At 36.3% G+C, this 71210-nt stretch overlaps 1 protein-coding gene across 1 annotated transcript; it reads right to left on the reverse strand.

Annotated features, from left to right (window-relative positions):
• Nucleotides 1-1521: 1521 nt before the first annotated feature.
• On the reverse strand, nucleotides 1522-57298 carry LOC131073032 (uncharacterized). Its single transcript, XM_058009386.2, has 8 exons — nucleotides 57007-57298; nucleotides 56333-56477; nucleotides 56073-56169; nucleotides 42183-42300; nucleotides 41832-41974; nucleotides 2548-2650; nucleotides 2364-2429; nucleotides 1522-2152 (listed from the first exon to the last, which is right to left on the reverse strand). The coding sequence occupies exons 2-8, from the start codon at nucleotides 56454-56456 to the stop codon at nucleotides 1709-1711; spliced, it is 1095 nt and encodes a 364-aa protein (XP_057865369.1). The 5' UTR covers nucleotides 56457-56477; nucleotides 57007-57298; the 3' UTR covers nucleotides 1522-1708.
• Between the last annotated feature and the right edge of the window lie 13912 nt (nucleotides 57299-71210).

A 71210-nucleotide genomic window follows, 5' to 3' on the forward strand; every position in this document is an offset into this window, starting at 1 on the left:
TTATTCAAGGTGCTGCTCCAAGGTTAAAGATCGACTTTCCAACTAGAAAGATCATTTGGAGATTATATTTTATGGAGGTTGTCATGAATTGGCAAGGCTTCAAATTTCTTGTAAGGGTCCATCGTGATCAAAGAAAATGTGCTACATTATAATCATTGCGGAGCGAACTATCAAACTAGCTAATTTTAGTACCGGCTACTCATAAGTGTATTGCTAATATGAGATTATCTTCTGAAAAATATTCTCAAGCCTTTAAAACTTTTATTATGAACAAACAACTTTGTATTTAGGGCTTATTTGAATTGCAAGCAACTCATTTTAACATAAGAACTAAAATACATACATATTTTATATTTAACCATGCAAAATTTTGTATTCAGTCATGTTGATTTGTCTTTGGCTTGTTGAAAAGAAACTAGTGGTTGTTGTAAGTTTGTATTGCAATATTTATTAACATGAGCATTTATAGCTTTATATTCTATTTTTATTTTCAATTTATAAAGCCTTGTCTATCGTATTCAATTCAAATTGAGTTTTTGTGAGTATTAAGTTGCCTACAGATCATTTGTATCAATCAAAAAAATATAAAACCTTGTATTTATTATGTGTCCGTACTCAAGAACAAAAGACAGGCAATGCTTTCTATTTGTTTATAATATGTGATCAAGACCCAAATATATTTATCTCGTACAAATTACAGAAAAGCTAGAGCTCATGTCTTTTAAGTTCTACTATTTAATTTAGATTATTCAACAAATGAACTTCCCTTCTAACTTGAAGAAAGGTTTTACCATACAAGTTTGTTACATTTCTTATGCCAAAAGATAAAAATGAAAATTTTAAACTTTTTACACAACAAAAATTAATGATAGCTTAATCTGAGGAAGTACATGATGAAACACACACACGAGGTACTTTATTTCGTTAAATATTGTGCGCGAGTCACAGACTCGTGCACATTCTTAAATGCTGTACACATTTGTGTGTACTTCCTCCCACAAGAAACTTCCTTGAGAAGCATTACTTATCCATTTTTTTCTATATCTGTAGTGCCATAAGTTTGTTGCAACTGTGCTTGTTGGATGAGGTTGGGTACAATCCTAGTAGAAATTTGGCAGAATATTGCCCCTTCGGACCTTGGCATATAAGCCCAAATGAAGAATGGTTATTCACAGTCTCTCTAAGGGATTTGTTTCATTGGGAGTTTAACTAAAAATTCCTATTTACATATAAATTTGCTTTGTTAATACTCTAAACATCCTAGATAGTCCCCCGTCTTCAACAAGCCCATCTTCCATATTTCCTGTGAATATGGCTGCCATAACACTCTATATGCAAATCCATGCGACAACATTGTGCAGCATAATAAGACACTCTCTAGTACCTTCAAAGTATTTTTCTCATCAATATGGAAAGAGGAGATGCTCAATGACCAAAAGAAAGAAACAGAGAAAAATAAAGAAAGGTCCAGCTCGTTGCCAACACTGACAAATGAAAAAACTCTTACCGCTGCCAATGTGATAAAAAGAAATGTGTAGTTATATTTACACCGAAACAATAAATTGCTGTTCATACATTTTTTCATTTATGCTTTCTCAGCTTCCAGAAAGGTGACAATGGCAGTCACATTTACAAAAATAAAACTACTAACAATTGGAATTTATTAGACAAGAAAAACAATACCTACAAGAAAGGAATATATGAATGGTTACTCATTAATCAAGGCTTGCCAAAGCTCTTGTGGAGAATTTGAAAGCAATGCTTCAGATGCATTTGACTTGGCGAGCCAAAACCCTCTCTTTACTTCACTACCCAGCTGACCCACAAACCACTCGGCATGACCATGAAGTATTTGATGTGTAATTACCAGGGTTTCTTCTTTTGCAAAGTGAAGCACAGGTGAAAGATCTCTTCCAAGAAAAACTCCCGGCAATAGTTCTAGTCCCCAGTCCCTTGTAAATGGTTTCTCTTTACCAAGAGACTGATTGCACAAGTGTTTTGGTGTTGATGTTTTACAACAAGCACATTTATGTAAAACCATCCAGTCATTTGGTGCCACAGGCCCACCAGCTCCATGTTCTACATGCCTAGAAAGTGCACCAATATGCCTACTTCGTAGAGACTTGACTTCCCAATCAAAAACTCTCTCTTTCTGGCACAGACAATATACATAGACAGCATTATATTACATCATGAGATTCAAAAAGTTTAGTAGGCTATTGACATATCAGCATAGTACTTCAAAGATGAATGTTGTCCATCACTGCTTAAATTTATTTCTATGTGAGCAGCAATAGCATTTCACAGTAAGAATGGTGCTGTAAAATAAAAGAAGTAAATCCTGACACACAGGTTGCTCTGACCTCAAGTGGCATATTCAAAATAAGTCCTCGGGAGCCACTACACCTTTTATGCTCATAAAGGAGCACCTAAGAAATAAACAAACAAGGGTTTGCATTAAAGAAAAATAGTCAAACAAATTTAAATGTTACAATGCAAACGCCAGCATATGAAAGTTTGAAACTGAATAAAAGGTAAAATACTCACAACAGAACCAAAGAAAAAAGAGGAAGACATTGCAGCAGTAGCCACCAACACAGTGCCAGGGTGTAGACTTGGTCGACCAGATCCCAATTTCCTTTCTAGCATGCTGCATCCACCACATATACTCCGTGAAAATCATCCACTCCACATAATATCCTTGAATTATATTTACAAAAATTCAGAATAAGTCAGTTTAATCGAGCAATAAGAATCCAGGGATTGGAAAACATTGCACTAAGTGGAAGACGGATCATAGAGAGTTCAAATAGATAGGATTTGCACCCAAACCCGATAAGTTGAAATGGAACTTTTGTGCTGAAACAGATGTGGTTCAAAAGGCTATAACAAATTTAGACTGGTTAAAGATATATCATTAATCGATTGAAGAAAAAGGTAAGATGATCCTGTTGAGTTGAGTGGGAAGTAGGGAGCCTATAGAGGGGAGGGGAGTGGGGGTCAAAAGCCTCAAATGAGTCCCAACCATGATCAAATGAGTCCCAACCATGATGGTTCTCTATTGAAAACAGGCTAATATATCACAAGACCTTTTAGAAAGGAGTGCATCAACAGCAACCCATTAAGATTCAAAATCAGGGAACCAAATGTTAGATCTGCAGAACAGCAATTAAATTGGAGAAAAGAACTGCATATGACTCGAAGAACACCAGTGACCACTAATTTGCTTATACATCTAAACCAAAAGAAATAGAAGATACGTGACAATCATATTTATAATAATAACATTGTGGTTTGACATATCTCATCTGCTTATACATGAAGGCTTGAAGCACATCGACCATATTACATATTATCTCCAACAAACAGAACTTCTATATTTCTTCCAAAATGTTTGGTTCTTGGAATCATTGAGAACTATCACTATAAGTCATATGTCAAATGGCCCTGCAGGTAAACGATGTGTCCCTGTGCCAGTTCCTCCACATCTCCAGGTAATTATGTTTATAGCCTTGCCTCTTTTGAAGACCAACTCCCAAAGAACCATGTCAACATCTCCTACCTAAAGATTTAACATGTTCGATGTCATGTAGCTGTGCCTCTGGAGCTATGTATCTGGTGGTAGTGCAGGCTCCTCGCGCTTCATGCTATCCCATTCCCCAAGAGCAGTCTTCATAATGGTAGCTCCTGTCATGAGGGATCATCATGGGAAAAGTAGTAGAAAGCAAGTTTTCCTCATCGTAGACTACAACTTCATACTTGGCTAGCTCTACGATACCACTACAAAAACTGTCCTGCTACTTTTCCCATTGTTCAATTTTATATTTCCCCTAGACCATGGTTATAAGCATTGTTTTCCAAAATTTCTATAATGACTGGAGAGCCAAATTGTGTAGAAACTAATATACCTTTCATTTGTGGTCTTTGTTGAAAATGAGAACTTTATTAACCACTTACAATGGACAAAGGCTGGTGAAATTTTCAAAGTTTGAGGTCGGCACTTCTGATAAGTGTGATTGTATTCATGACAGAGGAAAACCTTGGTAGTCATAGATGAAAATCAAAACCCTAGCCGAGTCACTCACCATTAAACTCGGCTCCGAGTTTCTATAAAAACACGCAGCGTTTTTGAGGAAATACTCGCGAAATCTCGCAGGTTAAACCCTATTTCTCGAAAAAAACTCGTCAGGAATTACAAATTTGATTCGCAACTTCTATTTTTTGGCCATGAGACGGGATGCACCAAGGTTTTCATCTGGTTTTTGAGTGCGAATAAAAATGTAATATGATTATATGACTGAATAACTAGTTAAAATGTAATATGATTATATGACTGTATTTTCAATTGTTCGATAAAGTTACCGAGTTATTGCCGAGTTTTTTCCCGAGTTTTTTAAAAATTTTGAGCTTGCCGAGTCCAAGTTTTTTAACTACGCATATGAGTAATGGGAAGATAATCAAAGATACTTGCAAAGAATGATTGGCTAGAAGAGGCACATGCAGAAGTGGTTAAAGCTTCCTTATAAGCGTGAGAGCAGAGAGGATCTTTAGGGATGTCAAATGCTTTTCATAAGCACTAAACGCAAATTCTCATCCTCAAGGAGATATAGCTTGACAGTTTCATGGTGGCCGTCTAAGGCCACCTAAAGATAAGGTTGTAAGATAAAGTCACATTGACCTCAACCTCAATAGTTTTAGACCTGTATTTGGTATTGGAATTGATAGTTCCCACAAGGTGGATTGAATTGTTGTAAAAACCAGAAGAATTTTGAAAGGATTGATGAAGTTACTTGCAGTTGACTCCAAAGGCTATAAATAACCTTATGTGCATAATATTTAGAGTTGCCCTTTCATTAGCAATGTAACATTTAAAGTCGTTATCTTTAATTGATGCTTTTATGTAATGGGGGGGAGTGAGCCTAAACATGGAGGGTATCAAGGTCAACGAGCATCAACAGATTAGAGCTCAATAAGGGCCCATTGTTAAAGACATAATATGTACAAAGAACCCTACAAGCATCTTGCAGAGGAATTTTCTTGGCAAGCACAAGCTCATTGAAAATGATAACTCTTTGCTCCAAACAAAGGCACAACAGACCCCAAGGGGATTCCAACAGAGAAATTGAGATTCTTCAATGGCTGAATATTGACAGCTAAAGATATATGGTGGAATATTCCATCAAGATCTTACGCTACTTCACTAATATCTCCACATGGATCAACAATTTGATCACTGGAGTGGTAATATAGTATTCATGTTCATCACATATCTGATAAAGAGATTGTGATTTCTCAATGGCTGAATATTGACAACTAAAAATAACTAGTGGTAATATAGCATTGACGTTCACCATATGCGAAGCATCCTTCCCTAACTGTCTAGGAGAACATCTCCTCTTGCATCCAAGAGAAGGATGATTCCTACGATATCTAGGCTCATTGAGAGAAGGAAGACCTTGATAATTAGGGTCTCAAGGATTACAATGTTCCTAATGACAATCATCTTTTCCTTCATAAATAGAGACATTCATAAAGCATGTAAGCAGTTTAGGACTCCTATGATAATAAGTAATAAACATGACCGATAAGTTGTTAAATGCACCTCATACATTAAGTTTGATCTCTCTATGGAGAAGCACTACTTTGGTTCCTAGAACAAAGATAAGGTTCCCAATGGCTATGTAGAAGAGAAAGATCCCTTAGAGATGTATCATGGTAGCTAGAACACTTTGGTTGGGATGAATGCTAGACTCATCACTAATAAGAGAATGCCCACGCTCTTTCTTATGATGTTTAGACAATCTATTGTCTAGCCTAAATATGGCCTTGTGCATAGGACCCATTACTTCTTGGTGTACTTCCTCTATTAGGGTCTTTCTCTCTCTTTTTCTTCCAAAGATTGGTCTATTTGGAGAGGAGACGAAGGGGAGTGGGGACTAACTTGAATGGAGGAGCATCAACCTACTTGCAGTGGGATGATGGAGGAGGGAAGCACCTAGGGGAAGTGTTGACATCCTCAACATGACCACTTGCTTTGGAAGAGACATGACTTTCAAAACTTTGATTACTAAGGATTTCTATGTTCAATGGATGTTGATTGTTTACTGCTCTATCTGATAAAATGAATACATGAATTAACAAGAAAGATGACAATGTATACCAGATATAGGAGTTAAATATATCTTTATTCGGAAATGAAATTATAACAAAAGAAGACCAGAGATGTCAACTAAGGAACGGAGTTAAACCGATTAGATCGTACTACTTTCCTTGACGATATCAAAGAAGCAAAAATAGCGATTTTAATTGAATAGCGCATTGGGTGATTTTTCCCTAGGAAAATCGTGATTTTCAAAAAACCTGTTGACCACAAAAAAATGTGATCTTCAACGATTTTTTTTGCATTTAAATCGCAAAAAATCGTGTAAAACCTAAAACAATGCCATGAAAACCTAACACTAGAAACTAACCAAAATCTTAAATACTCAGTTGTGCAACCTGTTTGAAACCACAACTGTGATTTTAGGGCCTGGGATGCAAAAAACTTGTGAGATTGTCAGCAACAAGTCAGGATATTCAAGCTCAGGTACTCAAAGCATTTCAGTTTCAAGATATTTAAGGATTCAAGTATGCCTTCCTTGTCTTACTCATCTTTCTCAACACATCCAACTAAATTGATATGTCTTCCTTGTACTTCCATCTATGTTTTTTGTGCAAATAGAGAATTCTCATAAAAAAATTCTGTAATGAGGATAAAATATATTGATAGCATTTGTAAATGGGATTACAAGAGTTTTGTATTTAATGAAACCAAATCATTTACCTTTTTGATTGATTGAAAAAAAAAAATAGTCGCTCTAAATAGGGTCTATAGATTTTTGCAAATTAAAAATAGAAAATATGACTTTAGTTTTAATATTAATAATGTTTTCGAATGATGTTTAGTTTAGCAAACTATAGGCCTTCAACATATAACTAGCAAGTGAAAAAAACTCTCAACTTTTTGATGATCTCTATGTCAAAAAAATTTGTACTATTTCAAAGGTTGTATTTGGTTTTATCAAGTGGCACCGCAAAAATAGCATCTTTTTCACATTTGATTCTACAAAACTAACGATAAGATAAGCTGATGATGGAATAATAAAGCCTATCAGACATTCCACCTGGGTTTTTGATTTGGTGCCAGTAAGAAAGAAGAATTATTTGATGGCCATAAAATTCGTTTAACTTTGTAGTAGAAAGTGGAGGAATTATCAGAATTTTCCAAGAGCCGTAGTTTTCTATAGGTTTAAACCCTAGCCCTCGAAACATGGCCAAAACCTCAAGAAATATAAAGAGGATTTTAGACAAAGATGTTCTTGCACAATTGCTCGGTTCCTCAAAAAGGGCAAATCATGCCCAAGGTTCAAGGATATCATATGATAGGTTGGTGAACAAAGCAAATGTTTGAAAAGATGTAGTACTTCCAGTTAATGGATGAAATCTTTTCAGGTATGCATAGAACAAGAGTATGGCTAGAGTATGGTGTCATTATCAATGTAGACTTGGTTAGAGCATTTGCCAAAAAATACAACCCTAATAAAAGAGCTATCTATAATGAAAAGGGTGTTATTCTAGTTGGATTTGACAGAGGTTCTATATGTGAGGTTTTCATGTTGAACACAAATGCCCATGTCCACATCAACTTTGGATCATTAAGAAGGGAGTATGCTAGGGATCAAGGCGGCTACAGAATAAAGTGGCTTCATAATCATAGAAGGAAAGGAAAAGGTGAGAAAGTAGTAAGATTTGAAAGGGGTGAAATTGAGCCCTTTAACTATTTTGAAGGCTACTTCATTAAGACCTATTTTGTTGTATGCCAAGTCTTGGGAGTAGATGTGAGGACTCAAATGCCTGAGCATTTGATGGTATTAGCTGCAAATGTCCAACATGCCTATACAAACACAAATTATGATTATGCTTCATTCATATCAGATGGGATTCATAAGGCCCTTATGGATATCAAGCAAGATGGTAGAATTGTGCACTTCAAATGGTATTCCTTACATTGTCAGATCCTGTTGTATAATGGGAGAAAGGTTTGGGCCCACAGGTGCAGTTGAGAATGCAAGATGAGCAAAATCACCAGTTGCCAATCCAAGAGTGGATGTATCTTTGGGACATACATTGTGACAAATCAAATTACATCATCTTTGAGGAATCCTTTGTCAATATGGTGATGAAGAATTTGAGATATTGAATCAATTGGAGGCTATCTAAGATGGTAAGAAGAATTTTGAGGCATCTTGAAGAGCAACCTGAGCTTGGAGTCGGGCACACAACTGGGATGATTGGTTCTTCCACTCCAATTGCACTATTATCAGAGCTTATGGTGCACCTATTGCACCCCACAATTTACCTAGGAGTGTGTCAAACAGAGTTGCCTTTTTGGAAATCATATAGAAAATAAACGAGTCAGATAAGACTCATTTGAGAAATGTCAAGGCAGGCTTATTCTTGCTGGCAAACATTGTGTTCTTTAATTTTTAGATTACTGCAAAAGAGGGATTGGAGTTAAATATACTCCTAGTTGTAACCTTACAAAATGAATCTTGAGAAGTACAGGAGAAGAAGGGAGGCATGGGTCAGAATTCAGATAGCAAAGGAGAAAAGGAAGAGAATTGATCCCTCTTATAAAGGTGCCCACACAAACTGAACGACCTAGTCCTCAAGATCGGGGTCATTATTTATAATGTTGATAACATAGTCGCTAATATGCCAAGATTAGCAATGGACAAGCCTCAGCTTGTTGCCCAAGAAGCTCCACCACATCTCCACAAATGGCAGTGCCATTATAGCAAGTTCCCCCTCAACCTTTGGTTGAGTATCTTGATGATGATGTGTCTGACATTGAAGAAATAAGGCAATCCATATGCTCTCCCCCTAGAGTTATGGTTGAGGCTCAGCCTTCAGACAAGATAATAAAATTTGAGATAGGACGGGATGATATTATTGATGTTAGGGCACTACCATGTTCTACATTCATGTCAGATGATAAGTTTGTCCAATCTAGGGAGTTTAAATATTTTGTGCTAAACACCAAAAAGTAACAATATGCTAAGTTGCAAAGGTAGAGAATGGCAATGGCATCACAGGAGGAGTCAAGTGATCTAGCAAAATTACCGGAGGAAGTGAATTTTAATATATCTAAGATGTCCCCAGAGGAAACAAGGAAGATTGTCAGGGGAAGTGGATGCTTGCTGTTGGAAGGATGGGATCTTTCATCACCTATTGTGCTAGATACCATCAAGAGAGAGACTTCAGATTTACCAGCTTTGTCATTTGAGGAACAAGCACAGGAAATATATTTTGGGTCTGGTTTTAGTGCTTAGTATGAGGTACTTGCAATCTGGTAAATGTATCCAGAAGATGAAAGGCCACAAATCACTAAGAAAAAGGGAGAACTAACAAGCAATCTTATTGTCAAGAGACTAGGGGATACATCTGCACCCCAGGCAACAGCATTGGCAGTAAACACTGCAATGTTTAATGAAGCAGCAGCCAAAAAGCTCCAGGCTGACTTTGACAAGACGCCAAAGAACACAAAGCTACTGCAATTATACAATAATGTGGTGGTCTGTCTTCCCCACATGCCACTGCCTATGTTCCTTCCTCTTCCCAACCAGCTACATCAGGTACTTCGTCCCAAGAGTTGGAAGCCCTTAATGATGAAATTAAGAAATTGGAGGAATCCAAAAAGAGCAAGGAAACTGAGAAGAATGCAAGGGAGGAAGGAGACAAGAAAGTTTCAGATTTGGTTGATAACTTGTTAGGGCCCAGGTGGTGTAGGATAGTTACAACACCCTAAGGAACACATTTACAAAACTTGTTAAGGCAAGAAACAAGTCACAATGCCTCTGAATCGCATGGACTCCAGGGGTAGCATCTAAGTCACAACATTCAAATTCGAATTCGAATTTGGCAACCATAAAATTCAAATGAATTCAGCAAGGGTAAAAATTCGACATTAAATTCGCCTTATATAAATTTTTCTTTTTTAAATATAGATATTGTATTCAATAAATTTTATAAACATATAATTTATAATTTTATAGCAGCTTCTAAATTATATTATAATAATATTATATCATATATTAATATAGTTTAACAGTTCAACAGAAATATAGTTTAACAGTTTAACAGAATAAATTTATAAACTTATATTTATAATATATTTATATGTTTTGGTTTAATAATATAAATTTTTAAACTCTTATATAATTAAATGAAACTAGACTGAATATTATAACGGTTTAATTTCATTTGATTATATAACAATTTAAAAAAATATATTATTTAATATTAATATTAAAAATTTAAAACCTTTTCACAAACCTAAAATTAAACTTAAAAAAATTGAATGCAAGGAAAAAAATAACGGCAGACCGCATCACGGTAGTGTTTGCAGAGGTCAAAAGCGTTGCGTGAAAATGGAGTTGCAGCAATCACCGGGCAGAAGTGGAGGCATCGAATTAAACTATTGCAATCACCGGGCAGAACCGCAGGCATCGCACGGTTTCGTGCTTTGTAAAAGAAATGAATCTTTACAGATTGTGACTACTCTAGTTTAATGGGCAGTGAAAACATTTTTGTGAAGAAAATACGCAAAAAAAACCTGAAAAATTACTGCCGAAACCCTAAAAAGTGTTTCAGAGATGTTTTTTAAGGAAAAGAAGTTATATTTTTCCCGTACGAACTTCAACTCGAATTTCAACTTTAAAATTCGGTGAAATTCGAATTTGTAGCATGATATTCACCGAACTGGGACTTAGGGTAGCATTGATTAGAATTCTTATTAGATTTGCAATGTTAGATATTCAAGGTTGTAGCTGCATCTCTAGTATTATTACAAAATTTGATTCATTAGAGGATATCCTTTCCTCCCACAGTGATTTTCAAGACAGTTTAAAGAGGAAATTAAGTGCTTTTGAGGAATTGGAGGTAAGTCAAATGCCTCCTATACTGACAAATGGGGGAAAGATAAAAACTTGTATAGCATGGAGAGCTGATAATAGCAAAATTCTACCTCCCACGTTTCAGGTAAATTTATAAGGACAGCAAAGTAAACATGGAGGTATTGAATTCTAGCCTGGACAAGCTTTTAAGCTTGAATATGATTAGATTTGTGGAGGTGACAAAGAAATTGATAAATGAAGAGCATACAGATCATATGGCTAAAGTAAATCAATTTCTATCTCACAGGTATCCATCCAAGGAGTATATTGCAGTATAGTTGAAAAAATGCATATGATAGATACAAATTTTGCATTTCAATTGGTCATCAGGCTTCTACAATCAGCATCCTATTCAGCAGCTGACATGGTTTTTTAATCTTCAGTGGTTCTCCAACGGTATAACAATTTTTGGCTTTTGTGGAGTTGTCAGCATCAACTTCAATCCTTTCCAATGATTTCAACTGTTCCAACGGTATAACAGTTTTTGGTCTGATTTTTGGCTTTTGTGGAGTTGTCGGCATCAACTTCAATCCTTTCCAACAATTTCAACCGCCTCAACAAGTCTTTTGAAAAAGGAATCATATCTTGTAACAGGCTCAGTCCCACTTGTTTTTTAAATGAATTTGAAAATTGAAAAGTAAATGTAAACAATCACGAGTCATGTGACTTCATTCTGGAGCTTGTGTGCTCACTCTGCTATTTAAGGGACTTATGTTTCTTTGTAAAGGAATCTGAATCTAGGGAATTGTAATTTTCGATGGGTAGGTCGGTTATTTTGGTAGTCTTTAGCAGTTCAAAAAGAGAGTGTTGTAATCTTCTTTGTGATAATAACACACAATTCAATTGTGGAATTTATGAATAGCATGTCACAATATTGTCTCCTCTAATGTAATGTAGAGTTTTTTTATCAATATAATCAAGTATTATTGAGGTCTTCATTGCACATTTGCTGTAATGAATGTTTAATTGATAGCTTCTGTTCAAAGAATCGAATAATTTTGCTTTCAGTTAAATATTTGAGAATATTGTTGTTGTATTAAGGATTTGTAAGAAGAATAACATCGTTGGCCAGCAGCAGGTTACATTACTTTAATGCAATAATGATTAATTAACCATTGAGGTATTGTTTAGGTTGTTATCAGGAGGGGTTGAAAGATTCAAGATTCTGTAATGGATAAGGCACCCATCTAGTTGAGCTTTCAGTTCAAATCTGGGAAGAATTAACATAATTGAAAATCTAGTGTTTAATCTGTTGTTTATTGTTAAGTTCTTTTGCATATCACATTAGCATTGAAAGGATCTTAGAAGATTTGGAGGAAATTAAGTTGTACCTTATCAATCCCCACCTTACTGTGTGAAATTGTTATCTACCTTTGCATCATTTGTAAGTTAACCTTACCACTTGAAATTGATCCTAGGCACTCTTTTTTTATGTCTTGTAACTTAAATTCTTTATCTTGCCTCTCAAGTGCTTCAATTTGCTTGCTCATGACATTTTAAACCTCACATTTTAAAACTAGGTGCACTCAATGCTCCCCCTTCTCACTCAACAGATTTCAATGATGACTTAAGTGCACCTTTTACTTGTTTTGCCACTAAAAATTGGTTTTAGGCACTTATTTGACTTATTTTTTTCTCACTTAAGATGGTTGTTTTCACTGCTTAAGTGTCTAAATTAGGCATCTTCAACACTTAATAGATTGATATTGCTCCCCTGCATGCCAATCTTCTGCTGCTGTCACTTACCACAACCCCAAGCACACTTTTCTATGGAACTTCTCACTCAAATTCAGGTTGCTAACCTCTAGGTGTGCTTTTGAGCAGCCTTTGCCACTTATATGGCATCACAATTCTCCTAGGAGAACTGGCACTCCTTATGCTCAATAGTTTATCAAACCCTATCTCCGAGGCATGCTTTTCAGCTACATCCATCACTTAACACTCAGTTTAGAACCTGCTTTAGTCATCTTCACCAATTAAGACATTTACGAAACATCTAGGCACCATTAAATACATCTCTGTGACCTAATCTCTGTCCAGGTGCCCTCTTTTAATGTTTCTGCCCCAAAAACACAATCATATTACTCCTAGGCATGCCCTGCAGTCTGGCCTGCCACATAAACACCTGACTTGACCAGGCCAGGCACCTATATAATGTTCTTTTGTTACTTAAACCGTCCATCACTCTGCCATGAAATGCTGCCAGCAGATGAATGAGCAAGGAATGACAAACTAATCATATAAATACATGACCATTGCTTCTTTTTTCTTTCCTTTGTTACTCTTATTAAAGCAGGTTATCCCTCATGAGTTTTTGCTGTCACTTACAAACTGATCTTTTCCTGCAGAAGATGATTGGCAAACTGCCCATTCAACACCCATGAAAGACAAACCTAGCTTGAAACAGGATCAATGACACGGCACACTATGGCAGTCAGCTTTAGTTGATTAATTGACTGAATGACCATGACAAAACACGCACAAAAACAGCTTTACCATTGAAAGTTTTCTAGATATGCCACATGTTGCATCATACGTATTGCTGCATCTCCTCTATGAAACATGAATGGCTTGCCAATGTGCCTTGTAACTCCTGATTTTTCTTCCAGAAAGTTCTGCACAATCATTCTTATTTCTTTACACTTAATTTTAATTTGTTGATTATTTCATCAAGCTCTTGAAACCTTGTTTGATTCATAGCATTGCCCATAGTTGAGCTATGCAACAAAATAACCTGCACCTCCTTGTCAATGATAAAAAATGAAGCCAAATAAACACACAAGTCTAAAATGTTTTAGCAACACACTTTCACAAGTCACGAGTTAAACCTATTCCGACACAATTCACCAACACAGATTTTTTCCTATTTATGTGCTGATCCAATGCTCTAAACTATTGGAATCAGCATTTATGAAGTTGCAATTTTATGTTTGCTACAAATATAAATGTCATCTATATTTTATATTAAAATGGCACTTGTATACACACCCACATACAAGCTTACAATGCTTGTACATTAGATTTCACACACCTATTATGCAACTATCAACATGTGACCCTTGAAATTGACAATGGTATGCTAAAGAGTGAAGTTGTTTTTTAGATTGTATATGAAATTAGAACTACTCCTATCTGCTGTTATGAAACAAGTATTATGCTTGTAATCAGCTTAATATATCAAAGAGTTACTTTGCTAAGTACTTTAGAAAGTAAAGTAGTTGGATACATAGAAAATAAGCAAGCAAACACAAATAAAAAAGGGAGATTCACACAAGAATTTATCATACAGAAACCCAATGCAGAAAATTTCCAAAAGAGGAAGGCTGTGTCTCTTCATATCCACTATCATCCTACAAGACTTTCAAGTTAATTGCTCAATTTGAGCCTTCAAATGCATTATAAGCCTTCTCTAACACCTGTCCAATCTCATACAACATTGTGGACTTCATTTAGCATTTCTACAATGTTGCAGATATGGTGTAGTATGTTATCATTGATGTCAACCTATGTTACACTCATATGCTAACCAAAGATCACTTGTATGACTAAGGGAGATTGGGGCAGACAACCTATGACATGACTAAGGGGGATTTTAGTGCAGATATGGATCCGCATGTTATCTTTAAGGTGTAGTTCAACCTTGGAGATGTGGAAGACAAAGATTCAGCATTGCAGTGATGAGGAACACAAGGATTAAATATTTACTGTAAAAAGTTGTACCATATCTTCTAAAGTGCATATCCATACTGTGTATCCTTGATGAGTTAGTGTTTTGATGAGATCTATATCAACGATAATCAATTTGGATGTCTTAGTAAGATATAGCAGTGACTACATGTGTCTGAAGGAATTTGCAGTGATATCCTGTCAATTTGGCACACCGCACATATTGGTAAGACACAGGAAATTTGGCCAAGGCATTAACAGATTATGTACTAAGGCAGAGACATATAATCCGGTCCGCACTCCTCTGCATAGCAAGATATTGTCGTGCGATTCAAGAGTTAAGTTTGTTGAGCTACAGAGATGTTATATTCAGAGTTTCATGTCACAACCTCTTCCGCAAAGAAAGTCAAAGATGTTTGTACTAGACTATGCCAAGGCAGAGTAAAGCGTCTTAGAGGTCAAGACAAAATGCTCTGCATTCCTCCGTACTAATTGACATGGTCATGCGGTTTTGAGGACAAGCTCATGGATGTCTACGGTATGCACTATCCAAGTTCCAGATGATTTGGTGTACCACATGCTCAGCATTCACAGTGTCAAAGTGACACAGTTTGCCTGGTATGTGTTATCTTCACTTGTACAAGTGGTTATGCACTTGCACGAGCATGTATCAATCAAATATTGAAAAGGATGTATGCAGAGTTGTTTGAAAAGAGTAAAAGACTAAAAGTGTATGCATCTTGATCCATATAGTGATATTCGTCTCCTTCCGAAACCACAAAACAATTCAGTATTGTTTCTCAACGTGTCTAATGGACAATGGGCTGACAGGGCATTGTTTTCATGTTTGCGCCATGTTTCTTTGTGCCCGTGCCACTTTGAGAGTTTGCATTCAGATGTGTTTGGGCCCAGTTGAATCTTGTCTTGCACCGCGGCAAGTTACCTCTCTTGGTATGGTTGTTTTGTGGCCGACAAGCAATGCACTACATGTTTTATTTACAGCCGACCTAATTGATATTTTGATTACTTGCGGAGGGTATACTAAGTGGCCAACTAGTGAGATCCATATGTATCTCATCTATACTTCATCCTGAAGCCGACTTAGTTGATGTTTTGAAGATTGCGGAGGATGTGTATATAAAGAATATGAAGATTGTTAAAAGGTGCAAAACAGAAAAAACTGTTGATCGATAAATTGAGTAAAGCCATCAATCATAATCATTCCTTTGTTCCAATATTGTATTTCAGGGAGTTGTTGCTTCCTTGAGTTGATGCCCTAAAACAAAGTTGTACTAAAATTGTATCAAGGAGTTGTATCTTCCTTGGACTGCAGCCCTAAAACAAAGTTGTAACACTGTTTCATATTATTGTGAGGCTGGATTTAGATAGTAGCTCCAAGCAGCTTTCACATCGTGGTTTTTCCCTTGGGTTTTCCACATAAATCTGGCGATATGGTTGTGTGCTCTTGTGTTTTCCTTCTTGCAAGTAGATAGTTACTTTTGATAAATGGATGTTGATCAAATTAAGAAATTGACTAAGTAATGATTCACCCCCCCACCCTCTCAGTAGTCATGTGTGTTTAAGAATTGGTATCAGAGCAAGGTTCCTTTGAACAACCTAACAGCTAAGGTAGATCTTGGAGTGGAAGACATGGGATCTAAGGTCCTGTCTAATCCTCTAGAAGATGATAAAGACATGTTTGACTTCAATGAAGATGGTTGTGAAGTTGATTATAAAGGAGAACTCATATCTGCTCTAGAAGATCTAGATGCAGCAAGCAAAGAAAATGGAAAGCTTAAAATCAAACTCAAAGAATCAAATGAAACAATCACCAGACTAAAGTTCAAGTTGAAGAAGGAAAGAGAATTGAAGATTTCTTGAATTCTAAGCTTAATGACAAATCAATTGAATGCTCAAAATTTGTGGAAGAGATTGTCATCCTAAGGAAAGAACTAGAAAAAGTAAAGGATCAAGTTGATAAAGGCCTAAAACTCAAGAAAAGCACCAATATCCTTGATGAGATAATTAATAGCCAAAACTCCCAGAAGGATAAGGGTGGTCTTGGATTTGAAAAGAGTCACAACTCAATATCAAATGCTTCTAACACCTCCGAGATAAAGAAGAATGAAGTTTGTGTTGAGGTCTCTAAGAATACCAAAGATGACAAGCAGAAATTGAATGATGGTCATACAAAAACCAGCAATCAGATGAAGGACTTCAAGAAATCTTTCCCTACACAAGCTGCTACTTCCAGGTACTCTCAATCATTTCATGGTTATTGTTACTCTTGCAACAATTTTGATCATAAGGCTATTGATTGTAGAGCTAAAGCAAGAAGAAATGAAAACATAAGTAAGAAATCATTCGTGTCTCAAAGATATAATGCTATAACTTCATATTCCTTTCATGGTTACTGCTATGCATGCAATAAGTTTGGACATAAGGCAGTAGATTGTAGAACTAAAGTAAGGAGAAATAACTTTAGTCTAGACTACAAATGCAACAACCTTGGGCATATAGCAAATTTTTGCAGGAGTGGTTCTATGAAACTGCCTACTTAGGACAAGGAGACCTTGAATAAGCAAAAGAAGGAAACTACATAAGTATGGATAAGGAAACAAGGGTAGGATGATGAGAAGAAGAATGACACTGTATTTGTGCATGGTGCACAAGCCCTCATAATGAACTAAGTTAAAGCATTGATTTAGGGAGAGTTATCATCTACAAGATCTTTCAACCCCTGGACTAATATGAAAGTACTAATGTGTGCAGCATACATGAAGATTCAAGACAACCTATCTAGAGTATATGATTGTGGAGGAATTTCTAATGGTTAGATCAAAAGCACATTATGTGGAGAGTTGTGGTAGCTGTATTGATCACTGGGACGACACAGAGCTATCTGGCAAAAGACTACCTAACAAGGACAGAAGCATTTATGACAAAAAGTTAGGGCAAATGCAAAGGTATTTAGACCATATCCAATCAATTTGATCTCATTTATAAGCAAGCAATTGAGTCTAGAGCTAAGAAGAGAAGTAGGTATCCAAGTATCTCAAACACAAAAGATGAAACCCTAGCAACTGTTTGCAGAGGTATTGTTCTAAATCTTGTCAAACCTTAGTTTTTGGAATTCAAAAGAAATTGCAATGGCAACTCCACAAGTCATTGATGTTGCTGAAAGACCCCAACCAAAGCATAAGAAATTTTCGTTTAAATCCACAAAAAATGATGAGGATGGAGTATTATCCTTTGTTCCAATGTTTGTGGTATATATAGAGGATGTGAGGGCCTACATTCATTCTACCCTAAATGAAATTAATCATACAAAGTTCAATGCAGTCTAACATGAACTACTAGATGACCTTGGCCTGTACAAACCAGAATATGCAAATTTGACAACAAAAGGAGTAGATGTGTGGAAAAATTGCCCTAATTCCTGCAACAACCATGAATGGGTAAGAATTGTTCTGAGCAGAATTCATGATGAGTTCATTTAACTGGATAAACCTTATAGGAACACCAAGGATGCGATTAGAGTCGTTACTAGTTTGTGCTCCACCGGACTTGTCCCAGTGTTGAAAGCCACTAAAAATGATTCAGTTTCAAAACTGACAAGGGCCAAGTTTGACAAAAGGACCTTGAGTGTAAATGACATTACTGACTCAAGGGTCTGGTATGCCTCTATGTGCATTGCCTACAAAACTTCACAAATAAAGAAGGTTCAGCAACTGGTACCACAATCCACACAGCATACCAAATGGTTAAAGAAGGTGCAAGCTTTGACCTATATGAATTTCCAAGGGAGCCGCTACTTCAAAACCTGAAAAGAACCAAAGAGATCGGGTACTACTTCAGGTTTGAATCCTTGATCATTTGTCTTACATTCCTCTTTTTGAATGAAGTTCCTAGCTTTAAGGGTAAAATCTGGGAAAAGGCCTTTCTGGTTGCCACCCAAATTAGGAACCACATGAGGGGTTTTGGGAATGAAAAGAACTGCAATCAAATGCACTGGGTATTTTTCAAAACCCTACAACCTGAGATGCAAGCTAGATACAAAATCCCCTCTAGCATGGTAACAAAATAAGAAGGCCAAGTTACATTTTTAGTGGATAAAGACTATTGCTACATGGAAGTTGTAGAACCAAGGACTGTTTGGGTTCCACAATTTCCCTATGAGATCTCAGAATAGAAAATAATTGGTTATGCCGATAAATTTCTCAGCAAACCAAGAGACCCTACTACAAAAAGATTTGGGACACATGATGAAATAAGGAACAAAAGAAATATGATTAGTGCGGAGGAAATTCTTAACAAAAACAGAAAAATGTTGCATAAATTATGGGGTATTTCATCAAAACCCTCTTTGATGCTCCTGTGGTGAATCCTCCATCTCTCTCAATTCCTCCAAAGAGTGCTCAAGGACCTAGAAGAACTACTCTGTAGCCATCCGAATCTACTCAAACTGCCTCATCCAGAGAAGAACTACATCTGAGCCTCTGACGCAACAAGAATCAACAGGAAAAGCTCATGCTAGACCTAAACAGCAAGCCAAAAGTCTAAAGAAGGAGAAAATAGTGGATGTGGAAGAAGAAGAAGAAGAAGAAGAAGAAGAAGAAGGACAAGAAGGCACCTCGAAACCCATGAGGAAAGAAAACCAAGCAAACTCCTCAGGTGGCACCTTCACATGAGCCTCTTCAACTGGATGCAGTCCTTAATGGAATTATACAATATGGGATCCTAAAGGAGACCAGAGAACTCTATACGGAAATACCGCTAGCAGACCAGAAAACTATTGAAAAGGCAATAGTTAAGTATTTGATCTTGTACAATGTGCCCTTGAGTGATACTTAGACCAAAATCCAGAGAGTCTTGATGGTGCTCTTAGAGAGGAGAGAAAAAGCAATAAAAATGATGAGGAAATAAGGCAACAAGCTCTTGACAAGTCTAATCCTCAGCCTCTAAAGAAGAAAAGGTGAAAATGTCTCAAAGATAAGCTCAAGAGCTTATAGAACATACAGAGAGTAAATGTGCAAAAGATGTGACTACTAAGATTCTTCATGAAATGAAAAAGTTTGTAGTGAATGATGAACAATCATCTATGCCTCCTCCAGATGATACTAATGTACAAAACCTGCAAGAGGAGCAGGCCACAAACGATATAAATGTTAGTGTTCCAAAAGACACCACCTCGGGGCAAGAGAAAGGGCAAATGAATGTGAGTTCAGGGGAGAGCTCTGAGAAAAGGTTGGAAACATCCTCCTCTCCTGATGATTGTATCAGAACTATTCTGCCAGAACAAATGCAATATGAACTGGTGATTACTCTGCAGTTGCTATAACTACTCACGGTAGGTGGACAAGTTGATCTGACAAACATATCTCCTCTCCACAAGCTACAATTGGGAGATATTTTTTACTCATTTGCAAGAAAAGAGACCCTTCAGCAACATGTTGAGAATGCAGAGTTAATGGATGAAACCATAAGACTAATTTAGGAGAGATTGTCTGATATAAAAACTAACTCATCTCTGCCTCCCTCACAACAAATGAAGCTTCTGTTGGATTCTTTCAAGCCACATTCATCTCATCTTGAGAAGAAGGCAGAGCAAAATGCAATAAGTAAGATAAATGGCAAGAGGTTAGCTAATGCCACTGATAGATGTGCTAAAGCACATAATGCTCTGATGGAGAATATAAAAAGCATCAAAAGTTGCTAAGATGATGCCACCGCACTATATCGGTCTTGTCTAAGATGTCCAGCATCTACAAAGATGCACCAAGGATCAGACAGACTCTATTGAAACTCAAATGACTCAATTGGCAAATATCTATGATCCTATGAAGGACAAGGATGGTGCTACAAAAGCACAAATTGAAAACCTGCATACTCAGCTGAAGCAGCCTATAGATCAAAAAGAACAAATCAAAGAAGACATTGGTAAGCTTAGAGAAGTTGTGAGTCTGAGGTAGGCATGCTTAACCGGTATCCTGGCTGAGGCAGAAAATGCTGATCAAAGGATGAAGGCACCAACTACTATAGAAGAAGCAGAAGACCTGTATATTCAATTTGAATGTCAAATTCACATTCCGCCCTCTACAAAGGTGCACTGGGACACCACTCTTGCTCAGCTAAAGGTAATCTATAAGAACATTTTGCCCTCTAAGTAATTAGGAAGATTGTTGCAGATAGGCCAATTTTGTCATCATGTGAATATGTGGGGAGTAAGTATGAGTTATAGCAGTGCGCTTTTGGTGTTTGGCAGGGCACCACGTACATATCACCAGTGTTGAAAACTTTTTCCTATATCAGTTTTTGAGGTAAGCTAGGCTATGAAATAGTCCCCTTCAATCACTAGAGCTAATCAACCAAGGAAAATGTCATCGTCCAAAGGCATAGCAGTCCAAGGATGTTTTATACAATAATTCGTTAAGAATAAGACCATCGCTGTCCAAGAAGGAAGAAATCAGTTCGATCAAGAGTAATTAAATCATTGATGATGTTGTTAAGGAGGAGATCTGATTAGATGAAGGGGCATAATAAATTATGTTTGTTTACAAGGGACATGGCTGATTGTGTGATACAACTCCTCACATCATGTCCATTCAATAGATACTAAAGGGGGGATTGTGGCCCACCAAGAAGACATTGAAGAATTGTGAATTTGAATATTAGAACTCAGATCGGAAGTGCTCTTTAGAGCCTAGGACCATTCAGGTAAGGGTGGCACATGAACCATCTATTACAAGGCTAAGGACACACAAGCATGTAGATAATATTCAGACAAGGCGTCAAGGAAATACTGCTTGAATATAAGGTTTTATTCAGAAACAACAATCAGATAGAAGCATTCTCTCTTACACATACAAACACGCAATCATAAGGATACAATTCAGGAACAGCGATTAATATTATGTCAAACTTCCAGCCTCAAACCAATAATCAAATCAGATTTCATTACTTCAAACAGAACTCCCGATTTCATATCAGACTTGGTCTTTCCTTCTATAAGAGGAGTTGGCATCATTGTTGATAACATTCTACCTTCTTCGATTAATATATAGGTTGTTCAATAATCAAGTCTATTGTTAATGAATTCAAGTAATTATTTTTAACATAAACAAAGGTGACATGGTAGATATCAATATCCATTTATATAATTCGATACAATCCTTTAAGAACTATTTGTTCCTTTGCAATATTGGCCATTTTAATCTTTTACATTGAAGGCAAAATTTAAGAGGTTCTACAAGGGACATTACAGTGGTATCAGAGCTGGTGAACCTACCACTCTGTGAAGGTTTATGAGTGAGAGAGAGAGAAGATACTATAATGAGAAGATAAGAAGACAGTGGAAGCCTGTCAAGGCCCTGGAAGGTAAGACAACCTCCGATAACTTTGGTATCCACCAAGGATCATCATTGAATAACAGCCCTAACAGTCCTGAATCTTTGAGTATTGAACAAAGAGGAATAAACATGGGGGATAAAGGAGATATTACAAACGGTATGGATCAATTCATGGCAGAACAACGAACCACTCAACAGCGAATGGCACAATTATTGGACATGTTGACTGCAACCATCATAAATACTAATAACAATCACGATAATAATAACCAAGGTGGCAATAATGGAGGCAACAATGAAAATGACGACAATTCAATCAACAATAGAACTCTAAATCATTGTGTTCCTACAGTGAGTTCTAGACCCATGATACCTACTTTCCCACCTAAAGTGGAACATCAAGAAGGCAATGCAATGAACCTACATTGGTAGATTTACAAGATCAGTTCCACCAAGAATGGATAGACAGAGGGCTGCAAACTATGTCCCTCAAAGACTACATCGACCTAAGAATGAGGCACTTGCCCAACAGGGGTAATAAAGACCATCACTATGATCTAAGGAGAAAAATTGGTAAGCTTAATTTGCCATACTTTGATCGTTCGGGAAAGACCACAGCATGTGCTTGGGTTCAAAAGGTTGACACATACTTTCAACTTAATCCAATGTTGGAGGACGAAGCAATCGAATATGGGGTGGCTAATGAATGGTGGCACCACCGCATGATCAACATGGACCATGAACAATTTACTTCATATGTGGAGTTCATGGAGAAGCTAATAGAAAGGTTTGACAACAAGGACCCTAAGCTCCATTTTTAGGAATTGGCACAATAAAAGCAATGGGGAACCATTGATGAATATATTGCGGACTTCCGTACTGGTTACCGACAGTTCTGAAAGGAGGTTGATTTTTCTATTTATGGATGGTTTAATGGATCCTCTAAGAGGTTGGGTCAAAGCTCTCAACCCTAGTACACTTCAAGAAGCAATTAAGATGGCTAGGAATACGGACTCAGCTACAACAAAGAACAAAACTCCATCAAACGGGTCATCATTTCAAGAGAACAAAGCAAAACAACCTTTCCAAAAGGAATGGCCAAAAAGGAACAAAATGGATGAAGAAAATAGACAAGAGCTAAGGAGGAAGAAACTTTGCTTTACTTGTAAAGAACCTTGGGAACCAAGACATAAATGTCTCGGCAAGGGGAAGATTCATTATATTGAGGTTGTGCCCACTAGTGATGAAGAAGACAAATCTGATCAAAGCTGCAAACAAGATGAAACAAACAAAGAACCATTAAAGGTAAAGGAGCCTCCACCTAAAGAAAAGAAGGGTGGTACAATTGCCACTCTAAACAGAACTCCAGGATTTAACTCCTTTAAGGTTCGTGGTGTATTGCAAGGACAAAGATAACAATGCCAATTGATAGCGGAGCTACTCGTAACTTTATTGATTCAGCCTTGGTCGCCAAAAAAGGACAAAACTTTAACAGATTCTACAAGGGAAATTATAGGCTACCTCTCAGGGGGAGTAAATAGTGGATTGATACTATTAGGGTGAGCACGTTTTTGTTGCAAATTCAGATGAAGACCCCTTACCCTTTACCCTCGATATCAAAGCGGGAGAGAAGACATTGTATGAATAGTGTTGCCATCAATGACAAAAGGGGAGATTGTTGCAGATATGGTGCAGTATGTTGTCATTGATGCTGACCCATGTTACACTCATAAGCTAGCCAAAGATACACTTGTATGACTAAGGGAGATTGGGGCAGATTACCTATAACATGACTAAGGGGGAGTTTAGTGTAGATATGGTATCCGCATGTTGTCTTTAAGGTGTAGTTCAACCTTGAGGAGATGTGGAAGACAGAGATTCAGCATTGCACAGATGAGAAAGACAAGGAGTAAATATTTATCGTACATAGTTGTATCATATCTTCTGAAGTTCATATCCTTCATGTTTTGTGTTTTGATGAGATCTATATCAAAGATAATCAATTTGGATGTCTAAGTAAGATGAGATAGTGAATGCACATGTCTGAAGTAATTTGCAATGATATCCTATCAATTTGGCACACCGCACATAGTGGAAGGCACTGGAAATTTGGCTACGGCATTAACAGTCTATCTACTAAGGCACAGACACAGTAATCTAGTTCATGTGAAAATCAAAGATTCACTGGTAAAAATCTGAAGTGTCTATTAACTGAGAAAATATTACAATATATAGGAATAACAGTACTGTAGGTATTAAAGAAGTCACCTACTACCTACAACTGTAGACATTTAAAATGTCTAACAACCTATACCTACTAACTTGACCATTAACAGTATAAAGAAATATTATTCTAACACCCACCCTTAATGGTCAATCGATCAAAAACACCAAGTTGCCCCCTGAATTTTACAAACTTATCCGAGCTCAAAGACTTGGTGAGAATATCCGCAGCCTGATCCACTGTCGGAACATACTGCAACTGAACTGATCCATCTTCTACTAGCTTACGGATGTAGTGACAATGAACGTACCAAGCATGTCGAGCTTCATTGTTACTACATCCATTGGTTATGCTTGGTACGTTCATTGAAGACTGGATTTTTGGCCAGTTTGAAAACCCCTTGATTATCAGTATACAAGGGAGAAGGACCTACTTGTGGCATCTGCTTGTCAGAGAGTATCCTCCGAAGCCAAACTGCCTCACATGCGGCCTTGATTGTTCCCCGGTATTCGGCTTCGGTCAAGGAAAGAGCCACGGCCTGTTGCTTCTTGCTGCTCCAAGTGACGACACCTATACCCAAACTGAAAACGTACCCAGAAGGGGATTTTTTGTCATCCACTGATCCTGACCAATCTGAGTCAGTATAACCAATCAGCTTTGGATCGTTGCACCTGCTATATAGAATGCCATAGTTTGAAGTGCCTTTTACATATCGCAACACTAGCTTCGCTGCAATCCAATGATCAACTTTTGGGGCCGTCATGGAGTGAGAGATGTAGTTGACAACAAAACTGATGTCAGCTCTAGTGGCAATGAGATAGATGAGGTTGCCTACTAGTTGTCTGAATTTGGTTTCATCTACTGCAGGTGAATCAGACTTGGCTGATAACTTCAGCCCCTTCTCCATAGGTGTGGAGGCGGGTTTACAACCCTGCATCCGAAATTTGTCAAGCAGACTTCGAGCATATTTATATTGAGAGATAAAAATACTATAAGTTGTCTGCCAAACCTCAATTACCCAAATAGTAATGGAGAAGCCCCAAATCTGTCATGTCAAAAGCTTGACACAAATCCTGTTTGATTGCGGCAATCAAATGTGTTGAATTTCCAGTAATGAGCAACTCATCAACATAGACCACAAGAAAGAGAATATCATCACTAGAGTGTTTGACATACAGATTCCTGTCAGAAGGGTTGCACTGAAAACCATGATCAACCAAGTACTGATCAATTTTGAAGTACCATGCACGAGGAGCTTGTTTCAATCCATAGAGTGCTTTCATAAGCCTACATACCTGATGCTCTTTGCCGGCAACCTTGAAACCAAGAGGTTGTGTCATGTAGACTTCTTCCTGCAACTCACCGTTGAGAAAGGCACTCTTAACATCCATCTGATGGACTTTCCATCCAAACTGAGCTGCAAGAGCGAGAAGAAGATGAATTGTACTCATCTTGGCAGTAGGAGCAAAAGTCTCTTCATAATCAATGCCCTCCCGCTGTGTAAATCCCCAAGCAACCAATCTGGCCTTGTACTTATCCAAAGTACCACTACATGATACTTGACTTTATAAACCCATTTACAGCTGATAGATTTCTTCTCAAGAGGCAAATTAGAAAGAACCCAAGTGTTATTCTTCAGAAGACTATGGTATTCTATCTCCATAGCCTTTTCCCACTCAGGAATGCCTTTAGCCTTGGAATATGTCTGGGGCTCATGGATGTTGTGGATGTTGGCCATAAGTGCAAAGTTGATTGTATTTTGCTGCTTTCTCTTTCGACGAACTGATATATCCTTAAGAAGCTCATCTTCACGAAGATCTCCTATTGTCTTGGCCCACCATTTAGGCCTAAGGGTAGAAGTACCAACATCTAGCATTGGAGGAACAACATCCCCTGGAGTTTCCGGAACAAAGTCATCTAGATGCAAATCGTGTGAAAAATTAGGTGGTGTAGGATCAGTAGATTCCTCATCTTCATAGTCAGAATGCTTTGAAGCCCTCCCATCATGGGAACCAAGAGGAAGACGAACTCCAACATTAGAAGTCTTCACAGACTGAGTCGTAGGACTAGGAGTAGTAGAAGGCATAAATGGACCAGTAGTCTCATCAACCACAACATCACGACTAAAAATGAGACGATCTGTCTCCAAATCAATCAACCTATAGGCCTTGTGGTTGTCGTTGTAACCAGTAAACATAAGTGTTTGACTCTTTGAGTCCAGCTTAGCACGCTTGGCGTCTGGAATCCACACATGAGCAGTAGAACCGAAGACTTTCAAATGGCCCACTTTAGGCTTGCGCCTGACCAAGCTTCTTCAGGAGTCATCTTCTTAACAACATGTGTAGGTGACCGATTCAAGAGATAGACTACAGTATAGACTGCTTCAGCCCATTATTTCTTAGGAACATTGCGATGCTCCAACATAGATCGAGCCATTTCAATAATGGTGCGATTGTGACGTTCAACTACAACATTCTGCTAAGGAGTGTATGGTGTGGTGAGTTGGCGCTTGATGCCATGTGTAGCAGAAAATGTAGAGAAGTCAATGGAACAAAACTCCCCCCCCCATTATCTGACCTTAGAGTGACAATCTGAGGACCGGATTCTTTCTCAACTAAGGCCTTACACTGCTGAAATGTACTGAATACATCTCTGATTTATTCTTGAAAAAATACACCCACATTTTGCAACTAAAATCATCAACAAATAATAAGAAGTACCTGGACCCAGAAACAGATGGAGTGTTCATTGGCCCACATACATCAGCCTGAACCAATTGAAGGACCTTGGAGGCTCGCCAAGAATCGTCATCCGAGAGTGGTGTCCGGTGATGCTTCCCAGCTTGACAGGCTCCACATACTCCATGATTTTGAGGTTGGATCTCAGGTAGACCAACAACCAAACCCTCTCGAGATAACTGAGAGAGAGTGCACATTTCAGTGCCCATAACACTAATGCCAAAGTGTTCTGATGGATGTACTCCTAGCAGCCAGAGCGTGCTCCTGAGAATCATTGGAATCAGCAAGTCTATACAAACCATGATCCTCGAGTCCCATAGCGATTGTAGTACAAGTCTCCCTATCAACAATGCTGCAAGTGGACGAACTGAAGAAAACATCTAATTGAGGAGAATGCCTCATGATCTGGTTGACGAAGAGAAGGTTATGTTCCATGCCTAGAACATAGTAGACATCAAGAAAAATTAAATTTCCACCTCCTGAGTGAATTTGGACAGTGCCCTAACCAACAACTATGTACTCTTCTCCTCCAAAGATTACTGAATCTGACAATGGTTCAGATTTCATGAACCAATCCCGACGATGAGTAAAATGTTGCGAAGCCCCTGAATCAATATACCAGGCAGAAGAGTGGACTGGATCTGCTGTTCTCTTGGCCATAAAAGCATAAAATGCAGATTCTTTATGCTTAGAGTGCTCTGTGACATTTGCCTTTTGTTGAGACCCTCCTTGCTTCTTTTGTTCAGAAGCCAATCAAATTCGACACTCGGCCTTCATGTGACCAAACTTATGACAATAATTGCACTAAACTTTCTTCTTCTTCTTGTCCTGAGAAGAACCAGAGCCTTTCGACTGAGAAGATTGAGCCTTCCCTTAGTTCTTAGTAGAAGATTTGGTAGAGAACGCTTGCTCGCTAGAGGTGGAACTGGTACTACTTCCAAACTGTTGTCGCCACCGATCTTGCTGTAATAGCTTGTTACAAAGATTGGAAAACTTCAAATCAACGTCAGTGGAAGTGATACTGAGTGTTTCGATGAAATGCTCATAAGATTTGGACAAACTCTTCAGAGTGATGACGACCATGTCCTCTTCCTCCATAGTGCGACCAATCGCCTCAAGTTGATCACGGATGTCCTTGATCTTTGTCAAGTGATTTTGCAGAGGTGTCCTCTCGTCCATCATAATCGAAAAGAGCATGTTCTTCAAAAAGAATGCTCTGCTCTTGTCAAAGGTTTCATGAAGACTAATCAAATGATCCCATATCTCCTTCGCAGTTTTTCTGGACAGTACCTAAGGTGCTCATCAATGACAGAGAGTTTAATGAGCATAATAGCTTCGTGGTTGCGCTCATCCCATTTGTCCTAATCTTTTCCGGCAGTAGTTGGACGTGAAGACGTGCCCAGAACAACTGCATCAAGACATCGGTACTCAAAAATTGTCAACATGCGCTACTTCCAGGTGTTGTAGTTGCGATCGTTGAATTTCTAGCTACTTTCGAGCATAATGTTTGTCAGAGATGCCATCACGTACCCCAAGGTAGAACTAGTGAAGGCACAAATCCAATGCACGAAAACCAACAAATGGAAAGAGAAGGTTTTTTTTTTTAAATTCCACAAGTCGGATTCTAAGGCAAAAATTGAAACCCTAGCATGGTTTTCGAGGCAGAAATTTTTCGGAAGACCCAAAAAAAACGGACAAAGACCCAGATGAGTTTTCAAAAAACCCCAAAAAAACACAAATATCAGAATTTTGAAAAAGAGTTTTTTTTTTGTCGCGAGTTGCAAAGGCGAGGCAGAAATTTTTCGGAAGACCCAAAAAAAATGGACAAAGACCCAAATGAGTTTTCAAAAAACCCAAAAAAAACACAAATATCAGAATTTTGAAAAAGAGTTTTTTTTTTGTCGCGAGTTGCAAAGGCAGGCACAAACAAACGCGAAAGGGTAAGAAACCGACGTGAATGATCTTAGACGATGCAGTCGTCATACAGAAAGACAACTCGCATGCAGAGAAGGTCGCGTCGCAGTAACATTAAACCCCTGGTCACAAAAAATCACCAGATTAAAAACAATGATTTGCAATTTTTTTTGTTGTTTTCGCCAATGCCAAAGAACAAAATTGCGTGGTCAAACAAGAACACAAGCGGCAAAAACAGGCGCAATGAAAAAAAATCATGGCGCCGTTGGTAGAACAACCCACAAACAACAAGCGGAAAAAAGAAATCCCAACGTGGGTATCCGCGCTTTTTGGAAAAGACGAAAAAAAAATCTCATGCGAAAATGTAAGTCGCGGATTACAGATGCAAAAAACAAGTTGGAAAATAAGACTCAAAACCCTAGATAGGTTTTAGAAAACAAACAAGAATAATTTCGAAAAAAATTCACTAATACAAGATTAGGATTACAAAAAATTTCGAAAAAATTCACCTGTGAGCTCTGATACCATTTGAAAATCAGAGATTCACTAGTAAAAATCTAACATGTCTATTAACTGAGAAAATATTACAATATATAGGAATAATAGTTCTGTAGGTATTAAAAGCATAAAAAAATATTATTCTAATAGTTTGCACTCCTCCGTATAGCAAGATATAGTCTTGCGTTTTAGGAGTTAAGCTTGTTGAGCTACAAAGATGTTATATTCAAAGTTTCGTGCCACAACCTCTTCCACAAAGAAAATTAGAGATGTTTGTATACCGAACTATGCCAAGGCAGAGTAAAGGGTGTCAAAGGTCAAGACAGAATGCTTCGCATTCCTCCATACTAATTGACATGGTTATGCAATTTTGAGGATAGGCTCATGGACGTCTAAGGTATGCTCTATCCAAGTTTCAGATTGTTGGTTTTAATTAGGGTGAAGAGCAGATTCCAATTGCCTAAGGCAACATTGGAATCCGCCCTAAAGGGCTGGGCCCTTTAGCCTCTCCTCTAGCATGTGGGGCTGGGCCCTCTTTACTATGTGGCGAGTTCAAAAAAAATAGGGCCAGCCTCTTAAAAGGACACGCTACACTAAATCAAAAGATAAAATATCTTTGGCGCCAAAATACCACATTCTAAAGCCGACCTACTTAAGGATAAGATGGATATAAATAAAGATGCAAAATGAAACATTACACACACTTGCAACACATACATCAATTGTGAAATTCGGTCTGCAACCAGCTAATGCGAAATACATCAGAAAGGTGTGAATTCATTTCCAGTCAAGTGCGAACTTTGTAGCTCCTCCTTCATTGTCATCTCTGCTGTTGAAAGTGCGATCTCCATCCAAGTAGAGGTGCTGGCCCTGCATATTATCTCAGAACTGTAGCAGACTTGTGAATGCTGAAAGAACAAATCTGATTGTTGATTCATCCACTAAGGAGAAGTGCAGACCTGAACAGCAGACTACAGACCTATTGTTGATTGATGAAGACAACCTAAGAAGCAGCTTGTGTGCTGACCTAATTGCTGAGTGAACTCCTTCATCAAAGCCCTAAGAGATAAGTTGTAATCAGTACATTATGCTTAATACATAATCAGATCCGAGGATCTTTCTTGCTGGGTTTTTCCTCCTAGGAGGTTTTCCCAGGGTACTTGTGTGTTGTGAATTCATTTTGTTCATTTCTCTACTTATGCTTAATTCTGGAAAATCCTAACACTAACAGCAATCAAAATTAATCTGGAAATTTAGATAGATTTCTATTTTCTGAGTATTGTATTAATCTGAAAGTCTAAAAATTAACACAGATGACTTGGTGTACCGCATGCTCAGTCTTCAAAGTGTCAAAGTGACACAGATTGCTTGGTATGCTTTATCTTCACCTGTACAAGTGGTTATGCACTTGTGCTAGCATGTATCAATCAAAAATTGAAAAGGATATATGCAAAGTTGTTTGAAAAAGGTAAAAGCGTATGTATCTTAATTCGCATAGTGATATTCATCTCCTTTGAGTACCACAAAATAGTTCAATATTGTTTCTCAAGGTGTCTAATGGATAATGGGCCGACAAGTCATGGTTTTCATGTTTGTGCCATTTTCTGTGTTCACACCACTTTGAGAGTTGAAAATTCAGATGTGTTTGGGCCTACTTGAATCTTATCTTTCACCGCAATGCATAATCTCTCTTGATATGGTTGTTTTGTGGCCGACAAGTAGTGCACTACATGTTTCATTTACAACCGACCTAATTGATGTTTTGATTACTTGCAAAGGGTATATTATGTGGCCGACTGGTGAAATCCATATGTATCCCATCTACTTCATCCTGAAGCCGACTCAGTTGATGCTTTTAAGATTGTAGAGGATGTGTATATAAAGAAGATCAAGATTGTTGAAAGGTGTGTGTTGTGACATATTCACACATTGCCCCATTGCAAACGGGGACCCCCACTTTTTTTCGCTTTCTAGGATAAGTGTCTTAGCTTAGCTGTTGGTAGTAGTAAGGTCTTTTGCTATTGGCCTTTCGTTTGAAGAAGTGCACTTTCTCAAGTGGCTAGGCAATCGTAGAGTCATTTCTCCCTCCTTAGGTTGGAAGAAGGTCAAGTGATGAAAATTTGAGCATAGTAGGTAAGGAAGGTCAGTTGCAAGAGCAAAATTTGACCAAGTATGGGAAAATTTCCTTTGCTCTTCCATGGAATGGGGGTGTCAAGTCAAGTGTCGATTTGAGCATGACAAGCAAGGAGGTTTGAAGGATGCATTCCTGGGATTAAGTCTTATCAATTATGCAAAGTTTCCTTCTTCATCCAAGTGATATGATCATGCTCCATTAAGAGGTAGGTTGCAAGGGCAAAATTTGACTAAGTATATGAAAATTTCCTTTGGCCCCTCCTAGGAGCGAAATGCACTTCCTTTGCCTCTCCACAGGAACGAATTTCAATTGCCCATATTTAAGATCGATTTTCTTTGAGTCATTTCCTTTGCTCCTCAATTGGAGCAAAATTCACTTCCATTGCCTAGACATTGGAGCGAATTTCTTCCTTGGCCATCAAAGTGGAATGATTGCATAGCATAAACAATAGATTGAATGGTGGAGTCTCTTAGATCAAGCCTAGTCAATTATGCAAGTGTTTCCTTCGTCATCCGAGTGATTTGATCTTACTTCAGTGAGAGGCAAGTTGCAGGAGCAAAATTTGATTGTGTATGAAAATTTCCTTTGCTCCCTCCTAGGAGCGAAATTCACTTCCATTGCTCCTTCTCAGGAGCTAAATTCCTCTCCAAGCCTCCTATGACATCTAAAACCCCATTTGATCACCATGTGATGTCTTAATTTGAGTAGTGAATGCAATCTTCGATCAACAACCTTGAATTGGGTTAAGTGTGGAGGTCATTTCCTTTGCTCCCTCTTAGGAGCGAAATCCACTTCCCTTGCCTTCACCTTGGAGTGATTTGAACTTCTTAAGCATATTTGAGGGTAAGAATCAAGTTTAGTGCCTTTAACCTCATTTTGATCAAGGAAAGAAGTAAGTGCATCATGATTTTGACAAAGGAAAGGATCAAGATGGCAAATTTGAGCCTACTTCCATTGCTCCCTGATTGGAGCGAATTATTCTTCCATTGCTCCTCAATTGGAGTGAATTCCTCTTCCTTTGCTCCTTCATGAGAGCGAATTCACTTCTAAGGCATTCATTGAGGGCTATTTGATGACCTTTTGTGCATGGAAACCAAAAACCTAACGAATGAAGTGATGAAACCAAGTTAGAGGGTGAACTGGACGTTACTTCATTGCCTTGGTTTAGGAGCGAAAAACACTTCCATTGCCCCTCATCTGGAGCGAAATACTCTTCCTTTCATGAGAGTGAATTTGCTTCCCAAGCCTCCCTTAATGATAATTTGACACATCTACACACTAGGAGAGCAAAATCTCAAGATCTAAGTTGATGAATAGATGAGAAGTTGATGAAACTATGCTGAATGGCGAAAATGAGGTGACTTCCTTTGCTCTCCTATAGGAGCGAAATCCTCTTCCATTGCTCCCCTTTAGGAGCAAATTTCCCTTCCTTTGGCCATGCTTAGGAGCGAAGTTGATTCTAAAGCCTCCCTTGAGGTTAATTTGATACATTCACACGCATAGAGGGCAAAATACCAAGACATGAGTTCATAAGACCAAGCTAAGGGTGAATTTGAGTGACTTCCTTTGCTCTTCTCCAGGAGTGAAATTTGCTTCCATTGCTCCTCCTTAGGGGTGAATTTGACTTCTATTGCCCCATCATAGGAGCGAAGTAATCTACAAGACATCTGGTGAAGGTGATTTAATGACTTTTGCACATAAGGATTAAAAACTCAAGGGATGAGTTGATGGAGTGGAGAGAGAGGATGAAAATTTGGCCATGTGAAATAATTTCCATTGCTCCCATTTAGGAGCGAAATGTGCTTCCATTGCTCCTTGATTGGAGCGAATTTCTCTTCCTTTGCTCCTTTATGAGAGCGAAATGACTTCCTAGACAATCTTTAATGGTAGTTTGATGAATTATGCACATGGAGACTAAAAAACTTGAGGCATGATTGGTATAAGAGAGACAAATTGATGAAATAGGGCTAAGAGGAGATTGGAAGGTGATTTGAACTTAATTTCCTTTGCTCCTCCTTAGGAGCGAAATCACTTCCTTTGCTCCATCATGGGAGCGAAAATCACTTCCATTGCTCATCCACAAGAGCGAATTTCTTCTTTTGCCATATCCAAGGAACTTGATTGCACTTTATTAAGAGGTAAGTTGCATATGCCAAGTTTTGCTAAGTGTTGGAGAACTTCCTTTGCTCTCTGATAGAAGCAAATTGCACCTCCATTGCTCCCTGATAGGAGCGAATTACACTTCCTTTGCTCCTTCTTAAGAGTGATCTCCCCTATAGATGCGCCTATCAAAACTACAACACATAAAATAGGAGATCATGTCAAATTGAGAGTATGTAAAGGTTATATATCATGAGTGTTTGATACCCATTTGTTTGTTCTGCAAGAGGTAAAGAAAGAAATCAAAGGAACCAGGTTGGAGGAGATCGGAACAAGTATCCCAAGAAGGAAATTTCAACATCAAGGTCAAGATAAGGAAGATGTCTTCAAGAGTAAAACTTCATCGGCAAGGTGACTACACAAGAAGCATTCACTTATACAAGAACATGATCCACACATCCAAGGATGTGGATGAAAGAATCAACAGCATGAAGGGAATCACAAAGAAAGAATTGGAGCAAAGAAGCGGTTATGACATCAAAGGTTCATTCCAAGGCAATATCAAGATTCAAAACTAAGAGGGAGTCAACATCTACACCTTGCACCTTCATGGATTTCAGCATTGAGATATTCAAGAAGATAGTTTCCGAAGAGTTCATCAAAGTTAGAAGATTAACTCAAACATCATGATACAATTTGGAAACATGCCTCCATCATCACCACATTGAGCAAGTGACTAACGTTGAGTATCAAGGGATATTACTTGTGATGAGATATGAGGTTTGCAAGTGCAGATTGAGGTGGCATCCCAGACACTACACCAATCAAAGGAGGTCCTACATCAACATGTCTTTGATTCAATGAACCAAGCTCACCCATGGGGGCACAAACTCTAATGCACCTACCCCCACTATCGATTGGTCAAACGCTCAAGAAATGACATGTGTCCAAGCATTGTAGCTATTTCATTGACCAGAATAAAGTTTGTTGTAACAAACCCTAATTAGGGTTTCATTGTAAAATCTCGACCATTGATCTCAAATCAATCCAAGCCATTCATTGTAAAATGAGCTCTCTATATAAAACTCAAGCTCTTCATTTGAAAAGGTTAATAGACTAGAGAATAGGTAGTAGCAGAGTCAATAGTGAATAGTTGATAGATATTAGATAGCAAGCAGTTAGAATAGATTAGGAGGAATTGTTGTTAAGACTTGTAAATAGAGATACTCTTTCATTGAAGTTATGGTGAAATGTGTTATTTCAACAAGTCCCATGGTTTCTACTTCTCATTTACTTTCATGTTGATTAGATTGAATAGCAGAAAATTGTTGAATGCATTTGTGTGGAATCCATTTAGTCCATACCACTAGCCTCTTGCTGATTGTGAGTATGCCTTGTGTGGTCAACTGGAATTATATGAGTTTAACTTAAATTGTTATACATCCATTGTTTATGCGTTAACTTGAATGGTAATCAATGTTTGATGATAATGATTTGAACATCTTTGAATTGCACCTTAGAAGATTGCACTGAGCTTGTGTCAAACTGTTCGGTTTGATGGAGATACCTTGCCCAATAGGATTCCATCGAATCATTCACTCTTCTCTTACATTCCTAGGAGTATTGTAGTCTTTCTAAACCCTTCTCTTTTGCTCTTTTTTTTTCACGCAAGTAGATAGAATCAAAGTTCCAGCAATTCAAGCATTCATGTACAATGTAAGGCCCCTTGAAGAAACAACAATCACAACGACCAACTGTGCTTATCCACACGTCGTGACCCAACATATTAGGAACCTTGGAATTGTCTCAAGTGATCCTTATGTGAATCTTCAGCATTTGAGAGACTTTGTTCAAGAGAGGATAAGATACTTTTGGGCATTTTACTCTGTGTTCGTATGTGCCTCAAAATCACATCAACGGTGTGGATGAGAGTGGTAATAATGTGCACATGTTGAAGGCAGTGAGTCGGAAGCAGTTAATGGTGCAGAATAGAAATAATTGTTGATTGATCAGTGGAGTAAAGCCATCAATCATGGTCATTCCCTTGTTCCAATATCATATTTCATTAATTGTTGCTTCCTTGGATTGATGCCCTAAAACAAAGTTGTACTAAAACTATATTTCAAGGAGTTGTAGCTTCCTTGCGTTGCAGCCCTAAAACAAAGATGTAACACTGTTTCATATTATTGTGAGGCTGGAATTGGACAATAGGTCCAAGCAACTTTTTCGTTGGGTTTTCCACATAAATCTAGTGTTATGGTCATGTGATTCTATGTTTTCCTTCTTGCAGTAGATAGTTACATTTGATGAATGGTTGCTGATCAAATTAATAAATTGATTAAGTACCAATTCAACATACAGTGCTCTGTCAGTTTACCATGCAATGGATTACATGTTTATTCATCACACTTGACTACTGCACTCATTTGTATGGCCATCTTCTGCCTCAATAACTCTTTCAAAACAAACTTCTGCCTTCTCTTGACAACAAGGGATATATCTGTGCTGACAATTGAGCAATTCATTCATACAATCACTGATCTTCCTTTTGGTATTTGGTTCTATTGTTTTTACCTATACATAGTAGGCCCCAAAATGTTTGAATCATTGCTAAGCCTTCTTGCACACGTTTCAATGTTCTCTCTACCTTGTTCAAGTCTATCATAAATAGGATGGAAGCATCTCTCAAGCAATTGATCAATCACACAAACTTTAGAGTTCTGCTAATTATATTCCTCAGCTGAATTATGCTGTTTTTCATGGATCCAATTTAGATCACCACGAAAATGCCAAATATGACCAAACACTTCCTTTCATCTGTTGCCACTATTGCCTTTGCAAAGACCAAAGCCTAAGGGTCTTACACACGAACCTCTAGTACCATTTGAATTTTTAAATGGAAGACTATGATCAATAGAAATAAAATATCTACAAACATTCCAGAGATCATATACAACACACAGAGATAATGAGGTAGATTTTCCTACCAATCATAAAAACACATTGTAATCAATAAAAGAAGAGTTGACAACATGATATGATTCTTATGGTAGGCAGTCATTGCCCCTTGTTTAAAAGCCTAGTGTGATGCCCTGCCATTTGTTGCCTCCAGATGTCTTGGTTTTGGCATTGTTCTTGAATATGTATCAAGGGATGCATAAATCGTGCTTGTGCTTGTCGCCTTAAGTGTTGTATGGTGTGTTTGGATCACACACATTTTTTGAGATGGTATTCCTCAACATATCAGTTGTTGGTGTTTTGGTTGCATTGTGATGCATTTATACCAGTGTGCCAAGTCCCTTGTGAGGACCCGGTGTATTTCATTAATGTTGTATTCTTTGAGATGCACGTATTATGTTGTCTAGTTATCATAATGAATTATTTCATGGTTATCAGTATATGTATCATGAATATATGTTTTATCTGATGTTGAACCCTATTGGATGATTTTCATGTGCTTCAGCTATTATATATTGAGTAGATACACCTAACATATGCGTTGAGTGGATACAGGTGGTTATTTCTCCAACTGATATGCAGGTCTGAGTTTTCCCCAACGGTGGTTAATCAGAGATGCAACTATGGGCTTTTGTGTTTGGAAGCCACTCTTGCACTCTGTTGAGTGCAACATGAGTCTATGTTTTCCCCTATGGTTTTGGAGACAAAGCAATGGTGTGATTCAGGTACCTATGTTGTGGAAAACTGTTGATGTGTCTTTTTAATCTGATTATTTATTTTTCATTAACATGCAATTGTATTTTAAAGATTTAAATCTTGCATGTGAATAGTGCTTGATCGATTGGGAATCGAGAAATTTAAAATAGAAAAGAAAAAGGAAATGTTATCTGAAATGCATTAGAAATAATATTTAATTGTTGCGAGTAGTTAAATTCGTCATTTGAAAATTATTCTTTGGGCTTTAAAAAATTTATTCAATATTTGAATTGCCAAGAAAAAGGATTAAATTGTATTATTTTAATCGTCTTTGACAAAAAAACAAATTAGGTATTTCAATTCAATGGTCATTTGTATTTTGTGAAAAATGAAAAATAGAAAAGGAAACAAAATAAAAATGAAAATAGAATTGAATATTAAAAAAGAAAAAGACTCAGCAAATAAGGCATACAACATACTTGGGCAATCCTACGGGAAATTGATTTCTGCTCTAAATGGAGAAAATGGTTGAGTAGTAGTATTTCATATTCCAATCTCGCAGTTATGATAAACTGTGAGATAATAGCATTCTTCCCATTTCCCCCAGGATTGAGGCAGTTGACCCTATCTCCTCTTATCTTTTCATCATTGTTGCAAACTCGTTGATATGCTTATTAACAGCTTTAAAACCTGAAGGTGCCTTGCAAGGGATTGCCATAGAAAATGAGATGGAAAGAATCTCCTGATTACAATTTTGAGATGACAATATATCAAGATTGAAAAGCTCAACATCTTAAGAAGGCACTCTAGAACCTTTTGATAACTAAAAGCCAAATATTAGAAAATTGAATCTAGAGGCTCTGATACCATTTTGACTCTTTAGGTCATGCAGCTAAGCAGTAAGTGGGCAAAACAACAACGGAGGCTGGCAACCGAATGGCTATGATTTCTTTTATTATTACAAAAACAAAATATTTGCACACCCTTACAAACTATTGCATCTATTCTTTTCTAATGCTCAGGGTCACATGGAAATGCAAGAGCAGAGCATACGAGAAGATATGCAGACTCACATGACTCAAACTTGAGAACCGACTGATTCTATGATGTATTTGTATATGTAGTACAGCTTGAGTTGACCTAGTGGTAGAGAACTTGTGCTCTTGAAACAGAGGTCACAAGTTCAAATCCCACAAGGGGGTAAGGTATGTACATCTTATCGTCTTAGGCCCATTACCAATCAACCAAGAAAAAGAAAAAAGAAGACTCGGTCTTTGTATTTCATTCTTTGATTTTTTGAAAACACTCTCCCTCTCAACCCTCTCTTCTAAAATTGGAAAAAGGGTGAATTTACATGGAATTGGTGTTTGGATTGTTTGGGCTGCGATGAGGATTGAAAAGGTAAGGATTGAAAGACTTGCATTTCGCATGGATTTGGATCCCCAAATTGGAAGAAAATGGATAATTTTGTGTGAGCAAACATGAGGTATTGAAAAGGGAAGGATTGAAAGATTGTTGCATTTCACATGGATTTGCATCCCAAAACTGGAGAAAAATTGATATTTTTGTGTGAGCAAAACATGAGATATTTGTATCCTGTTTCTCCATGTTTTAAATTCTTTCTTTAGACGTTTGCCATGGTTACCTTTAACAAAGCATAAGGTTTTTATTTAGATTCAATTCCATATGTTTAAATTGAGAAGTTGAATTGTTTTAAATTTTTGAGAAATGCCCATTTTGAGCCATGGGCATGCCAAAATTTTCCAAAATTTAGAAAATGTCAATTTTATATCAAAAGTGTGGTGTTGTGAATATTTCCAACCAAAGGGTATGTTTAGAATTTTGAAATTTAAAATTTGAACTTTCAAGCATTCATCGATGGAGTTTGAATTTTTTTATGGTTTTGTCAATGTAAATTATTTTTTTTTAAATAATTGTAAGTGATTTTGAATGAATTTTAATGCAGGAAAATTAGTCTCCTTTTTTTATTTAGAATCTTTTGAGACTTTATTTTATTCCCCAAAATTTTTACATTGAAATACCTACCAAGCCCAAATAGTGAATTGACGTGATGAACCTAGGGTTTGAGCCTTTGAGGTGTAGGGTGTAGGAATGTGGTGGCTCTTGACATTAGTTAGGGCACAAAGAAGGCCCAGGGATACGACAAGCAAAGTGCTTATGAATAAAGGGATAACTAAAGACATTAGGTAATTAAAAAATAACCAAGATAATGATTCCTATGACATAGCCAGAGCACTCATATAGGCCTAGTATGAGCATAGAAGGCATCCCACTTAGGGAGCATTGGTCCTTAATAGTTGGGTCCTCGCGTCGGCAAGTTGGTACATATCCAACTCCTCTTAGCCATCCCTTCGAGCTTTGCGATGACGCTCCTCTTGAACCAATGGGGTCATCATCCTTGGTGTCATTGGACTTGGTGTCCAATGAGAGACCCGTCTTTGACCATGTTGTGATGAAAAGAGACCTTTATTGCACGTGTTTAGGTCCATGCTATATGAGACCATGAGTGCACGTGAGTATGTTTGTGCAATATGAGACCATGGTTGCACATGATTATGTATGTGTTGTATGTTATGTGATGTGGCTTATCCCCTTGTGCTTGTGTTTTGGTATTGATAATCATTATATTGGCCTATATGCATTTAATGTAATCATACTTCTGCCATATGCATGCTTTGATTATGCTTCATTTCTTCTGATGCCATGTGTATATATTGATTGGCGTGTTTGTGAGCCATGCTCCTTGTTTCACATGACTGTGATGTGATTGTTCCCAAGTGACTATCTCCTAGCATGGTGAGCTGGACCTAAGGGTACCACAAGGTTGGTTGACATGGATACCACCACTGAGAATCAAAGCTCTCGGAGGCTTCATATTTGGAGGAGCTTTGGTCAGCATGCAAGTGGAGGTCCTCTCCTTGTCTTTGGTTCTCATTTTCATATTATGATTCAGGACCTTGAGTCCTCTTTTGTAAATGTAATATTTAATGATGGAACCTCCTTTGGATGGAATGTGAACCAATCACATAAGTAAAATCGGCAATATGGATGCTTGTACATTTTTTGGTGTTCGAGTCAAACACACATGTTGTTCTACATGCTCTTTTGTTTTATTGTGATTTTGGATAAAATGAATGCAGAGCACACTTCAATTTGGGCATTAAAATGAAAGCTAAGTTAGAAAACATGCCTTAGTATTAGCTCTATGCCCAAGAAAATAAGTTTAAATACACTCAATAACAAAGGGATGCTGAAGATCTTCAATCAAAAAGAAAAAAATACCAAACCCTCAAATTTAAATATTTTTAAGGTTAGGGGTAATCTAAAACCTTAATCTCTAATATGGTTAATTGCAGGTGCAAAGGATGTGGTTGGCATATTGTATTAGTTCAAAGCTGTGAACACCAACATGGAACAGGCAATCAACAAGCACATGCAACTCAGATCAGACATATAGGGTGTATATGTCAAGGGATTGTTACAAAGCAAGACACATACACTCCTCCCTAATTATATATTCCAATACCTTTACGTGCACAGCACACATAATGTTAAAAATGAGTCAACAAATATAAATTAATTAATTATACGTAATAAAGTGTACTCCCACATACACAATGAAACTAAATTATAGTTAATAAAGTGAACTTCTACATACAAAGAAAAAAATCAAGATGATTAGGGTTAGTTAGGATGTTAGTAGCCTATATTGATCATATTAATAGCTCAAATATCAAGTCATATTGTACCCTTATTATTACATACAATCAGATTTTTTCTATTTTCTCCTTTGGTATCATTATCCTTTTGTAAGCTCCTAGTCTGATGGTTTGAATGGAATAATGGACCCACAACCATGGCATCTAAGCCAAAGGGATTTTTTTGACACCACAAAAAAAAAATCATAGGAAAATCTCAGATCTCCATGTAAAGGAAAACAGCAATCACTACATACATATTTTGCCCTAGGTTGCATTGGTGAGTATAGTAATATATGCTTCCAATACAAGTAGGAAATTCAATGTGGATAGGAAAAAGAATTAGACGACCATGGATATATTGTATGATGTGACAAGAATATAAAATGCATAAAAAATAAATAAAAACATATATTAAAAGAATTCCATGTAGCGATTTCTGACCCAAGTATCCTCCATATATAAGCACAGAGATGAGTAAAATGATGAAAAATTGTTTTATTTGTTAATTCCTGTATTTTAATTTATTTTCCTCTTTTTTGAATTTTCACAGGCTGAGATTTCATATCAGCTATATCTGGTAATCTCTTCAGCAACACACAATGTCCTAGATACAAATACATATCTGAAATGTATACAAAGAGTATCACATCAATATCTAAGCATATTTGGGAGAGGGAACAGTGTACTCAATAACATAGCATTCTCTGGAGCACTACCTCCAAAGCAAGAAACTATAGTTTTCTGCCTACCTCCAAATCAAAAATTGAACACCTATGCTATCAATGGTTATTCATAGAGGTTACAAGATTACCACCAAATTCTCAATCCCTATACTGACCTGCATGCCCACGACAAGCATTCCTCTTCTGTGTTGATGTTAAAACTACATGGTAAAATTTCTCGAGCCAAGGCCAATGCAGTTTCAAATTCGTCCAGAATCGTCTGCAAGTTGAGACCAGCAAGAGCAAAGTAGCAAGCACACTGGATAATGGATACAACAAACATTTTTAAGAGTCTTATTGAGTAAACAATCTGAAAGGAAAATGCCAATCGTCCAGACTTGTAAGAAACAAATTTGCAAAATATATGAAGCCAATATATCACTCAAGGAAATAGAGAACTCAAGCAAGATACCCAGTAATTAACAAGAATTTACTTACATTGCCAATAAAAATTGTACAATACCTACCAATACACAAATGACGCTAGCCCATTCACATGAGTAATTGGTGATAACTTTCAATGTGCGAGAAGTCAACCCAGTATGAGGGGGGACAACAGAGAACTTTGTAGTGCAAACCGGACATCTGTAAACAAAATCAAGTAGTAATTTTCAGGCATAAAGAATCATCAAAGTTTCCCTCCTTCAATTCTTGGTTAATAATACATTACTTGAGAAGTTTGCCAAAATATTTATTCTTTACTAAGAATCAAGGGAAGTTGAATCTCATAATTTCAGCATCCAATATCTAAAAAATAGTCTCAAGTATAAGCTATATGACTGTCCTTCCATGCATGCATCAAGTCTGAAATCAATTTATTTGCAAGATAATACTATAATGACTTAGAAGGCCCATCTTTATCTGAACCTTGGACTACTCAAAGATAACCAATGAATATTTCATAGCCAGGTGTTTTCCATTTCATTGCTTTATTTCTATTATTTTTTTCTAGATAAACATCTAGAGATTTTCAACTGATAATCACTTCAAATTGGGGACTCATTCAAAACCAATAATATTCTTATGTCCATTCTCAAAAAAGTCCACTAAGTTTGCCAGAATTGAAGGTGATGACTCTTGGATCAAGTCAAAAGTCAGAAAATCTAATGTTTAAAGTTATAAGTCATGATCCATTAGGCCAAGGGTGTCAATAATCCAAAAGGATTAGTAATCAAGATGGTGTCACTGTCTATCATAATGTCAAAATCCTTCATCCGTGGATTATGCACTATCAAGAATTTGACGCAGGAAACATAAGCATATATATTTCTCAGGAATTTCTCAAAAAACCAAATGATAGATATAGTTTCAACTTCTCGGCATAAATCAGCAAAAAAACAGAAAAATATTGGGAACCCAGAAAATACAGGAAAATTCAAAAAAGCAAGAACTTATGTTTTTTATATTTAAAGTCGTATTAATTGTTAGAAGTTAATGTTCACATGTGTTTATTAGGATATGTTTGTTAGTAATAAAATATCACATGTATAGTATAATATAATTAGTTGTATGAGAGATTTTAGTTATATGAGTTGTTAGAACAACTCATTTAATTAGGGAGTCGTTTTAGGATGGTTCCTATAATATAGGATGTGGAAATACTATAAATATGTAATATGTTATTGAACAAAACGAGTGGAATTGCACCATGGTATTATTCATGTAAAATCTTTGCATGGTTCTATAATTCTGCCCAAAATCTCTGACATGGTATTGAGCAATTTGACTGGGACTGTGTGTGAACAAAGTAAAATACTGGAAAAATTTAGAGGTATTCTTCTTGCTAGGCGAGGAAGAGTAAAGCATTCACTGTGGAGAAGAGATTGAAGCGTCAATCAATGTTGCCATATGAAGGTAAGAGAAATTGTTCTCCAAGCATATAAATCATTGATCACAAAACTCATAAGCTTTTGAAAAGGTTTTAATATTCTTTGAAGTTTCTACGCCGTTGGAAGCAGAAGTCATCCTATCAAAAGAAATGGCGAGTAGATCATAGTATTGCATAACGTATTCATGCAAAGCTTTCAATTTAGAATTGTTCTTTAGATAAGAGGTGAAAGTGAGTCAAACACCAAGCAAGTGGCAGGTCGAAGGCCGCTGTAGCTTCCCAATGTTTTTTTTTGAGCACCTTGCAAAGAAAGTAGCTCGAACTTGCATATTTTCTCATGAAGGGAGTGTATAGAATCTGCATTGGAAGTTTTTTTTGCTCTGAGATTTCTATTTCAGTGAAAAATCTTTGTAATAATCTCTGCTTGCATGCCTTTCTCGTTGTCAATCCGGAGTCCCTACCCTTCCTCCACAATCATAATGCCATCAAGGAGTTGTCAGTTTATAGTGACCAAACATCATCATTACCAGATGTGAGGATATTGGTTGATATATCTAGGTTGCGCTATACAAATAGCAGAGCCCATGCTTCTTGTCTCTATTCAACTAGATGTAATGGTCGTTGGGTTGAAAAGATGGTTTAAAATTTTAATCTGTACTTGTATCTATGGGGTATCACGGAATAGAAAAGTTCTTTGATATAAAATTGTCACTGTAGATTTATTCATTTTACAAATATATATATATATATATAGAGAGAGAGAGAGAGGTTTGTGAAGAACATATATTGGGTTATAGACTTTCCATTTGGTTTGATTTAATGTTCTATGAGAGTTGACATTTGTCCCTTTTTGCTCTTGTAGGACTTTCCTTGGTATGTTTTGTATCTTATTGTCCACATAAAAGTGTATTTGGAGTGCATGATCGGTGGTACCCGATACTCCCATGGTTTGTAAAAGGGAAGGCCACATCAAAAGGGGGGCATCCTAAAACTCATCCTCATAGCCAAATTTGCTAAATAAGTACCAAATCAATTGGAGGCAAGAGGCAATGGAGGAAGGAGGATATTCAGCGTCCTCTCCTCAATCACGAATGATATGCTCACTTATCAGCTTTGGTGGTGTTTTGTTTTCTATTGTAGTGTGTGCTTCTATTTTCTATGTTTTTAATAATTGAAAATTTCACATCATCGAGAGGGGATATAACATCCATATTCCATCTCTAGTGGCAATGAAAATTTCTTAGATGATGTCAGAGATGTAGCGGCATGAACAACAATAGTGGCTATTTCTATTCATGAGTGCATTTCCTTATGTAACCTCCTAGTGTAAAGTCTTGTAATTAACAAAAGCACTAGTGTAATGCAGATCATGGATCTTGAAAAGGTTAGTGGTGATCCAAAAAACCATATGAAGTGAACAGACGAATGTGTTTCTGTTTGTGTCCAAGTTTGTGGTAAACCTATGTGAAAACCATAAAAGGTTGATGAGAGGTGTCTTGCGTCTGAATCAAGATTATGAGCCACAAGGGTTGGGCTTACTGCAGTTGAAAGTGTTCAAATTAACTGTCGGACTTCTTGGAAGTATGGTCAGCTATTTGTAATGTTCCCTTTCGGGAGGACACCAAATCTTGCCCACTATACTTGTCGAATTATTGCAGGTTATGTATTTTCAGTCTGTTGTGGTAATTTGGACAGATTCAATTCGATGTTGTTTCCCTCTTTGAAAGTTGAACACTGCCCTCTTGGATGAGTGCTATTGCTGAATGGTTCGATCTATATTTGATTGCTGAAGATTCTTTTATTTCTTAAGAGAATTGATGTTAATTGTATTGATTTCCTTTGATTTCCTCCATTGATTGACAAGTCCCTTTCAATGCTTGGAATGAATTCTCATCTATACTTTATTGGTGGAAGGGTCACAACCTTTCATAAGAATTGAGTCACCACTTTTCATTGTTGCCCTTAAGAATAATAAAATATTCCCCAAGTTGATCTCCCTTGGATGTCCTCCTCAAATGAAACCTTCTCCTTTATATATCTCCCAATGTGAGGAAATGTCACAACTCTTCACCATGTTTGCCCTTTGCAATAGTCAAAACCTTTCACAATTACCACCCTTTCGAAAGGGTCACAACCCTTCATCATTGCTGCCCCTTTGAAAGAGTCACTTCCTTATCTTCCTCCCATTAATGCTTTCTTAAGTCCTTTGCTCCCTTCTTTCTTCCTTCATCTCTTTTTTTCCCAAATGAAGTTCTCCTCTCCCTTTTATATTTCATGTTTGAGGGAGTCACAAATTTTCATTTCATGCCTTTTGACCATTCATTAAACTTAACTAAATTTTAATTATATTTTATTTTATTTTTATTCTTTTATATTTTAATTTATTATTATTATTTGTTAAATAAATCCTATTTCAAGAAGGGGACATTACACCATTGGAAATGAAAGCTGAATAAGTTCTCATATGTAGGTGATCATGTGCAGCATTATCCAAATGGCAGCATGCGAACCTAAAAGTATGCGTAGGAATATGATTTTGTTTCAAGTTCATGTGATGTACATTCTTCCCATGTTCACACTAAGGGGGTGTTAGAAGTTAATGTTCACATTTGTTTGTTAGGATATGTTTGTTAGTAATAATGTATCACATGCATAGAATAATATAATTAGTTGTATGAGAGATTTTCGGTATATAGTTGTTAGAACAACTCATATAATTAGGGAGTTGTTTTAGGATGGTTCCTATAATATAGGATGTGGAAATACTATAAACATGTAATATGTTATTGAACAAAATGAGTGGAATTGCAGTATGGTATTACTTGTGTAAAATCTTTCAATGGTTCTATAAGTCTGCCCAAAATATTTCATACTAATTGCACACACACACAGTGCACGCTACAGTGTGCATTACAACTGTTACATCCCTCTTTTTCACCGATACTATGCTATGCTTTGAATTGCACTATGAGTGATGTTTAATTAATGTCCATTGAACAGTGGTTCAGAATTTCAAATGTGATCATTTGATAAGTCAATAAGTTTTATATTGCTATCTAATTATATTTATACATGTTAGAATAATTGATAAGATTTTGGCCTAACTACATTGTTATGACCTATTGGTTGCAGGAAATTCAACATCCTCCAAGAAGGGAAGGAAAGTATCATCAGGTATGGGAGGTAAGCAGGTGAAGGGTCGAGTTGACATCTGAGTCTCTGAATCCTATCAGTATTGGTCATGTCAAGTTATGTTAGAACCTAAGGTTGTGGAGATGTTATCTAGGTACCCATTTTGGTTAACCCCAGACTCTCAATTGAGTTGTTAAGGTTCCCTGTTAATAAGAACTCTTGATGTTGATTTAAGCTAACATATAATTAAGTTCAAACTAAGAATTGAATTGATAATCACTCCAGACTTATTCATTAATTTAAATAAAATGTACTTTATATATAAATGGTTATGTGTGTACAATATACGTAGAATCTAGTACATATATACATGTATGTATATATATGTATATATGTGTGCACCATGATAATGTGGCACAAGTATATACATAAGTATATATATAAACTAAATATAGTATACTCACATAGACATATAGCATCACATAGTGATACTAAGTTAAACTTACAAATCATTCTTTACTCATGATCGATGTAATATAATTGGCCGAAGGCTATAGTAATGAATATGTGAGTAACCACATATATTTCGGCCATAGCTATGCATATATATATTTGCAACCACAGTTTACTGGCCCTACTTATATTAGTAGGTGGTGCCATGTAATGACCAGCCACTATATAATATAGTGGAAATTGAAATCAATGATTATGTCGGTTTGGATAATCCAAACCCAGCATCGTGAGAAAGGGAATCTGATGTTTAAAAGGAATGAAACTCATTGAAATTAATTCTAAAAAACTCATGAATTGAAATGAGAACCGTATAACTGTTTTAGAATAAAGTGATTTGTGCTGTTTTTAAAGTCTGTACATTATATATGGAAGAAAGGCTTGGAAAAAATCATTACAAAGAAACTTGTTCTGGTTCTTTTCTTTACAAGAAAGCTTGAGTAAACTCAAAAAGTGAACTGAGCAGCTGAGACATAGTTGAGAGGCCGTTGGAGGCTAGGAAGTGCATTCTTAACCAAGTTGGAAAAGAAGGCATGTAAACCAGGTTCCAGCTCTGTATTCATTTGTTTTTAATTCTGAAAAAGAAAAGAAAAGAAGAACTGTTCGAATTTTTGTTCTTATTAAAATGAAATAAATTTTAAGACCTGAGATATTAGGTCGATATGTTTAGAATTGATTTGCTACAAGATTTCTGGATTAGATTGTGTAATCTGATATCATTGATGTTTATAATTGCAGCAGTATTGTTATTAAATAAGGAGTTAAGCTCTATAACATAGCATTGCTGAACGTATTCATGGCTACCTGAGGCAAAGAAGTTATAATAATAGCAAAACAATCTGAAACAATTCTTGTTACAAACAAAGATGCAAACAATGAACTTGAATATTTATTCAACCCATATGGGAAGAAAATTTAGTAGCAACTAATAGTCATTAACAACTCATTAAGCTGAAGCATACAGCAGTATGCTCTATGGTAGTATGTATATGCAGAAAATAACTTGAAATAGATGCTGTAGCTGAAATTGTGCTTAACCAACTTGTACCAGCACCATAGCACGTATAGTGAGGAAAAATAACCAGATTAATAGGGTTCAAGGATTAAGTTCTTAAGCATTAAATAAGAAAGGGCTTTCACTGGTTTTCATCTCTGTTTTGAACAAGTAAACACACTCTTATGCTGTGAGTCAAGGTTCATTATTACGGAATTTGTTGGAAATACAGAAGTAGAGATAACTATTGTGAATCCGAGAGTTGAAGGCATATGTATATTTGTAAACTTGAGGGTGCAAGTATGCAAGCTCATGTTCCTGAATATGGTGCTTGTTAAACTCTACAACAATTAACTTAATTAAAGTAACATAAACATATTGTGAATGGAACATGTCCATAATCATATCACATCAAAGTCTGCACCTAGAATGGTTAGATTAAGTTCTTATACCTAGAGTCAAGTGTGTCTCTAAAACCTGTGTCAGTATGCAGTTAGCATAAGGGGCAGCCTAGTTGGTCAGTATGCTAATCCCTAAATATTGGTTCTAGCCAAATAGGATGGTGAACATTGACTGCATGTTTAATTGTGCTTGCAACTATGAAAACCTTTGGCCAAGGTGACACTGTGCTAAGCAAGCATCTGTCAGTTCACATGGTCCAGATGCACTACCTAGTCAAAAGTCATACTAGTTAGGAGGTACTTATGGTGTGTGACCCACTAGACTTGTGTAGGGTCAACACCGGACTCAGATGGCATTAAACCTATCAACCTGCTTACACCCTTGCAAAGGGCAGGCCACTTCTAGTAGGAAGATGTGCAGAAGATCACCAAGTCTATGGTTGGGTGGTAAATCGCCCTGATGATACTTTCCCTTCGGTTAGATACTTCGGTGCATAAAGAATTCAGATTGATATCAGAATACCATAACTCTTAACTTCTATTATTCTTAATTGACATGGAATTATGATAAAGTAGTTCTTTAAACTGTTACATGCATTTGTAATCTTTCTTGATTAGTTAATATTACTTCATGCTAGTAGGAAAGTAAAAGTTCCTTGCTTGTGCTTTTTTTTAAAGATTTCCAATTCTAGGTTTATCAATTGTTAAGTTTAGAATGTTAGATTGTATTCTATTTCTGCTCTAGAAGTTTAGCCTGTTACAACAACATAGTTCTACTGCTAAGTGTGAATCTGAAAATCAATTACATAATACAAAATACAAGTGTCAACCCACAAAATGCAAACTACAGAGTAAAAGAGCAAATGAAGCCAATAAGGCTATCTGCTATGAAGTACAATCCACTAGGAGGCTGCAGTTCTTGATGATGAAGCTCCACACTCTGCTCTCTCCTACTAGAAGTCTAACAGCTGCAGCTACTCACTTTTGATGGTATTAAGTTACTGAATTTTGTTGAGTGTTGATTTTTCCTCAAATAAATGGGAGAAGATCTCTGCTTATTAAAACTAAACTCAATTTCAGAGTAGATTTGGAAATTATTTGTCAAATTATTGTTTCATAAGTCCTACGTTGATATATGAATTATATTCTTGCATTAAGGTGCATAGCAAGAAGCCAAATTGCAAGATTACCTCAGATTATCAGAGGAGTTTTGGATAATCAAATATAGTATATATATGTGCTCTAGTGTAATATCCCCAAATGGAATACTATGTAATATCTGATCAAATAACACTCACTTCACAAATCTCAACACTTTGTAAATGAATTCTTTTTGTCACAAATCAGAATTACTAAATGAATATTAGATTTCCAGAAACCAGATGTATTGCAGCAATGAAACACAAACCCTCATGAACTATACACACCAGCCCACACAATTTTTTGCTTTTTCCTTATTCAATGAACTATACAAGAACAATTTTGAAATTTTGAATCACCAGCTATGTACAGAAATAACAATAGCAATGAATGGTGCTATCCTAGCCCCCAACAGTCTCAAAATGGTGCTGAAGAAGCCACCCAAATGCCCTCAAAGAATGGCACTGTAATAGCTGGCTAGGGCTCAGAAAATAGGTGCCATGGAAGCTGCCAAACAGTCAAAAATGGCGCTGTGATAGCTGCCCCAAATCTGCAAGGATTGGCACTGATGGAAGCCACCTTAAACAAGAAATATAGGAGCATAAAAGCTGCCCAAATACCACAAAAATTGGCATTATGTGAGCCACCACAAAAAATGATTTCTACAATGAACCATCTCCATTCCCATCTGCAACTTTGAAGCTCCAACATGATCTTTGGGTGGGATTGCACAAATTTAAATCAAGGGTTTCTGTCCACTAATCTAGTGATGGAAATCAGTCGGTTTCCATCTGCTAATCCAATGATGGAAATCAGGGGGTTTCCGAAATCTCCAATGATAAATGAACATGATGTTCAATCTCGTTAAGGGGATGAGATAATAAACAAGCATACATCCTCTGGTTAGAAGCCTTGCTTATATAGACCCTTGGATGCCCAATTTTCCCATCCTAAAAAAGAACTTTTCAAATTCTCTAGTACCTATTCCAACACCACTTAAAAGGATTAGATAAAAGATTTGTTTTAATTACGAAGACACCCACTCTAGGCATTTACTCTAAAGAAAAAGAACAATTTGAAGTGGTCACTGTATGAAGAAATAAAAAGCATAACTCACTAAAGGTTATAAAATCATTTCCCTAGTATTATTTTGCCAAACCCAAAAGAAACGGAAAAAGGTTTATAAATCATCTTAAACTTAATTAAAAACATGATAGCTAGTATTTCCTTGCATGGATTTAAATAGCAAGTAAATTTGACATCATTGGTGGAGATGAGGTAACAGTTAATAAATATAATTAAAATTTCCATTAATAGACATTTGGCAATGATAACCTACATTACCCATTGTATGCAAAAATGTGAAAAACACACAAGTGCCCGCATTTTAAATGTACATGTGACTTCTGTCATGCCAATGTAACTTGTTTGCCCTAAAATTTTCAATAAAAAGGTCAAGTCAGGGAAAAAACATGTAATTGCAACAAGAAGCTTCCCTAAAATTTAAGAAAAAACTTGTCACCACCAAACCCCATCTTCTCATTCCAAGAACTCATAGAAACACAATAAGTTATTCTGTTTGTCATGGACAAAATCAAAAAAACAATTGTCATTCCTAAAACCCTAACCCCTATTCTTAAAACTCAGATAAAAATTGTTTCCACTTGTTTAGTGTAACTTGTTGGTCTTCTACATATGAAACAAGGATGTGTATGTACCAAAGATGTGATCATAACTTCCTCTAGGTTCACTTTCCCACTTAGTTCATCTCCATGTAATCTTCCTCCTATGAACTTAGTGCCTAATCATATTACCACTTTATAGTCATTATGGTCTTGAGGCACACATCCCTAATCTTCCTCAACTTTTTCCTCTATTCTTCTTTATGTACCAAAATGCCCATTTTCCTAAAATTGGCAATTTGGTACATCAACAATTTCTACACATTGCCCACATGTCTCAAAATCATACTGGCCTCATTTACCAAAATGCCCATTAGGGAAAAACACGAGTTTTTAAAAAATGATCTCATCTCATCCATTGGAAGTCTATAAATAGGTCATAACCTTCCTATGTGTAACATGACATTATGGTATGTTCAAGAGAATGCTTTACTTTGATATGTCATTATCAACTTCAATTTACAACTTCCACATAGCCTTACTTAATTGCATTTACTATTCCTGGTGTCATCAAAGGGAAGATGACATTTCCAGTAATGTGTTCAACCACTCCATTCTATTGTGTAGGGTGTAGTGAACTATCTTTTCATACCATGTTAAACACAAAAGTTGTTGAATTCGTTTGAACAAAATTTCCTCCATTATCAAATGTAAGAGAGGTAATGTAACAACCTGAATCTTTTTCTACTAATGCTTTAAAGTTTTGAAATTCATTAAACATCGGATTTCAATTTCAAAAACACACATTTCTTATTGTAATCATCCACAAATAAAAGAGAATACCTAGCACCAATAACAATTGTTGTGTTCATTGGTCCACAAACATTTGCATGAACCAACTAAAGGACTCTCTTTGGCTCTCCAAGCTTGCCTGTCATCAAATAAAACATTCTATTGCTTCCCTAATTGGCAAGTTCTACAAATGCCCTATATATGTTGTCAGATGTCAAGAAGACTATCTACCAAGTTCATTTAAGCCAACTAACAAAGCTAGGATAGACTGAGGTGCCCATACCGATGATGCAAAGCTGTACTAATGTCTAATGCACTCATAGTTGTCAATGCATTCTCCTTGACTAGTCAACTAGTTTGTACAAACAATGATCTTCTACACCAAGAGCAATAGTGTTCTTAGTCTCCTTGTCAATTATGTAGCATTTGTGATTGCTAAAGATGACATCTAGATGAGAGCAATATCACATAATCCAACTCACTAAGAGCAAATTAAGCTCCATACTGTCATGACCCCAGCTTGATATATCTCCATCACACGAAAAAGGAAGCAAAATACTAACATATCAATGTACAACAATATATGTAGAACAGAGATTATATTACTAAAGCGGAGATGACATATTCAATATTGATAAACAGCTACTTGTCATGTATAAAGCAGCAGTGATCTTGTTTTACAAAGAACAGTTATAATATGCAGACAGTTTCATTTAACACATGCAACACATGTGACAGAAAGTATAAGACAAAACCATAAAAGACAAAATAGAGATAAGATAGAATAAGAATAAAACAAAAATCATATAAGACATTCATAATTTCATTCCCTTGATTAGCAATCTGAAATATTAACAAATATTTAAACAGAATATCTCCAAAGAGGTACGATGGCTGAGAGTTCCTGAAAGACACGATGCCTGGAAAGGCATGAGTTTAATATTAACAACAACTTAATAAGCCAAGGGGCAACGGACATATTTAAGGAGACATCATTTTTTAGAGGGACATAGCTATTAGGAAGGATATGACTCCTAACCCACGTTGGATAGATATTTATACAACTAATTGACCATTCCAAGAGATCATCGAAGGATTCAGATCTAACATTCCTTAAGATATTAATACTCAGGCAGTCCGTCTGCAATTTGGTATGAATTTTCTGTGCAAACATAATAAGTGCTGTAACAATATTTATATATCTATTTCTGCATATTCATGATTAACCATATATGGCTGATATGATTGCTCATACATGTCATAATAATATAAGTCTGATTAGGGATACTCTGCAGTTAATTTATTTCATGTAAAATGTATATATTCATATGTTCTGAGTGTCTTCAGCCATGATAGAGGAAGAGAGGATTACAAGTAGGGGAATGGTGTTGGGGTCATCTTCAAGGTATGCCACCTCATGGTATACGACCGGGGAGTCCCATGGGGCCAAAGGGGTACAAAGGGTACTGCCTTGGGGCTTAGAAAGGATGGACTTCCAGGGCACCCTATTGTGAATGCTCCTCATAATCTCTATAATGGTAGATGAGTGCGTTAAGAATGTTCAATCATGGAAGTCGGATAGAAGTGGCAAGATTGAGGAGAACGGTTATAGAACACCTCACTAGGTACTCCACCTCATATGGATGGTACGGGCCACATGGGGCCAAGGGAGGGATAAGGTCTGCCCTTGGACCTAGGGTATGGGTTCTCTAGGGCACCCTATTGAGTCATCCTATCTTAGCTCTTCTATGGTTGAGCATTCTCAAACTGGTTTAAGCAATCTTGTGTTTAGACATATATTTGCTGATTTCTAATTAAAGAGATCTATTTTATGAATTATAATTATGAATAATTCCTAACTTGTTTGCAGGGTCTCAATCAAAGTGAAAAGGTATTCTCTCACCCCACTTGTTTATTTGGAAATTGAGAATTAGGGCATTCCCAACTAGGGGACATTACGCATACCTGGCAAATAGTACACAATGAGAAAAATCAACATTTTCTCTACTAAGAATAGTTGCACATTCCCTTTTCCTATTGTTGTGTACTCTCCACCAGCCAAAATAATAGAATCTTGAGAAGAATTGCAAGTAGTGTACTTCATGAACCAATCTTGCCAATTGGTGAAGTGACGTGATGTTCCTAAATCTATGTACCAAGCAGATGCCTTGGAATGATATGTCAATCTTTTGGCCATGAATGCACAGAAGGTTGACTCCTCCTCCTCTATATGTTCTATGATATGAGTATCATGTAACATAATCATCGAGTTTCCAATTGGGTACAAAAAATTTCAATGTGCAACAAGAAATATTTAATGAGAGTTATCGTCCATCTCTCCAATACTCAACTTATGCTCTTTGTGGATCTTGTTCCCCTCTACTTGGTTATTTGTATTGGTTTCTTGATGACACTTGATTGCAGTCCACATCTATATTGTAATTTTGTTTTTGATCCTTCCCTTTCTAGGCCTCTCTAGGATTTTCTCTTTCTAAAACTTTCGAGTGTATACTAATGTACTCTCGAGTCCCATTGACCTACTTTTGGACATCCATGGACAATAATATAATTTCTTTCTGTCTGAGAAACACTTCATATGCTCATCTGCAATGGCTACCAAGACTATAGAATCTTGAATATTCAGAAGAATCCAAAATATGCAGATTTATGCTGGCATTGTGTTTCTAAACCAATGCAGAAAAGTCCAAATGTCATTTCAACTCAACAGTTAGGCAACAAAATGACTTTACTTCCTTTCCGGGATATTGGTCTTCCAAGACTATCATATTGGACTGATTTGGCAGGTTTAAAATTACCTATATAGTCAATTCTGAATTTCGCAGATTCTGCAGCTGTCGCCTCTTATGACAGATTTTTTAAATAGGTGAGAGCAAAGGAGTCCTGAAGGGTCCAGACCATAATAGTAGTCTCCATTATGTTTTTCATCTCACTCATTTTTTGTCTGCCACATCCTTTCTTCATTTCTTGGCTTTTTTCCTTGCTATTAGACTTTTGAAGGTGGAAGGCTGAGCATTTGCTTTGAGCTTTAGTATGCCTTTAATCTTCGACCCGTTCAACCATAGTTACCAGGTTCGGAAAATAGTCAAAAACATAAAAAAGCTGACTTACGAGGCAGCATGGACAAATTTTCATGATTGTCAACAAAGATTGAATTGAAGGCATGCAACCAGGGGATGCATCCCTTGTCGTGGGGAGCTGTCAATTCCCATACTCCTATTTCTGTAACCTGCGGCCACAGTGCCATCAGCACCGCCCCCAAGTGTCCGTGGCAGAATAACTCCGGGAGAGAATAACTCTGGGAAAGAGAGTCGAACCCAAGACCCCAGGGAGCAAACCCGAGACTTAAGACCAACTACTCTAACCCGTGGGGGCTGATGGCTCTCAACTCTATAATTGCAGAGATACTCCGTAATACAAATTCCGTCTGCAATTGTGTCTCAATTGCAACTACTGATTTTCTTTCACACCAAATAATCATTAGGGAAATAATGCTATGAAAAAATTGCAAAAACCCTGATTCCCCTATGTAAAATCCTTATAAGCACTCTCATGTCTTCATCTCAAGCCATGAATAATGCTTATGAAAAGGAATCCACGTGACCCCTCCCAACACATCACTGAGTAAGGCAAACCTTTTACCTGACATGCAAATAAAACTATTTAAATGTATCTGTTTGCATAACATATGAGTGAACAAAGATATTTTAATCTGTGGCTAGAGAAAATCAACAGCAACTGAGCTTTGAACTGGAGCATGCAAAATAAGTGTGGGTTGGAATTGACGCTCGAAGCCTCGACAGGTCAAATCAAACATATTACCAGCAATTTCTCATAGGCCCATTCTTTGTAAAATGTCAGCAATTTAATTTAAAAGCTGCTTAATTCTCCAAATAAGCATTCAAAACCAAATGTATTACATTATAGCAGCTGTACGACTGGCTCCAGGTCTCGTCGACGTCAAGACAGCATTCTGCCACCTTCTCAAACATTTCAGATGTACATAAGCTTGTGTTCCTGCATAAAAACCCAAAATCCTACAATGAGAATCCATAGGCCCACTTTGTAAATACAAAAACTCACACAGTTAGGGCACCGCTCAACAAACTACAATTCCCAAATATTCTAATAAGTCCAGCACTAAAAACAAACTACAACTCGCATATGATCAGAAACACACCGCTGCAAGCACAAGGTGATATCAAACGCTCCTCTGCCAATAAACCAGCTTCACCCAGCACAGAAATTGGGGTTGATTCCAAGCAAATTCTGCAGATTGGATCAAACTGCTCACCCCCTGTCATTTTCTCTTCATACAGGTGCACCTGAAATAGAATGTTAAGCTTATATAACATGGATAATTTTAAATTTTAAAGGCCAATATAATTAAAAATTTAATTTTCTCCAAATTCACCGTCTGAAAATAAAAATTTGCCTGATTTTCAAAGAACATTTTCTTCACCAATAAGCCAACGTTTTGTATAAAACACATGAAATGGATTTAAAAACATTGAAAATTTCCTTTTAGATTATGATCTAACTTAAGAAATGGAAAATCCAGGATTTCTAAATTTCTAAAAACGTATGCTTCATTAAAAGTTCCTGGCTTAATATTTTTCTTATACAAAATTACCATGCAATTGTTTTATACCAATCCAATCATGATTTCTGCTAAGTCTAATACCAGAACTGACAAAATTCGGCTAAAAACATCACCCAAATGACAGAATTAAATACACCCATATAAGGAAAAATGCTTCTTTCCAAATACATTCATGGCCCATGTCATATTGGGAATTACCCGGTTCAGAACATACAAAACAGCAGATTTTTCGGTCATTTTTCTCTCCTTACCTGACTTGTTTTCCGGCTTCTTCCTCTATAATGCCTGTGAAGTGCACTTGCATACTAACATGCTTATTTTGATAGTTGTTGCTTCTGTTGAAAACAGGCGGACTGGCCCAATCACCCCAAATTTTCAGAGGGGTTTTCAGTTTTGAAATGAATGTGCAGCATTTTGTACACCCTTCATTCGAACCAATTTAGGCACTCTAATTCATAGGTCGGTGTCGACATTGATAATTATTACTTCAAAAATGGACACATGCTACATAGCTTCTAAATATATTTCCGAGATCAACATTGTTTTGCGTCAAGTCGGTTACCCAAAAAAAATTGAACAGGTATATTAGATGAAAATATAAGTAATTTCTAAAAACTATTTATTATGTCGAAGGCATATCTTATATGAAGTTTTCCATTCAGTTTGTGAAATCAAGGATTCAAATTTAAGGAAACGAATGCAAGACTATAGAATCAATCACAACCACATACTTAATTTATATTAAATTTTAAAAAGGTGTATAAGAAAATAAAAAATACATATTTAAATATTAATTAATTAGAAAAAAGAATGTTCATAAAAGAAAAAATCTAATAAGAATATTTTATCAATTATATTTATTTTATTAAGATATTCTATCTTGTTTTCTAATTTTTTTAAAAAGAAAAAGAAAAAATAGGAAAATAAATATATTATCAAGTTTCTACAAAAGAAAAAAAAAATTTAAAGTAATTATCTTTATTCTAATTCATCTTTTCCAAAAAATAATATTTAACAAAGTAATTAGTTTTATTCTAATTTATCTTTTTCTTTTTCTTTTAATGATTAATTTTCATTCAGTGTAAAATTTATTTTAGTTATTTATGTCTTTTTATGAAATTACAAATAATAATTAAAAATTTTAATAATTAACTTAATTTATAATTATTTGTATTATCAAAATGTTAATTATTGTAGAATAATCATATTTAAAATTAAAATATTTCTTAATCCACTATTTTTTTTAATGAGAATATTGTTAATGTTACTTTCTTTTATTAGATATTCTATTTTTTAATTTATTTTAATTCTTCTACTTCTTTTTTTTCAAGATTAATTATTTTTTAAGTTAAAATTTAATTTTAATTATTTATGTCTTCTGATGAAATTACAAATAATAATTAAAAGATATTAGAATTAACATAACTTGTTTTTTTTTCTTATTAAAATTTTGTTTATTGCAGAGTAATTAAATATTTAAAATTTATTTTAATTTATATAATAAAATAAATTCCAAGTTAAAACCTAAATTAAACATTTAGAACAAGAGAGCAAGAAAGAGCAACTAACTATTGATTAGTTATTTCATACCAATAATTTATAGATAGTTGTGTCCTTGAAGAGTTATACTAATGGTAACATGTCATTTGATTATTATCTCCATCTATATCTCTCTGCAGGCTATCTAAATCTCCTTACCTCTCCATGTATCTCTCTTTGCCCCCTATATCATTCTCACTATATCTATCTTTGTATCTCTCCCTCTCACTCCCTCTTTTTATATATCTCTACTTCTATGTATTCTTTCTCCCTCTCTCCCTTACTATATCTATTTATATATTTTTATCTCTCTATGTATATCTCTATATCTCTTTCACTTGCACACATTCTATATTTATCCTTCCTTATCTCTATCTCTATATCTCACTCACTCACACAAACACATACTCCCTATTTCTCCCTCTCCCTTGCTATCTATATCTCTTTCTCTATCTCTAGATCTTATACACTCCTCTTCCTTCATCTCTCCTACTCTCTCTCTATATCCCTCTCTGCCTCTTCACATATCACTTCCTATATCTTTAGATTTCTCTCCCCCTCTCTCATTGTTGCCCTCTTTCTATCTCCATGTCTCCCTCTCCATGTCCTTCCATCTCTTCCTCTCTCTCACCACCTTTATATAATTTTGCAAGTTATATATATTCGCTCTCTCCTTTTTATCCATATCTCCATATCTTTCTATCCTTATACATCCCTCTCTCCATCTTTCTATCTTATCTTACCCTCTCTTCTTCTCTCCCCATCACTCGGGTTGTTTTTATATCTCTCTACTTCTACTCTTTCTAATGTGTATATGCATACGCTCCCTATTTCTTCCTTCCTATCTCTATCAATTTTATCTCTTTATATTCCCCCCTCCCTATCACTCTCCCTCTTTCTAAGATCTAAACCATTTTGTCTATTACTTATCTTTGTCACCTTCTTTCTCTCTCACTCTTGCCCCCTCTATCTCTATCTCCATACATCTATATCCCCCTCTGAATCTATATATCATTATCTCCAAGTCTCTCTCTTATTCACTCTATCTTTCTTGTATGATATCTCGTATTTTCTATTTCTCTCTCTCTCTCACTCCTCTCTCTATCTCTTTCTTTCTATATATATATATATATATATATATATATATATATATATATATATATATATATATATATATATTCATATCCTTCTCTATTTATCTATATTCCCCCCCTCTCTCCCCTATACCTCCCTCTCTCTATCTTCCCCTCTCTATTTCTCCCCATCTCTCCCTCCCTCATTCATTCCCTATCCCCCTATCTATCTCTTTATCTCTATCAATCTCTCTCTTTCTCTTCTCGTATATCTCTACATCTCTCTATTTCTCTTCCAATATATGTTCATCTCTCCCTCTATCTCCCCCTATTTCTCTCACCGTCTTTCAATCCTTATTTGTCTATCCCTGGATCTCTTTGTTTGTCAATCTCTTTATCTCTCTCCCTCTCCCCCTCTCTCTATATGTCCTTAGATATCTATCTCTCACTCTATCTCACTATCTATTTATATGTATCTCTCTGTCTTCCTTTACAAATCTCTCTCTAACTCTTTACCCCCCTATCTTTATATCTTTCTATCTCCCTCTACCTCTCTCTATCTTTCTATCTATTTTCCCTCTTCTTCTCTCACTATATCTTCATATCTACCTATATCTTCTTCTCTTCCCTATATCTCTTCCCTATATCTCTACACATGCCTCTCTCTCTCTCTCTCTCTCTCTCTCTCTCTCTCTCTCTCTCTCTCTCTCTCTCTCTCTCTCTCTCTCTCTCTATACTTCTTTTCCTATCTATATCTATATCTCTCTATCACTTCTTTCATTTATCTCTCTGAATCTATCTAGTTATCTTTATCTCTCTCTACCACTATATCTCTCCCTCTCTTTATATATCATTGTCTCTATCTTTTTATCTCTCCCTTTCTCTCTTTTTATTTTTCTTTTCCATCTTTATCTATTTATCTCCCTTCTCTCATTTATCTCTCACTCGATTTATATCTCTATCTTCTTCTTCTTCTCTATCTCTATATTTGTCTATTTACCCATCTCTCTCTCACTCTTCCCCCCTCTATCTCTCCCTCCTTCTAGCACTATATCAACCTCTCTCTCGCTCTCACCATATTTTGTTGGTAATAAAACTTGATTTTCTTCTCAATTTAAAGGTTTTATTTCAATTATGATTAGATCGTTGTAAGTGGATGCATAGTTAATTTGAAGCAATCACTTCTCAAATGAGAACTTTGTTGCACAAACAACATTATGACCTACCAAGTGACCTCATGTATTACCCAATTATATGCAAAAAATTAGACCAATGTTTTTCTTAATTCACCTTACACACCTCTTTTGACATACCCATTGCACACTAAGGTGTAATTGTTGTTGGCCATTTGGTGGAATTGGTTATGTGTTGCATTGATGTTTTGTCATTGATGCCAACACTAGTTGTTTGGATGCTTTACTGACACCCTTCTAGTCCCGGTAGGTTGAGCGGATTCTGGTTGTTTTGGATCCGACATGATCCGGTAAGCTCCGGTATAGTTTGGTGATGGAATTGGCTTGTTCATGATACTCATGCTCATATTCAATCAATTGGTTTTGGTCTGGTGGTCAGATGTTATCCTGCTTGCTTAGAAGCTTAGTTTCTAGTTTCGACAAGGGTTTCACCGGCAGAGCTTTTGATGAAGATCTTTGATGAATTACATAAGTGGTGTTGGTGCAGCTTCTGGTGGAGTTTCAGGATGTTGTTGGTGATCATGTTCGAGACTTGGCGGATGGAGATCATTGTTGTAACGTGTGGACCTATACTGGGTCCCGGTTGATCTAGGTTATGGACAGACTTTAATGTAACATGTGGATTGGACCTCTCGATGTGTTTTCGAGATGTCTTATGTGTTGGATATTATTTGTTTGGTCTAAGACCAACATGGTTTGTAATCATGTAATTGGTTTATTATTTGGTGGCTGACCTAATTGTTTATGGTCGAGGGTTTGTATATATAGATGTAAGATCTCATTGTAGATCATCATGGTTATGTTAGAGGTCATGGTCAAGGAATGTAATGTGCGAATAATGTAATATCATTCAGGCAGAGGATTTGGTCGATCATTGGAGATCGAATTAGGTTTATGTAAGAGGATTCAATCCTCTGGTATTGAGCTTAACCGAAACTGTACTCAGGCATAAGGGATGTTGTCTTTTGCAGTTCAAAACTTCTCCAGATTGTAGTTTGGATTTCTATGTAGTCAGTGAGGCTCATTTTGTGATGAGCAGTGTGCTCTAAGTTGTTGGCCATCCTGCAAGTGCAAGCCCCTCAATTGTAATTCACATACTTACTACAGAAGTATTATCTGATTGTGGGTAGGCTTCTCATCGTGGTTTTTCCCTTTACTGGGTTTTCCACGTATAAATCTTGGTGTCACGTGGATGGTTTTATTCTATGATTATTGTTTATGCTTAATTGGTTTAATTACTATTTTGGTATTAATGTTTTGGGTTCCGGTATTAAAGTTTTAAATTGCTAATAGTTTCGGTAATCTGTGACAACTGATTCACCCCCCCTCTCAGTTGTCTTCCGATTATTTGAATTGTCTAACAATTGGTATCAGAGCTTTGGTCCTCTCTACAGAAAGCTTAACCGCTCGAGGAAGATCCTATGGTGACTAACAATTCAAGTTCATCCTGTTCTTCTGGAGCTATCTTTCCGAGGGATATTTTGAGGCTTGATGGAACAAATTACACAATATGGAAGATTTAGATGGAGACTCATCTGAGATGTCTTGGCAAGGATATTTGGGAGATCACACAGAATGGTGTCACACCTTATAATCGAGGATTTGGCAATCCTCCTTCGACAAACCTGGACAAGGATCTTGAGAATGATTGTAGAGAAAGAGAATCCCTCTTGTGTGCACTTTATGATCACCAAATAATGGGATTAACTAACAAATCATCTGGAAAGGATATATGGGATAATTTGGTGACTCTCAATGAAGGTGACCCTACAGTGAAGATTGATAAAATTGATGGTTACTGGGTGAGATATGAAAACCTGAAGATGGAAGAAGATGAAAGGATTACTGCATTCATGGAAAGGGTAAATGAGATTGTTATGGGAATTCAATATTATGGTGGAACTCTGAGCGAAGATGAAATTGTTTCTAAATTCCTAAGAGCCCTACCACCGGCTTATAAAATGAAGGCTACTACTATTAATGAGTTGAGAACAATGGCTAATACATATGTCAACAAAGATACTTTGGTTGGGAAACTATCTGCTTTTGAGCTTGAAGAATTTGGACCTTCTGGAGCTGTGAAGTCTGAACCTCCTTTTTATGCATCTACATCTACAACCGATAAGTAAGACTGGAAAGCTTTGTATGCAAAGAAATTAGAAGATATGAAGAGAGAAGATGATGAGTTTGAGCAACTTGAAGCACTGTTTGCTAGAAGAGTACCTAAAGGATCGGTAGGAAGTATGAAGGAAAAGCACCTTTTAAATGTTTTGCATGTAATAAGATTGGTCATTTTGCATCTAGATGTCCTGAAAGGAATTCAAGATTTGAAGAAAGAGCTAGAAGATCATTTAAGCCTAACCTTGGATATCAGAACAAGTACAAGTACAAGAAAAACAAAGATAAATCATGCTAAATAGCGGATGAGGAAGGCATTATTGATTCTGATGATGAACTGATAGAAGACTCTGCTAGTGGTTTCGGCAATGGGAAGGAATGGGTGTTCCTGGCTATCAAGGAAGATTATCTGGCACTGGAAGTGAATGTACTTGAAGAGAAGGCACTTGCTGCTAAAATTGAAGACAAGGATGAATGGGTAATTGACAGCAGTTGTTCACATCATATGACTGGAGATAAAGGGAAGTTTCTATCTTTGCAAGAATTTGATGGCGGTCTAGTTAGATTTGGAGATGACAAAGCATGTATGATAAAAGGAAATGGAACTATATCATTGGATGGTAAGAACAACATTGACAATGTTTATTATGTTGAAGGTTTAAGGCATAATCTTTTGAGTGTAGGACAATTGGTAGATAAGGGATTTCAATTATAGTTCAAGGATGGAAAATGCAAAATCATTAACAGGTCTGGTTTAGAGATTGCAATCGGTACACAAACAAAAGGTAATATATTTCATTTGAACTATGGTGAGAAGACATGTTTGATTACATAGATTGATGAGAGTTGGCTATGGCATAAAAGGTTGTGTCGGGTGAATTTTGATTGCATTGTGAAGATCAGTTCAACTAAGGCAGTTAGGGATATACCTAAGATTATGAAGCCCTATAATCAGGTATGTAAAGAATGTCAAATGGGTAAACAGGTCAGAACCTCTTTTAGAAGTATATAAGATAAATCAAACGATGTTCTTGATCTTATTCATACTGATTTGTATGGCCCTACTAGAGTTAAAAGTTTTCAAGGTGATAGATATTTCATGCTAATCATTGATGATTATTCTAGAATGATGTGGGCTACTTTTTTAAAAGAGAAATCTGAAGCATTTGAAAAGTTTAAAATCTTAAAGGAGAAACTGGTAAGACTCCTTATGAATTGTGGTTTGGGAATACACCTACAGTTAAGTATTTTAGAATTTTTGGTAATAAATGTTATATCAGGAGAGATGATATCATTGGAAAATTTGATCCTAGATGTGATGAAGGCATATTTCTTGGTTATTCTAATGAAAGAAAAGCATATAGATGTTATAACAAGAGATTGCAGAGAATTGTGGAGAGTGCTAATGTCAAAGTAGATGAGCTGAACATAAGTCAAATCAGAGTTTATGAGAAGCAACTGACAGTGAAAATGATTATATCTGAATCGGTAGCACCTTTACCGAAACAGAGTGTTGAACTAGTTACTCCGACAGTATCAAAAAATTCTACAGTAACTGAAGAACAGGGAAGAGGAACAAAAAGTCAAAAGACTCCTAGGTATGTGAGATTGAATCATTCAGAAGATCAGATCATTGGGGATAAGGGAAATAGAGTGATGACAAGAAGAAGACTGGCAACTAATGAGGTATGTTTAATTTCACACGTTGAACCGGTATCAGTAATTGAGGCATGTAAAGATGAATATTGGTTGAAAGCTATGGAAGAAGAATTAGATCAGATTGAGAAAATAACACATGGACCTTGGTTCCCCATCCTAAAAAAAGAATGTTATTGAAACTAAATGGGTTTTTAGAAATAAATTGAATGAGGATGGTCAAGTTATAAGGATTAAGGCTGGATTGGTTTGTAAAGGATATTCTCAGAAGGAAGGAATTGATTATGGAAAGACTTTTGCACATGTAGCTAGGATTGAAGCTGTAAGATTATTTCTTGCCTATGCTGCTTATAAAAACCACAAGGTTTGTCAGATGGATGTTAAATGTGCATTTTTGAATGGGGATATTGATGGGGAAGTTTATATTGAGCAACCTGATGGTTTTTCACTATCAGATGATACAAATATGGTTTGCAGGTTAAGGAAAGCTTTATATGGATTGAAACAAGCACCTAGAGCTTGGTATGCAAGGTTGGAAAAATATCTTTTGAAGCTTGGTTTTACTAAGGCCAATACTGACAGTAATTTATATTATAAGATCACTAATGATGATATACTGATTATTGAATTATTTGTTGATGACATTATTTTTGGAGGTGAAGATAAGTTATGCATAGAATTTTCTAAGAATATGGAGAAATAATTTGAGATGTCTATGATTGGTGAGATGAAAATTTTCTTAGGTTTGCAGATTACTCAGATTGACAAAGGTATTTTTATCTATCAAACTAAATATGCTAAGGAATTGTTGAAGAAATTTGGTATGGGAGATTCTAAACCGGTAAGTACTCCTATGGTTACAAGTGAGAAATTGACAAGAAAAGATGTTTCTACACCGGTAAATCCTACAAGATACAAATCTATGATTGGAGGTCTGCTTTATTTGATTCAGACTAGGCCTGACATTATGAATGTTGTTTGTATTGTTTCAAGATTTCAGAGTTATCCTAGAGAAAATCATTAAATTGCGGTGAAAAAGATTTTTAGATACTTGCAAGGTACATCATAATATGGTTTGTGGTACCCTAAGGATGATAACTTTACTTTATGTGCATATATAGATGTTGATTGGGCTGGAGATATTGATGCCTGAAAAAGCACTTCCGGTGGAGCTTTCTTTCTTGGAAAGAAGTTGGTTTCATGGATCAGCAAGAAACAATCATGTACTTCTTTATCTACTGTTGAAGCTGAGTATGTTGTTGTTGCTCCTAACTATACACAAGTTTTATGGATGAAGCAAATGTTGAAGGATCTAAAGGTGGATTGTGATTTGTACTGGTAGTTATTCATTATGATAACTTTGCTGCTATTGATATATCAAAAAATCTGATATTTCATTCTAAAACAAAGCATGTATCTATCAAGTATAACTTTTTGAAGGAAAAGGTGGAAGCAAATGAAGTTAGACTGGTTTATGTGAACACTAAAGAGCAGATTGTAGATATTTTCACTAAATCTTTGTCCAAGGAATCATTTGAGTACCTGAGAGACAGATTGGGAATTTCTGCCCCTCCAGTAGAGACTTGATTGATGCGGTTTAGCATTAGTCCGGCATGCATTATTAGAGATATTATTCATTCTAGCATTGATGTGGGATGCTACTACTCAAGGGGAGTAGTCAGCTTTGTGATTCAATGGTTTATGTTTTTGCTTTGATATTCTTGTTAGATTTTTGGCATTGATGTCAAAGGGGGAGAGATATTGATGTGAAAAAGACAAAGAAAGAAAAAGAAAAAGTCAAAGGGGGAGAGATATGAATAAGAAAAGTAAAGGGGAGAGATATTGACATTCAGAGTTGTATGTGGGAGATTGTTGGATGTCAAAGAAAAAGAAAAAGTCAAAGGGGGAGAGATATGTCTTCCATTGGGGGAGACTTGTTTGGCATTTCTTGGTACTTAGATATTTTTCACATCTAGTGTTGCCATCAATGCCAAAGGGGGAGACTGTTGGCCATTTGGTAGAATTGATTATGTGTTGCATTGATGTTTTGTCATTGATGCCAACACTAGTTGTTTGGATGCTTTGCCGACACCCTTCTGGTTCCAGTAGGTTGAGTGGATTCTAGTTGTTTTGGATCCGACATGATCCGGTAGGCTTCGGTATAGTTTGGTGATGGAATTGGCTTGTTCATGATACTCATGCTCATATTTGGTCTGTTGGTTTTGGTCTGGTGATCGGATGCTATCCTTCTTGCATAGAAGCTTAGTTTTTGGTTCCGACGAGGGTTTCACTGGCAGAGCTTTTGATGAAAACATTTGATGAATTGCATAAGTGGTGTTGGGGCACCTTCTTGTTGAGTTTCAGGATGTTGTTGGTGATCATGTTCGAGACTTGGTGGATGGAGATCATTGTTGTAATGTGTGGACCTATATTGGGTCCTGGTTGATATAGGTTATGGGCCGACTTTAATGTAACGTGTGGATTGGACCTCTCAATGTGTTTTTGGGATGTCTATGTGTTGGATACTATTTGTTTGGTCGAAGGTCGACATGGTTTGTAATTATGTAATTGGTTTATTATCTGGTGGCCGACCTAATTGTTTATGGTCGAGTGTTTGCATATATAGATGTAAGATCTCATTGTAGATCAGCATGGTTATGTTAGAGGTCATGGTCAAGGAATGTAATGTGAGAATAATGTAATATCATTCACGCAGAAGATTTGGTCGATCATTGGAGATCGAATTGGATTTATGTAAGAGGATTCAGTCCTTCGGTATTGAGCTTAACCGGAACTGTACTCATGCATAGGAGATGCTATCTTTTGCAGTTCAACACTTCTCCGGATTGTAGTCTGAATTTCTATGTATTCGGTGAGGCTCCTTTTGTGATGAGCAGTGCGCTCTAGGTTGTTGGCCTTCCTGCAAGTGCAGGCCTCTCAATTGTAATTCACATACTTACTATAGAAGTATTATTTGACTGTGGGTAGGCTTCCCACCATGGTTTTTCCCTTTACCGGGTTTTCCACGTATAAATCTTGGTGTCATGTGGATGGTTTTTATTACGTGATTATTGTTTATGCTTAATTGGTTTAATTGTTATTTCGGTATTAATGTTTTGGGTTCTAGTAAGTTTTAAATTGCTAATAGTTCTGGTAATCTATGACAACTAATTCTCTCCCCCCCTCAGTTGTCTTCCAGATATTTGAACTATCTAACAATTGCTAGTATACCCTATATGAAGTTTTCAACCAACTTATTGAAATCAATGGTTCAAAATTGACTAGAAGGATGCACGATGATTGAAATGATCTCAATCATATGTTTACATTAATATTTTGTTTTTTTTTAATGATAAAAAACAAAAAAAAAAACATTTTAATATTGATTGTTTAGAAAAAGAATGTGTACAAAAGAGAAATCTACTATTTTTTGCTTTTTAATAATAATACATTTTAATGGTATCTTCTTTTATTTCAATATTCCATATTTTTTTGAAGTTTCAAAAACGGAAAAGACAAAATTATTAAAAAAGAAAGATTTAGCTATTTTCCGTACTTTTTTTAAATGATTACTTGTTCATTAAGTGAAAAGCTTATTTTAATTATTTTTTCTTTTTTAATGAAATTACAAATAATAATTCAAAATTATTAGAATTCATTTAATTTATAGTTATTTGTCTTATTAAAATTTTAATTATTATAGAATACTTATTTTTTAATTAGAAATCTATCTTTTATTTCTATCTTCTTTTGATAGGAATATAGTTTAATTTAATCTTCTTTTATTAGGATATTCTATCTTATTTTTTATTAAATTATTATAATCATCATCTTCTTCTTTTAAGGTTTAATTTGCATTAAGTTAAAATTTAATTCTAATTATTTTTGTCTTATGAAGTTACAAATAATAATTTTAAAAGATAATAGAATTGATTTAATTTATACATTTGTCTTATTAAATTTTAATTTACTGTAGAATAATTGTCTTTAAATTTTTTTATCTCTCTCTCTCTCTCTCTCTCTCTCTCTCTCTCTCTCTCTCTCTCTCTCTCTCTCTCTCTCTCACACACACACACACACACACACACACACACACACACACACATAAACACACATTCCTTGTTTCTCACTCCCTTTCTCTATCTTTTTCCCTATCCCTCTTCATTTATTTATATTTCTCTCTATCTACATCTCTCCCTCTCTCTCTATTTCTCCCTATCTCTCCCTCCCTCATTCCCCTTGTATCCCACTATCCATCTCTTTATTATTACCTCTCTCTCCCTTTCTCTTCTTGTATATATCTATCTCTTTCTCCTCTTCCAATATATGTCTATTTTTTACTCTGTCTCCCCATATTTCTCTCCCTCTCCCTTCATATCTATTTGTCAACCTCTACTTCTCTCTATATATCTATATATCAATCTTTGTATCTCTTCATATCTCCCTCTCTCTATGTCTCATTATATCTTTATATCTTTATCACTCTATCTCCCTATCTATGTATCTCTTTATCTCTCCATATTCCTCTATAGACCTTTTTATCTCCCTATCTTTGTATCTTTATCTCTCACTCTACATCCCTTTATCTCTCTATCTATTTTATCCTCTTCCTTCTCACTCTATCTTCCTTTCTACCTATATATTTATCTCCCCTCTCCATCTATATACATGTCTCCCTCTATATATCCACCTCTCTCTCACTATCCCTCTTTCTCTCTCCCTATCCCTCCTTTTAAACCTCTATATTCATATCTATTTTCCTCTCTCTCTCTCTCTCTCTCTCTCTCTCTCTCTCTCTCTCTCTCTCTCTCTCTCTCTCTCTCTCTCTCTCTCTCTCTCTCTCTCTCTCTCTCTCTCTCTCTCTCTCTCTCTCTCCTCTTTCCCCATCTTCATATTCAGCTCATCTCCATTTCTATCTATATCTCTATATTTATCTCTTTCTCCCCTGCCCCCTCTACCTCTCTCTCCCTCTCACCTGATTGCAAACATAGCATGAGCTTGTTGGTTATGGAACTTCATTAACTTCCTGTTTGAAAATTTGTGTTTAAGTTATAATTAGAACCTTGTAAGAGGATGCAAAGTGGATTTGAAACTATCACTTCTCCATTGAGATGTTTGTTGCATAATCAACATTATTTTCTAAATTTGGCCCATCAATTGATCTCATGTACTACACAAATTTATGCAAAAAATTTGACCAAATTTAGCCCTAATTGACTTTCCACACCTCTTTGGCATACCCATTGAACACTAAGGTGCAATTGCTAGTATTTAAAATGTGAAAGATGAGACAAAGATTAGAGAATTACAACAACAACAAAAAACACAAGCAACTTCTAAAAATTATTTATATTTAAAATATGAAAGATGAGATAAACAATTAGCAAAGAAAAAGGTGTAGGATTTCTAAATTTATTATAATAATTATATTTTATAGGTGATAAAAAATAATGTAGGCTTGTAAAAAAGATTATTTTTACAAATTTTTATTAGTGCAAGACTTTTATTATGGTAATGTAATCATAATAATGAAAGAACTTCAATGATATAACATGACTCTTCAAGTTAATTGGATGCAAAGTGATTGGAGAAATTTGACAATATGTGAAAAATATGATAATGTAAGCTTCATAAAAATGTAATAATATCATAAGCAACATCATATGACAAGTTGGTAGCCTCCCTTCTACCTATCTTGGTCTCCCTCTTTGTGAGAAGAATGTTCCATAATCCTTTTGGTTGAGTATAATTGATAGATTCTGAACCAAACTTGTTGGTTGGAAAGGTTCTTTACTTAGCTAAGATGGAAAGGTTGAATTGATAAAAGCTACTCTTCAAAATCTTCCAATTTATGTGATAAGTCTTTAAAATTTCTAGCAAATTCATCTATGAGTTTGAAAAGGTTCAAAAATCCTTTTTGTGGAATGGCACTAAGCAACATAAGAGGTTGCATTTGGTGTCTTGGGACCATGTTTATAAACCCTTAAAGTTTCGGGGTTTGGGTATTATAAATTAAAGGATCTCAACTTTGCTTTATTAGCCAAACAATTATGGAGACTTTTAATTGAAAATATGGAATGGGTTGGGATTATGTGTAGTAAGTATTTGGTTGGCTTCCTTAATGTTGAAGCTATTTGCAAAGTCCAAGATCTTTTGTCGAGCTCTGCCCTATGGAATAATATTGTGAAGGCCAAATTACTCATTGTTTAAGGTTTAAGATGGTATGTTGGAGATGGCAATCATATTATTTTTTGGGAAGATTGGTGGCTTGGTAAGGGATCGTTGATTAATGAGCCTTGAGAGCTCCCCTTTAAAGATTTTTGTACAAGAACCTTTGGAAATTGTTTGGTGAACTACTTTTCGTATGGGGCTTGGAAAGATTTTGTTGTCTTGACCTTGTGGAACTTCAACGAGATCTCTCTTCTTTGCACATTTTGGCCTCCTTAACGATTGACAGGTTGATTGTGTCTTACTCCACTTTAGGGAAGTTTTATTTCTCTTCAACCTTAAACATATTTTTTGATCATGGCTCTCCTCCCCCCTTTTTAGGCCTTATTGTAGAACTTGAAATTGATTCCTAAGGTTAATATTTTCTTTTCAATTTTAGCTAAAAATAAGGTGCTCACTTCGGATAACCCTTGTAAAAGAGGCTTTGATTTACCCAATAGATGTTCTCCCTATGAATAAAATTCAAAAATTGACTCCCATTTATTATTGGGTTGTAACTTTGGGTCATATCCTCTCTCTTCAGAATGTTAATTGGGTGTTGAATCCTAACTTTATATTTCATCTTTGGTCCCAATTGATTACTCTATCTAAGAATCCAACTATTGGTTTTCTTTGGTCCTTGGTCATTCCCCCTATGTCTTGGGGAGT

Source organism: Cryptomeria japonica, chromosome 6, assembly GCF_030272615.1.
Source record: "Cryptomeria japonica chromosome 6, Sugi_1.0, whole genome shotgun sequence".
Classification (NCBI taxonomy): domain Eukaryota; kingdom Viridiplantae; phylum Streptophyta; class Pinopsida; order Cupressales; family Cupressaceae; genus Cryptomeria; species Cryptomeria japonica.

Bases quoted from the DNA above. Each gene is read 5' to 3' on its own strand.
- LOC131073032 (XM_058009386.2), bottom strand. From the start codon at position 56,456: ATGACAGGGGGTGAGCAGTTTGATCCAATCTGCAGAATTTGCTTGGAA. The intron at 2,430-2,547 runs GTGAGTATTTTA...TTTATTTCTTAG, and splicing joins CTTTTTTCTTTGGTTCTGTT to GTGCTCCTTTATGAGCATAA. The intron at 2,153-2,363 runs GTCAGAGCAACC...TGTCTGTGCCAG, and splicing joins TTTTGAATATGCCACTTGAG to AAAGAGAGAGTTTTTGATTG.